Source organism: Bos grunniens, chromosome 1 (genome assembly GCF_055505025.1).
Source record: "Bos grunniens cultivar Pamir isolate PY7600 chromosome 1, Bosgru_T2T1.0, whole genome shotgun sequence".
Classification (NCBI taxonomy): Eukaryota; Metazoa; Chordata; class Mammalia; order Artiodactyla; family Bovidae; genus Bos; species Bos grunniens.
In genome coordinates this window covers 146256249-146328337 of record NC_141165.1, presented here as the reverse complement: position 1 = coordinate 146328337, position 72089 = coordinate 146256249, and the positions used below count along the sequence as shown (strand labels likewise).

General features: G+C 38.3%; 1 non-coding gene across 1 annotated transcript; it reads left to right on the top strand.

Annotated features, from left to right (window-relative positions):
• The first annotated feature begins 58089 nt into the window (after positions 1-58089).
• Positions 58090-58196, top strand: LOC147380262 (U6 spliceosomal RNA). The gene has a single exon (XR_015135510.1). It is a non-coding gene; the product is annotated as a U6 spliceosomal RNA (small nuclear RNA).
• The last annotated feature ends 13893 nt before the right edge of the window (positions 58197-72089 follow it).

Sequence of the window (72089 nt, the reverse complement as noted above, 5' to 3'; positions counted from 1 at the left end):
AGATGGGCAGAGTGAGAGAGTGGAAAGAGTGGAAAGAGTGAGAGACTTTATTTTCTTGGGCTCCAAAATCACTGTGGATATGACTGTAGCCATGAAATCAAAAGACACTTGCTCTTTGGAAGAAAAGCTATGACCAACCTAGACAGCATATTAAAAAGCACAGACATCACTTGGCTGACAAAGGTCCATCTAGTTAAAGTTATGGTTTTTCCAGTAGTCATGTATGGATGTGAGAGTTGGACTATAAAAAAGGCTGAGTGCTGAAGAATTGGTGCTTTCGAACTGTGATGCTGGAGAAGATAACTGAGAGTCTCTTGGACAGCAAGGAAATCAAACCAGTCAATCTTAAAGGAAATCAACCCTGAATACTTACTGAAAGAACTGATGCTGAAACTCCAGTACTTTGGCCACCTGATTTGAAGAGCCAACTCACTAGAAAAGACTGTGATGCCAGGAAAGATTGAAGGCAGGAGGAGAAGGGGACAACAGAGGATGAGATGGTTGGATGGCATCATCAACTCAATGGAAACGAGTTTGAGCAAACTCCAGGAGATGGTGAAGGAGAGAGAAGCCTGGCAGGCTGGAGTCCACAGGGTCTCAAACAGTCAGACATGACTCATTGACTGAACAACAGCAAATAATATTTCATAATTATGGAGAACAATGGTAATGCAGTTGTTAGTGTTAAAAATCAATCCCAGTTGTACATGTGTCTAAAATTTGAATTTTAGAGTCTACATATTTGCTTTTAGTAAATATGGTGGGACTCGGTTCATGTAATGGGATTTGGATATGGAAGATAAGCCTTTAATCAAATGATACATTTACTCATGTGTGTGTGTGTGTGTGTGTGTGTGTATTAGTTACTCAGTTGTGTTCAGCTCCTTGTAGCCCCATGGACTCTAGCCCACCATTCCTCTGCCCATGGAATTCTCCAAGCAAGAAAACAAGTGGATTGCCATTCCTTTCTCCAGGAGATCTTCCTAACCCAGGGATAGAAACTGGGTCTCCCACACTGGCAGATTCTCTACCTTCTGAGCCACCAGGGAAGTCACATATTTGCCCATAAATAAAAGTAAGAATATACATATGATGTTAGGGTTCAAAAATATTAAAATGTGAAAATTCAAAACTTATGGTCAAAGAATACTGGTTTCAAAAGCAGTAACAACAGGGAAACAACCTATTACTACTTACCAGATCAGTCGCTCAGTCGTGTCCGACTCTTTGTGACCCCATGAATCGCAGCATGCCAGCCCTCCCTGTCCATCACCAACTCCCAGAGTTCACTCAGACTCACGTCCATCGAGTCAGTGATGCCATCCAGCCATCTCATCTTCTGTCGTCCCCTTCTCCTCCTGCCCCCAATTCCTCCCAGCATCAGAGTCTTTTCCAATGAGTCACCTCTTCGCATGAGGTGGCCAAAGTACTGGAGTTTCAGCTTTAGCATCATTCCTTCCAAAGAAATCCCAGGGCTGATCTCCTTCAGAATGGACTGGTTGGATCTCCTTGCAGTCCAAGGGACTCTCAAGAGTCTTCTCCAACACCACAGTTCAAAAGCATCAATTCTTTGGCGCTCAGCCTTCTTCACAGTCCAACTCTCACATCCATACATGATCACAGGAAAAACCACAGCCTTGACTAGACGAATCTTTGTTGGCAAAGTAATGTCTCTGCTTTTGAATATGCTGTCTAGGTTGGTCATAACTTTCCTTCCAAGAAGTAAGCGTCTTTTAATTTCATGGCTGCACTCACCATCTGCAGTGATTTTGGAGCCCAGAAAAATAAAGTCTGACAGTGTTTTCATTGTTTCCCCATCTGTTTCCCATGAAGTGATGGGACCGGATGCCATGATCTTTGTTTTCTGAATGTTGAGCTTTAAGCCAATTTTTTCACTCTCCACTTTCACTTTCATCAAGAGGCTTTTTAGTTCCTCTTCACTTTCTGCCATAAGGGTGGTGTCATCTGCATATCTGAGGTTATTGATATTTCTCCTGGCAATCTTGATTCCAGCTTGTGCTTCTTCCAGCCCAGTGTTTCTCATGATGTACTCTGCATATAAGTTAAATAAACAGGGTGACAAAATACAGCCTTGACGAACTCCTTTTCCTATTTGGAACCAGTCTGTTGTTCCATGTCCAGTTCTAACTGTTGCTTCCTGACCTGCATACAAATTTCTCAAGAGGCAGATCAGGTGGTCTGGTATTCCCATCTCTTGCAGAATTTTCCACAGTTTATTGTGATCCACACAGTCAAAGGCTTTGGCATAGTCAATAAAGCAGAAATAGATGTTTTTCTGGAACTCTCTTGCTTTTTTCGATGATATAGCAGATGTTGGCAATTTGATCTCTGGTTCCTCTGCCTTTTCTAACACCAGCTTGAACATCTGGAAGTTCACGGTTCATGTATTGCTGAAGCCTGGCTTGGAGAACCTTGAGCATTACTTTACTAGCGTGTGAGATGAGTGCAATTGTGCAGTAGTTTGAGCATTCTTTGGCATTGCCTTTCTTTGGGATTGGAATGAAAACTGACCTTTTCCAGTCCTGTGGCCACTGCTGAGTTTTCCAAATTTGCTGGCATATTGAGTGCAGCACTTTCACAGTATCATCTTTTAGGATTTGGAATAGCTCAACTGGAATTCCATCACCTCCACTAGCCTTGTTCGTAGTGATGCTTTCTAAGACCCACTTGACTTCACATTCCAGGATATCTGGCTCTAGGTGAGTGATCACACCATTGTGATTATCTGGGTCATGAAGATCTTTTTTGTACAGTTCTTCTGTGTATTCTTGCCATCTCTTCTTAATATCTTCTGCTTCTGTTAGGTCCATACCCTTTCTGTCCTTTATCGAGCCCATCTTTGCATGAAATGTTCCTCTGGTATCTCTAATTTTCTTGAAGAGATCTCTAGTCTTTCCCATCCTGTTGTTTTCCTCTATTCTTTGCATTGATCGCTGAGGAAGGCTTTCTTATCTCTTCTTGCTATTCTTTGGAACTCTGCATTCAGATGTTTATATCTTTCCTTTTCTCCTTTGCTTTTCGCTTCTCTTCTTTTCACAGTGATTTGTAAGGCCTCCCCAGACAGCCATTTTGCTTTTTTGCATTTCTTTTCCATGGGGATGGTCTTGATCCCTGTCTCCTGTATGATGTCACGAACCTCATTCCATAGTTCATCAGGCACTCTATCTATCTAACAAAGCATTTTACCTGGATTCTTCAGATGGCTCTAGTAACTGTGTATTGTTTTTACAGAACACCTTTCATCTGGGAATTTCAGAGGTGTCTGAACTAGCAAGAATTATGGTTGACATCTGGCAGCTGAGGAAAATGAATGCTTAAATAAATCTTCCAAGGTCACAAAATTAATTAGTGGTAGTCTTGTGCTATTTTACATCATTTGTAAACTTAATGACAAAGCTCATCTTGTACACAATATTTCCATATGATGGCTTGGGGGAAATTAAACAATTAAGGAAATAACTTTTTAGTCAAAAAAGGAAACGTCAGAAAGGAAATCAGTGTAGGAAAAATCGTGATAAAGACTTCAAATAGATGTATATAAAAAAACAAAAACAAAACCCAAATGCTTGTCTGTGAGTATTAAAAGTCAATTTTCTAGCTTATTATTCCTTCTCATTTTGAATCGCTTTTCTTGATTGTTGTTTTCTTTCTTTTCCCTTGTAGCACCTCTCTGATATGCTGATTACTTAATGAATGTTTATCTTTGTGTATACAACTCAAGAATGTTTGTATTGTGGAATGTTGCCTTTGTAGTCTTGCTTTTAATTGAGCTACAGATGTTACACTTATGAAAGTAATAATAATCTCATTAGACATGAATGTGTTTGCAATACAAAAACCTAAGAATTGAGGATGTAAAGTTTTTTTTAATAGAAATGTGATATTATTTGTAAAAACAAACAGCTATTCATGTATTTTGCAATAATTATAAAAGTCTTTGAACAGTCAGTGTTGCTCACAAGTTAAATTAGAAATTTCTTTACAACTTTGATTTCAAATTCTATCATAGGACGGTTCATTATTACTGACCGAGGTCTGTTTTGTTTCTGAATGTGAATCCTTTTATGGTCACACTTATTTTGCATTATTGGAAAAGAATTTAAAAATCCTAAAAATGTGGGGGCATTGGCTACGCTGCCTTTGTTCCTCATGTCTTTAAAAGGGTTGTTTTATTTTCAAGAACATCAGTAGCTTTGTAATATATTTTATCACTTTTTCAACTTGTGATAGTTAAGTGTTACAGTATAAGTAACTTAGATTTGTTTTTTCCAAAATAGTTCCACAGGATGATCTTTGAAAAAAAGAGTCCAATATTTTTTCAGAAACCTATGTGCAGAGTTGCAAGTCCTCCTGACGTCACTTCTTTTCCAGAAGCTGCTGCAGCCACCAATTCTGAGCATTCCCTGGATAACAGAACAGGTGTAATCTGACAGTCATTCTCCTCAAGCTCTGTCCACATACTTCTCACTGCAGTTGGCCTTCCACATCCTCAGGTTCTACATCCACAGTTTAAACCAACCAATGATCAAAAATATTTGACAAAAATATCCCAGAAAATTCCCCAAAGCAAAATTTGAATTTGCAACTATTTATGTAGCATTTGGGATTCCCTGGTGGTTTAGTGGTAAAGAATCCACCTGCAACACAGGAGACGTGGGTTCGATTCCTGAATTGGGAAGATCCCCTGGAGAAAGGAAATGACACCCACTGCAGTATTCTTGCCTGGGAAATCCCATGGATGGAGGAACCTGGAGGGCTACAGTCTATGTGGTTGCAAAGAGTTGGATATAGCTTAGTGACTAAACAACAACAACAATGTAGCAATTACATTGTATTTATAATTATTAATATAGCATTTTCCTGGAGGAAGGCATGGCAACCCACTCCAGTGTTCTTGTCTGGAGAATCCCTGTGGACAGAGGAGGCTGGCGGGCTACAGTCCATTGGGTTGCAAAGTGTTGGACACCACTGAAGAGACTTAGCACACACACAGATAGCATTTACATTGCATTAGGTTTTGTGTAGACATACATAGTGTAGTATGCACTACACTATTTTATAGAAGGCATCTGAGCTTTTGCGGATTTTGGTATCCACAGGATGGGGGAGGTAAGGGCCTGGAACCAGTCCCCTGTGGATACTGAGGTGAACTGTATATCCTCTGTGCTCCTCTGATATTATGGGGTGGACTATTTGAGGAAACTCACTCTTACACATGCAAATTTTGGGAATACTGGGGAAGTTGATACCTGTGAGGTTACCTTAGACCCCAGGGTCTGCAATTAGGTCTGGAAGATCAGGGCTTGCCCCTTAAATCCCTTAGGTGTAGAGTTTTAAAACTCATTTCATAAGCCGTCTCAAATGCCAGAGAAAGCTACCACCAGTTATCCACAATAACAAATTTGTAATGAGATCTTTTATTAGTGTTTTCTAGTCATTCACACTGGCCTCCTGAGATTAAAGCTCAGCTTTGGAGAATGAGGATAAAATTTATCTGTATATATTTTTGGCAGATGCTGTCCTATATTTCTGAATTAATTCATAAAATGAGTTTATCACACTGTAAACTCTGAATTATCCTATACTAAATGAACATGTTTAGCTTTGTGAATTTCTGAAGGTTAGCACTTCATAAATGCCCACTTTCACCACATAACAGCTACTTCTATTGTAACTCCTTGAGAAATGTTGACCTAAAGATGAGCAATGGAATGGTATGTGAAAAGCATGGATATCACTGGGCAAGTGCTAACTCTACTTATATTTCAGTTTAATATCAATTACACCGAAACATGAGAACCGCTCACCCTGATGCTTACTCTGTTGTGAGAAACAACCTTTCCATATAGCCTAGACCTAATCTTGAAGGCTATTATCTGAAAGGCTGATGATTCTGATTTTAGCTCTTATTATCTGACCCTAATAACTCAATAAAGATGGTAATTTTAGAGTAATTGATAAAAATAATACTGAAATAATTATGCTGTGTCATCCATTATGGAGAATTCTTTATAAAATGAGACTATTTCTGCCTTCAAGAAGCTTAAAAAATACATATGTGAAAGACTTTTTTGTTTGTTTGTTTCCTATTTATAAACATCATTTTCCTTGACTTCCAAACATGTGGAAGATGACAGTTCTGTACCCCTTATGGTCAGCTGGGTACCTTCCTTTGATCAATTGAAGGTGAGAGGAAGTGACATGTGACCCTCATGGGGAAAGCATCTGAATTTCAGATGCTCAAGTCCCGAGGCAGTTATTGCTCAAAAATTGTGGCAGCAGCAGCTTATGTGCAGAAAACATATGATGGAAACTGCCAGAATACAGAGCCAACAGGTGAGAACAGTTGTCCTGGAGATTCACTTGGAACAGGTGCAGACTTGGCCTGAATGAAATACTGTGATAAAATATATTTTCTGTTACTGCAGCTTGACTTAGCCTACGCTATGAAGAGGATAACATAGAAGCAATTAGGTTGTACCTGTGAAGAACTGTGAAGGCTTGAGATTTTTATCTTTTATAGAAGCTAACAAGTTAGCCAACTACAGTCTCATGGATTCAGGCAGAGGGTACCAGATTCCTAGGTCAGAAACAATGGCAGTAACCAGAGTATAAACACGTGCTCCAATTCCCCAAGCATCAGTTCCCACCAGGAAGCACAAAGGGCAGAAGACAATACCTGTACACACAGTGGGATTTGTTATAGGACCAGAGCTCTGAGTTTAGAGTCTGAATCTTTTCTAGTGGTCAGTGGGCTGCTTGAACTTGGCCCTGGAGAGAGACATTATTATATTAGCAATGAGTATGTTCTATGTTTCACCAAGGGGAACCACTATCCCCATATTCCAAGTCTGGCAGCAAACTTGCTCTTGGCTCCAGAAGGAGATGCTGTGTCTATCTTTCCAAGACTGTTCTTAGCTTAACTTGCTTGAAGAGATAGTCTAGCATAAAGACAATCAGTGTCTCCGATTATAAGATGTCTGGGAGCATGGAATACCCACAGAGAATTGTCTCCCAACAGTACTTGAGGTAATTTCCTCAAGTTATTTATTATTTTATATATATACATATCTATTGGGCATTTAGTATGGACCAAGTGCTCTTCCAGGCTCTGGAAGTTGATCTCACAAAGGTTCCTGCTCTCAGGGAGCTTGCATTGAAGTGTGGAGACCAAAAAAACAAAAACAAAAAAACAAAAATGCAGAACAATGATAAATAATCATTCTTTTAAAAAAACAATGATAAAGGGAGAGTCATTTGAAAGCAAGAATGGCAACTTTAAATGGGAAAGAAGGTCTCTCTAAGAGAAGGCAATGCTGGACTAAGAACTGAATGACACAAAAGATCTAAGTAGGTGAACATCAGGGGTAAGATCACTCTGAACAGTGGTGGAATGGGCTTGGCTTTCATCAGGAGAGGAATTCTGCTACTGTTATCACTAGTACTACCAACTGCTACAACTGCTATAATGGCAGCAAGGTGGTGGATCTCTTCTAATCATTTTACACGTTGACATGAGAAGTCCAAGGCTCAAAGAAGAAGAAAGGTGGGGATGCTTAAGGAAACTGTGAAGGAGGAGAAAGAGGTGTGAAATAAGATCAAAATCATGGTAATGGCTAGAGGTGAGATGACAGGTTTGAGGCTGTGGTGATGTCAATGCTTTGCAGGACAAGTAGATTTCTGAGCAAGGTTTAACTAGGCAGAGAGGAGATGAGGATATAATGGATGTGGAAATCTTATAAACAGAAATGATGGGCAAAGGGAAAACCCCATGCAGTGCCAGGAATGACAAAGGGTAAATTAAATATGTATTTGTACTCCCTTCATGGTTCAGGTGTATGATTGCATGGGTTGATTATGGAAGACAGGGCTGGAAAGAGGATTTAATGGAATTTAGAAGGAAGCTTAGGTACCACTCAGAAGGCTGCTCTGATTTCTGACACTTTTCTGGAAAGGTAAGCATTCTGTGGAATGGCTTGAGTAAGCTTTGCTCTTAGAAGTAGCCAAAGACAAATTTTGGAATGCTAAAAATTGATAAATCATAAATTTTTGCCAAAGTTTGAGCTGGTGATGATTCAGTCAGAAATGCGTATCGCTGCTAAACAATTTGTCAGTGGAGTGTTGGCATAATCTCTTTCTGTGGATTTTTCTTGAAAACAAAGAACATTTCTCATGTGCTCCATGTCCATGGTCATTGAAAGACTTCATTAAAGAAAAGTTTGTTTTCAGAGAAGACTGGAAGCAAAGATGAGCCTTAATTTAAAGTTTCTCAGTCTTCCTCATTGCTCTTATCCTAAAGTGAAAGGAAAAAGAAAGACAGTATCTTTTTTTTTTTCCATTTTGGAATGTGTGTTTGTGTGTGTGCTCAGTTGTGTCTGACTGTTTGTGACCCATGGACTGTAGCCCACCAGGCTCATCTATCCATGAGATTTCCCAGGAAACAATCCTGGGGTGGCTTTCCATTTCCTTCTCCAATTCATTTTGGTAAGAACACTTAACTTGAGGTCTACCCTCTAACAAATACTTGTGTTCAACATATTACTGTTGACTATAGGTACAGTGTCAAATAGCAGATCAAATAGCAAGCTTATTTCTCTTGCTTGATTGAAGATTTTGTAGTTAATAACTTTCTCTTTCCCCCTCCTCAGAACCCTTAGCAATCACCAATTTCACTTTTTGCTTTTATCAATTTGACTATTTTAGATACTCCTGTAAGTGGAATAAGGTGGTATTTGCCTGTCTGCGACTGGATTATTTCGCTTACCAGAATATCCTTAAGATTCATCCTTGTGGTTGCATATTGCAGAATTTCCTTCTTTTAAAAAAGGTGAATAATATTCCACTCTGTATATATACTACATTCTCTTTATCCATTCATTCATTCATAGATGGACATTTAGACTGTTTTCATATCTCAGTTATTGTAAGTAGTGCTGCAATGAACATAGGGAGTACTTATATCTCTTTGATAACCTGAATCAGTTCTGGTGGATAAATACTCACAGGTGGGAATCTGGATCATATGATAATTTTATTTATTTTTTAATTTTTTGTCTGGGCCAAGGCTTCATTGTGGTGTGTGGACTTCTCTAGTTGCCACATTCAGGCTTAGCTGCCCCTCAGCCTGTGGGATCTTGTTTCCGTGATCAGGGATGGAAACTTCATCCCCTGGGTTGGAATGTGAATTTTTAACCATTGGATTGCCAGGGAAGTCCTGATAGTTCTATTTTTAAGATTTTGTGAAACCTCCATACCGTTTCCCATGGCTCCTGCATCATTTTGCATTCCTACCAATAGTGTGTGAGGGCTTCAATTTCTCCACATCCTTGTCAATATTTGTTGTCTTTTGTTTTTTGATAATAGCCATCCTGACAGGTGTAAGATACCTTATTGTGGTTTTGACTTACATTTCCCTGGTGATTAATGATATTGGTCACATCAGTATAGATTAGATGAGATGCATTCACATCGTAGAGGGCAATCTGCTTTACTCAGTCTACCTATTTTCAAAGGTTAATCTCATTCAGAAATACTCTCACCGATATACCCTAAATAAGTTTAACTAAACTTCGATACCTCATGAACCAGTTATGATGACACATAAAATTAACATCATAGTTCCTAAGAAATCTCCCCTGATTATTTCGCAGAGAAGTGCTGCCTCATTTCTGTGAACTTCCACACCATGTGGAGCTTATCTCCTTTTTATTTTTGTGCATAGTCAATGCATTCATCTCTTATATATGTGACCTATCTTAGCTGGCTGTACTTAGTATATTGTTATTATTATCCTTGTGTTTGAATATTCATTTGAAATCCAATATTCTCTCGAGTTTTCTGCCCAGAATGCTGTGGAAATTTGGCTATTGTGAAAGCAGCTGTAAAATGGATTGATTTCTTTATTTTTGAATGTTAGCCTGAGTATGTATGAATATGCATATGCAATTCTACTCCTATGGTTCAGATACTGGATTTTCACTATTGGGAGTAGAGATACTATATGGTTTATAGCCTATGGAAAGATTTCTTATACTTTCAAATCCATGCAAGTTTTTTTTTTTCTTAAAAAAAAATTACCTCCATTTAAATGTGTGACATAACTAGATGTTGTTGTTTAGTTGCTAAGTTGCATCCGAGTCTTTCCCACTCCAACATCAGACTCCTCTGTCCATAGGATTTTCCAGGCAAGAATACTAAGAGTGGGTTGCCATTTCCTTTTCCAGGAATCCAGGGATCAAGCCTGAATCTCCTCCCTTGGCAGGGGAATTCTTTACCACTGAGCCACCAGGAAATTAGATAGAAGAGAGCTAAATAAAATAAAGGAAAAACTTATGTGATTCTTTATCACTGAATTTTTGAAACGACAATTGTTTTTTATTCATTTGAGGCATTACTTTTGTGCAGGAGCACAGTTAAAAGAATTTCAAACAGCAAAGGATAAATCTTCTATCAGTTCAGTTCAGTTCATTTCAGTCACTCAGTTGTGTCCGACTCTTTGCGACCCCATGAATCGCAACACGCCAGGCCTCCCTGTCCATCACCAACTCCCAGAGTTCACTCAGACTCACGTCCATCGAGTCAGTGATGCCATCCAGCCATCTCATCCTCTGTCGTCCCCTTTTCCTCTTGCCCCCAATCTTCCCAGCATCAGAGTCTTTTCCAATGAGTCAACTCTTCGCATGAGGTGGGCAGAGTATTGGAGTTTCAACTTTAGCATCATTCCTTCCAAAGAACACCCAAGACTGATCTCTTTTAGAATGGACTGGTTGGATCTCCTTGCAGTCCAAGGGACTCTCAAGAGTCTTCTCCAACACCACAGTTCAAAAACATCAATTCTTGGCGCTCAGCTTTCTTCATAGTCCAACTCTCACATCCATACAAGACCACTGGAAAAACCATAGCCTTGACTAGGCAGACCTTTGTTGGCAAAGTAATGTCTCTGCTTTTTAACATGCTATCTAGATTGGTCATAACTTTCCTTCCAAGGAGTAAGCATCTTTTAATTTCATGGCTGCAGTCACCATCTGCAGTGATTTTGGAGCCCAGAAAAATAAAGTCTGACACTGTTTCCACTGTTTCTTCATCTATTTCCCATGAAGTGATGGGACGAGATGCCATGATCCTAGTTTTCTGAATGTTGAGCTTTAAGCCAACTTTTTCACTCTCCTCTTTCACTTTTATCAAGAGGCTTTTTAGTTCCTCATCACTTTCTGCCATAAGGGTGGTGTCATCTACATATCTGAGGTTATTGATATTTCTCCCTGCAATCTTGATTCCAGCTTGTGCTTCTTCCAGCCCAGTGTTTCTCATGATGTACTCTGCATATAAGTTAAAAAAGCAGGGTGACAATATACAGCCTTGATGTACTCTTTTTCCTATTTGGAACTAGTTTGTTGTTCCATATCCAGTTCTAACTGTTGCTTCCTGACCTGCATACAGGTTTCTCAAGAGGTAGGTCAGGTGGTCTGGTATGCCCATCTCTTTCAGAATTTTCCACAGTTTATTGTGATCCACACAGTCAAAGGCTTTGGCATAGTAAATAAAGCAGAAATAGATGTTTTTCTGAAACTCTCTCGCTTTTTTCGATGATATAGCGGATGTTGGCAATTTGATCTCTGGTTCTTCTGCCTTTTCTAAAACCGGCTTGAACATCAGGAAGTTCATGGTTCACATATTGCTGAAGCCTGGCTTGGAGAATTTTGAGCATTACTTTACTAGCGTGTGAGATGAGTGCAATTGTGTGGTAGTTCGAGCATCCTTTGGCATTGCCTTTCTTTGGAATTGGAATGAAAACTGACCTTTTCTAGTCCTGTGGCCACTACTGAGTTTTCCAAATTTGCCGGCATATTAAGTACAGCACTTTCACAGCCTCATCTTTAAGGATTTGAAATAGCTTAACTGGCATTCCATCACCTCCACTAGCTTTGTTCATAGTGATGCTTCCTAAGGCCCACTTGACTTCACATTCCAGGATGTCTGGCTCTAGGTGAGTGATCACACCATTGTGATTATCTGGGTCATGAAGATCTTTTTTGTACAGTTCTTCTGTGTATTCTTGCCACCTCTTCTTAATATCTTCTGCTTCTGTTAGGTCCATACCATTTCTGTCCTTTATCGAGCCCATCTTTGCATGAAATGTTCGCTTGGTATCTCTAATTTTCTTGAAGAGATCTCCATTCTATATGAGATCTCATATTCTATAAATCTTCTATAGAATAAATGAAAGACATAATTTTTTTTTAAATGTAGGCAACTGGAGACTTATAGACGTATTATTATGCTCTTATAAGATAACTGAGGAAAAGAAAGTATTGAGATTTCAAAAGCATATTTATAAGTGTCCTTTATAGTGATTTTATAAAATAGGAGAAAATCATGCATACCATCCTCTATATGTGAATATATATGTAAATACACCATTGCTGTCAGGGATTATTTTTTAAAAAAGATGTTTAAAAAAGAAACTACTTAGAAGAAACTACTCGGACACTCTTCTCAAACATTTGAATTGGATTCTTGGAGTTCAGATATCTAGTTAACTATAAACACGTGCTTTGATGGCTAATTTTTTTGATCCTAACCAAGATTTGACTCACAATCTTAGATATGAATTGAAAAACCTTTTGAGAACTGAAATTTAAATATTTTAATGTGTACACAAATGATGTACAGAAAATATATTATTTGTAGATACATTATGTTTTTATTCTTATTCAGTGTGAACCAGACATTCCATCTCTTTTGTGTATGTTTATGTGTATGTGTATATACTTTTTGGGGTATGCCTAGATTTTAAAGTCAGTGTAATCACTGATCTTAAAATGATAAACTAAAAAGTGCAGCATGCAGCATCATATTCTGGACACATGAATGTTACAGTTCAATTCATTGTAACCCCAGGGATGCAGGCTCAGTCCTGTGTGATCTTTAAGTTTCCTACCTAGGAAGTTAGAAGGGATACTCAGCTGCTGCACCATAGGTGGCCTAAAAAATTATACTTTCAGATCACACATCTGCTGGAGATGAGTAAGAAGTTTGATCTTGAAGATATAATTATTTGATACTTCCTTGTGCCCATTCATTATGATGCATTCGCAGCAGGAAACAGATAGCACAACAGATACAGAGTTGAACAGAATTCGCCCTAGGTTTCTTCCAACAGGATGCTTAAAAGTGGTGCATGATTCAGAAGCTTATCAAATGGTCTCTTCTGTCAGTCCATTGAGACAAACACTTGCAGACTTCCTTGAAAACTTTGAAAAAATAATCATCCCACTTGATTTCCTATTCTTGAGTTATTCAGCTAAAATATTTTCAATATTCAAATTGGAAAAGGTAAAATATTGCCTGTATTTTCATTTCTAGTTTGGATTGGAGCCTATTATTAAACCTAAATATATTTTTCCTTTTCTTCATCGAGCTCATAACCAAAACTATAACTGTGGCCATGACTACAGGGATCATGGAGATAACATTTAAAGATCACTTACTATGTGACAGGCACTGCTTCCTGCTTCATATACATTTTCTCACTTAAACATCCAAGCTACTCTGTGCCTAAGATTCTATATTTTACAAAAGAGAAAACAGTCTCAGAAAAATGAAACACTTGACTGAGTTGTTCAAAAGTGGGAACTGGTGAAAGTGAAATTTAAGCCCAATTTTATCATGTCAAACTCCTGCTTTAAAACCCTTCTGCCTCTAAAATAGAAATCTTTAAGGAGATGAAAATGTTAGTTGCTCAGTCGTGCCCAGCTCTTTGGGACCCCATGGACTGTAACCTGCCAGACTCCTCCATGGAGGAGAATCCATGGAATCTCCAGGCAAGAATACTGAAGTGGGTTGCCATCTCCTTCTCCAGGGGATCTTCCCTACACAAGGACTGAGCCCTGGTCTCCTGCACTGCCGGCAGATTCTTTACTGTCTAAGCCACCAGGGAAGCCTCAAGGTTTTCGTTGGAAGAAAAGCTATGACAAACCTAGACAGGGTATTTAAAAGCAGAGATATTACTTTGCTGACAAAGGTCTGTAGAGTCAAAGATATGGTTTTTCCAGTAGTCATGTATAAATGTGAGAGTTGGACCATAAAGAAGGCTTAGGGCTGAAGAATTGATGCTTTTGAATTCTGGTGTTGGAGAAGACTTTTGAGATTCCCCTGGATTGCAAGGAGACCAAACCAGTCACTCCTAAGGAAAGCAATCCTGAATATTCATTGGAAGGACTGATGTTGAAACTGTAATACTTTGGCCACCTGATTTGAAGAGCTGACTCTTGGGAAAGACACTGATGTTGGGAAAGATTGAAGGCAGGAGGAGTAGAGGACGACAGAGGATGAAATGTTTGGATGGCATTACTGACTCAGTGGACACGAGTTTGAGCAAGGTCCAGGAGATGGTGAAGGGATGCCTGGTGTGCTGTAGTCCATGGGGTTCCAAAGAGCTGGACACGATGAAAGCTGTATATAGAAAGGCAAAAGAAATCATATGTACCTAAAACTTGTATGCTCAAAGCAAGGAACAATGGGAGAATATTTGTTTATAGAGCTTAGCTTCAGATACACTGTAAGAGGAAGACTGAGAATAGACAGGATGAAAGTAAAACTTTATTGCCGCTTTTTGGTGCACTGGTGAATGTGTTCCACCTCTAGAGGTACTGATTGGTACTTTTCATAGTGAAACAACATGAACTCATATCTTACAGGGTCATCAGAGAACATTATAGAATTATAGATTGCAAAAATGTGGAAATAAAATATAATTTAAAACATCATGTCACGATACTTGTGGCCCAAGACGTGGTTTAAAAAGGTGAAAAACACCACGAATGTCTTTTATTTTGTGTCTAAGCCTAGTTTTTAAAATCCTTACTAGGCTCGTTTTATTTTTCTATCAGAATTTAGAAGCAATTCCAATCTGAAGAGCATACATTGTATTTTCTTCTATCATCATTGTATCACAAATTAAAAGTTGTAGTTTTCATTATTGCAATGTCTTGCAAAAAATAATAAGTTGAAAGAACCACAGGCTGGAAAAGAAATGGCAAGATGTCACAGTGCTGACAATGATAATATAGTGACAGGATGGGCGACATTGAGGGTTCTGGTGGCAGGCATAGTTATCTCAAATTGCCAGATTAACAAACTGAATTACTACCTGGACTGCAAACGTGTTGCTTAAGTCTTAGAAACCCCACAGTAGTTTTGTATTTATTGAGTATTAGAAAAAGGGAAGCACACAGTTTGTTATAATGCAGGAAATCTCTCTTTTTTCTTTCTTTCTTTCATCCACAGCTCACTTCATAATATAAATGTATGTTCATATATTTTGTAAAACAATCAGAGGAGGGAACTTACGGTCAGTGAAAGATCCTAAATTTTGCTTAAGGGCAAAACCATATTTCCCTGGTTGTCGTTGTTCAATCACTAAGTTGTGTATGGCTCTTTGCAACCCCGTAAACTGTAGCACATCAGGCTTTCCTGTCCTTCACCATCTCCTGGAGTGCTTAAACTCAAGTCCATTGAGTTGGTGATGCCATCCAAATATCTTGTCTTCTGTCACCCCCTTCTCCTCCTGCTATCAATCTTTCCCAGCATCAGAATCTTTTACAATGAGTCAGTTCTTCATGTCATGTGGTCAAAGTATTGGAGCTTCAGTTTCAGCATCAGTCCTTCCAGTGAATATTTAGGAGTGATCTCCTTTAGAATGGACTGGTTGGATCTCCTTGCAGTCCAAGGGACTCGCAAGAGTCTTCTCCAACACCACAGTTCAAAAACATCAATTCTTTGGAGCTCAGCCTTTTTTATGGTGTAACTCTTACATTCATACATGACTACCGGAAAAACCATAGCTTGTGACTTTACAGACTTTTGCTGGCAAAGTGACATCTCTGATTTTTAATATGCTATCTAGGTTTGTCATGGCTTAGATCAATGGAATAAAATAGAAAGCCCAGAGATAAATCCACATACATATGGACACCTTATATTTGACAAAGGAGGCAAGAATATACAATGGATTAAAGACAATCTCTTTAACAAGTGGTGCTGGGAAAACTGGTCAACCACTTGTAAAAGAATGAAACTAGAGCACTTTCTAACAGCATACACAAAAATAAACTCAAAATGGATTAAAGATCTAAACGTAAGACCAGAAACTATAAAACTCCTAGAGGAGAACATAGGCAAAACACTCTCTGACATACATCACAGCAGGATCCTCTATGACCCACCTCCCAGAATATTGGAAATAAAAGCAAAAATAAACAAATGGGACCTAATTAAACTTAAAAGCTTCTGCACAACAAAGGAAACTATAAGCAAGGTGAAAAGACAGACTTCAGAATGGGAGAAAATAATAGCAAATGAAACAACTGACAAACAACTAATCTCAAAAATATACAAGCAACTCCTACAGCTCAACTCCAGAAAAATAAACGACCCAATCAAAAAATGGGCCAAAGAACGAAATAGACATTTCTCCAAAGAAGACATACAGATGGCTAACAAACACATGAAAAGATGCTCAACATAACTCATTATCAGAGAAATGCAAATCAAAACCACTATGAGGTACCATTTCACGCCAGTCAGAATGGCTGCGATCCAAAAGTCTACAAGCAATAAATGCTGGAGAGGGTGTGGAGAAAAGGGAACCCTCTTATACTGTTGGTGGGAATGCAAACTAGTACAGCCACTATGGAGAACAGTATGGAGATTCCTTAAAAAAACTGGAAATAGAACTGCCATATGATCCAGCAATCCCACTGCTGGGCATACACACTGAGGAAACCAGAAGGGAAAGAGACACGTGTACCCCAATGTTCATCGCAGCACTGTTTATAATAGCCAGGACATGGAAGCAACCTAGATGTCCATCAGCAGATGAATGGATAAGAAAGCGGTGGTACATATACACAATGGAGTATTACTCAGCCATTAAAAAGAATACGTTTGAATCAGTTCTAATGAGGTGGATGAAACTGGAGCCTATTATACAGAGTGAAGTAAGCCAGAAAGAAAAACACCAATACAGTATACTAACGCATATATATGGAATTTAGAAAGATGGTAACAATAACTCTGTATACGAGACAGCAAAAGAGACACTGATGTATAGAACAGTCTTATGAACTCTGTGGGAGAGGGAGAGGGTGGGATGATTTGGGAGAATGGCATTGAAATACGTATAATATCATATATGAAACGAGTCACCAGTCCAGGTTCGATGCACGATACTGGATGCTTGGGGCTGGTGCACTGGGACGACCCAGAGGGATGGTATGGGGAGGGGGGAGGGAGGAGGGTTCAAGATGGGGAACACATGTATACCTGTGGTGGATTCATTTCGATATTTGGCAAAATCAATACAATATTGTAAAGTTTAAAAATAAAATAAAATTAAAAAAAAAAAAAGATCAAGTGTCTTTTCATTTTGTGGCTGCACTCACTGTCAGAGTGATTTTGGAGCCCAAGAATATAAAATTTGTCACTGTTTCCACTGTTTACTTGTCTATTTGCCATGAAATGATGGGACCAGGTGCCATGATCTTAGTTCTTTGGATTTTGCATTTCACATCCATCAAGAGGCTCTGTAGTTCGTCTTCACTTTCTGCCAGTAGAGTGGTATCATCTACATATCTGAGGTTGTTGATATTTCCTCCGGTAATCTTGATTCCAGCTCGTGTTTCATCCAGCTCAGCATTTCGCATGATGCATATAAGTTAAAAAAGCATTCCTGACATACTCCTTTTCCAATTCTGAACCGATCTGTTGTTCCATTCTGGTTCTAACTGTTGCTTCTTGGCTTGCATACAGGTTTGTCATGAGACAGGTTGTGATCTACACAGTCAAAGGCTTTAGAATATTCAATGAAGCAGAAGTAGATGGTTTTTATTTTTTTTTAATTCTCTTGATTATTCTGTGATCCAGCGGATTTTGGTAATTTGATCTCTGCTTCCTCTGCTTTTTCTAAGTCCACCATGTACATCTACAAGTTCTCGGTTCATGTAAATTTTGAAGCCTAGCTTTCCCTGGTACCTTTCTCTTTTAGGTCAAAATTATATAAGGATTAGTGTTTGCCTGGGAATGGAGGCAGGGAAGAGGTATTTGGAAAAGATTTAAAAAGGACAATAGGAAATTTTGGAGGATAATGGATATGTTCATTGTCTTGATAGTGGCGATGTTTTCATGGGTGTAAATGTGAAACATTCTTAAAAAATTTACATTTCAAGTATTTGCAATTTATTGTATATTAGCTATTGTTGAACAAAGCTGTTCAAAAAACCCACATTAAAAATACGGTAGATAAACTATATTTCTCAATCATAGCTAATCCACCTTTGTATATGAAAGACATAGTTCATATGTATATAGCCCCTGCTGTGTTCTCTAAAGACAGAATCTTTCATTCTTTAAATGCATATCTCCCCAGCTGGATGGTGGCCATTTTGAAGTCCTAAAATTCCAGCACATGCCTAAGGGATATACATCAGGAATTCATATATATACTAATAACAACAATGCCTTATATTTACACAGTATTTAAAAATTTCTTACATGCTGTTTCATTCGCTAACCCATTTGGAACCTTCACAACATTTCTTTCAGGAAGTTTATTATATCCATTTTCCATGTAAAGCAAGAGAAATGTAGTGGTTTAAAGAGACTTTCCAAAGTTGTTATGCTAGGTATACACATCATTTACCTGCTATTATGTCCATCCAGTTTCTTCTCTCTCATATCCTTCATTTAACACTGAGCTACTCAATAGATTTGTTCATTAGTACAATATTATGGTCCCTATCTATGTCCTCAAATAATTATTTTCCATAAGCTTTTATCATAGCTGAGTGACGATAGTCAATTAACAAAAGGTGTAAGTTTTGTTATCCCACTTGAATGGTTCATTGTGATAGGGAACTGTGATAGGCTTCTTGCTGTCTTTGTTAAGCAGAAAGTGAATTCTTTGGCTTGTGAAGTTGGATGCAACTGATTTGAATAATTTCAGCAGATTCCACGTGCCTCTGTCCTTCTTTTTCCTTGATCTGGTTCCTTTTATAGCCACAAGATGGATATCTGCACTTGAAGATTATAATTTCTCTCTACTTCTAATTCTAACAAGAAAATGGCAAGTTCTCTCTGCCTCAATATATCATTATTATCTCAAAGTACCTGCACGGACACTTCTGCTGTGTCTTTCACTAATTTTAAGCATGTGCTCTTTCAGTGATGCTATGGGATTAGGAAAAAGTCTGCACCTCAACTTTTTAAAATTTTCCATTTTGAAATAATTTTAGATTTATGCAAGTCCTGAAAAGATAGGACAGATTTCCCAGATACCCTTTACTCAGATTCCTGTAATGTTAATATCACACATAATAGCACAAATAAGAAATTAACATTAGTACAATACTACTAACTATAGACTTTATTCAAAGTTTACAAGCCTTTTTCCCCCTCATTCTGTTCCAGAATCCAGTGTTAGATCTCACATTGTGTTGAAGCATCATGTTTTCCTAGTCTCTCTTCCAATCTGTGAGTTTCTTATTTCTTGTCATTCATGACCTTGATATTTTGAAGGCTGGTTATGGATTTAGAGGAAGAATAGCAGAGAGGTGATGTATGCTTCTCTTCATATCATCTCAGAGTGTTCATATCAACCTGAATTATCACTGGTGATGCCAACCGTGACCACTTGGGTAAGGTGGTATCTGCTAGGATTTATCCCTCGTAAAGTTACTCTTTTCCTCTTTCCACACTCCATTCCAGAGGCCTGGAAGAAAGCCAGTTAGTAAACATTTTAGGCTTTGTGGGCCATATGGTGTCTGTCACAATGCCTAAACTGTGCTATGTAACTGTGAAGCAGACAGAGACAATACGTAATGTTCCAATCTGTTCCGATAAAACTAGCTGACCCCTGTTGTTTTCATTAGAAGGGAGTCATCAAGTCAAGCCACAGTGAAGGAGAGAGGAATTAAACAATCTCTCTTGGAGGGAGGAATATCAAAGAATTTGCGGAGATAAGTTAGAACCATTCAATAATTAATAAATATTTGAGGGAAGATACTTGGAGGCTCTACAAATATCCTCTTTTCTTAAATTTTCTTCCACTAAGCATTTGGCAGCGGATCTTGCCTGATTCAATTGCTGTTTTTCTTTTTTTTTTTTCAAGTTGAAGTATAGTTGCTGTACAATATTACATGAGTTACAGGTATATTAATACAATATAATGATTCACAATGTTTAAAGGTTATACTCTATTATCTATAGTTATTATGAAATACAATATATTCTTGTAGCTTATTTTACACCTAATAGATGAACCTCTTACTCCTCTACCCTTATATTCTGTTTTATTTCTTAAACACTTTATTGAAGTAAAATTGACAGAATAAACTGCACATGTTTAAAGTATACAATTTGATAAGCTTTGACCTAGGCATGTTTGTATATGTCTGTGAAACCATTACCGCAGTCAAGGTAACAAACACAACCATCACCCTTTTAAATCTTTGTAATCTTTTAAATTTTTTATTTTAAATGTATTTATTTTTAACTGGAGGATAATTGCTTTATAATATTGTGCTGATTTCTGCCACATATCAGCATGAATTAGCCATAAGTATACACATGTCCCCTCCCTCTTGAACTTCCCTTCCACCTCCCATCCCAGGCCACGCCTCTAGGCTGTCACAGAGCATCTCACCTGTATTGTGTTTTAATGGTGATTTTCTGTTTCCCATATTAATTGCAGTTCTTTTGTAAAGAAGAGTTGTCTCTTCTCTATTTACTCATTATTCCAGCGGATGCTTTGTACCAGTATGGCATCTTGGATATAAAATCACTCTATTTTTCTTTAGTTTATTTCTTATTTGTTATTTTGCAGTCGGGAGTTCTTCTAGGTTGGCTCCTGTGTTCCTGTGACATGCACTCATCCCTTTGTATTTAGAGCATCTCCTTAGTTTCTGACACTACAAAATTCTCCAGGTGCATCTTATGTTTTTCCAGCCCCAGTGCTGCTGCTGCTGCCAGGTCGCTTCAGTCGTGTCCGACTCTGTGTGACCCCATGGACTGCAGCCTACCAGGCTTCTCCGTCCATGGGATTCTCCAGGCAAGAACACTGGAGTGGGTTGCCATTTCCTTCTCCAATGCCCCAGTGCTAGACTCAGCTATTTCTCCAAGGAACACTGGTTCCTTTTGCTGAAGAATTATATTTAAAAAAACCGTACCTGGAGATAGATGTGCTCATGACTACAGATGTTGCTACTTGGTCCTTTCAGCAAATAAAGCCAGGGAGTATTATATGTTTGCTGACCTATCTGATCCCTTCTCCAGTGGATCTTCCTGACCCAAGAATTGAACTGGGGTGTCCTGCATTGCAGGCAGATTCTTTACCAACTGAACTATCAAAGAATCCTTGCTGACCTATATATAAGCCTATATCTATGTTTATTCCTTTATCTATATATTTATTAACATAAACTTGAACTCATATTGATATATACAACTTCAGTATGGCAGCATGATTTTCCTCTAACATTCTCATTTTTCTTGCAACTTCTTTTCCTACAGTGGTGAAAAATAGCTCTCAGAAGTTGACAATATGAAGTTGTTTCAGAATTTTGAATGTGTACTCCTATGAGAAATGTTACCAACAAGAGTACACTGTTTGTATAAAGTTCTTTTTGTCTTCGGATTTACAGTATAAAAATAAAAACACTATTTTTTTTTCCAAAATAACTTAGGAAATGTTATTCTCTTCCCCTTCAGTGAGGCTATGTCATGCATACAGTTATATGCATCTGTCATGGTCTGCATTCTCTCTAGTGTTCCCCTGAGATCTTGGTTGATATATATTAAAAAAAATATTGCTTACAGTAAAAATCACTGTTTTCGACATACAGTTCTATGTGCTTCATGACAGCATAAAGTCATGTATGCACCATTCCAGCACCATATAGAGCTATTCTGTCACCTTAAGAAAGCTCTGAATGGCCCCCTTTCCACAGTCTCCAACCCCTGACACCCAGCAATCTGTTTTCTGTTCATACCTTTTCAAATTTTCTGAAATGTCACATTGATGCAGTCAAACCATATGTAAACAATTTTTGCCTGCCATCTTTTACTTAGCTAATCACATTAAAAATCCTTTTGTATTTTTGTGTGAATTTAGCTCATTCCTCTTTGTTTCTGAATAGTATTACATTGCAGGAACATATCACAATTTACTTCCCTGTTCACCTGTTGAAGGACATCCAGGTTGTTTTCAGTTTTGGGTGATCATGAACGATGCTGCTATAAACATTTGTGTAAAGTTTTATGTGAACATAAATTTTCAATTCACTTGGGTGAGTATCTAAGAGTGGAATTGCTGGGTTGCATGAGAATGTATAAAACTACTAGCCAGGTTGGGGAATAGGAAAAGATATAATAAAGATAAATGGAAAAACCGCTGTAGGCTTCCAGCCTGAAGCAGGTCTGAAACTGGTGAGGAGAGAAAAACTAAATCAAGATCAGATTTTCAATTGCTATTTTAAGTTGGGCACGACTGAATTGAGAATGTTTTTGTGACTGCTTTGGTTGAATGAGCAGATAAGTCAAGGGACATGCTAAGCTTTTACCCTAGGGGTGAATACATTTTAAAGGGGCATAGGGAAGCACAAAATGCTCACTTAATATCATTATAAATATTGTCTTTCAGCATGCCCAAGTCATCCAACAAACCAAATTACATGTGATGATTAATTTACTGTTTTGTTATTGGATATGATAAAATTAAGTGAATTTCTCATGACTTTGCTATTATGACAACAACAACAATGGTTTCAGGTAAGGCAATGATAAAAAACACAGTACTAGTTCTGAAACAAAGGTTACATTAGACTTTGTTTTGAAATCAGTGAAATAGGGACTAAATTTTTGGTTCTTGCAGGTAAGAAATTTAAGGGAGAACAATGATATCTTTTTACCCCTTGTAATATAGCACACTAGTTTATGTAAATGGCTCTGAAATAAATATTTATTGAATGAATGAATAAATTGAAAACTTATAAAAGTGATGCTCAGTAAATACTAACATTTTTATATACAAATATCCTCCAACTCCAGTACTTTGGCCACCTCATGCTAAGAGTTGACTCATTGAAAAAGACTCTGATGCTGGGAGGGATTGGGGGCAGGAGGAGAAGGGGACGACAGAGGATGAGATGGCTGGATGGTATCACTGATGCCATCGACTCGATGACTCATCAGACTCACTGACTTGATTGACGTGAGTCTGAGTGAATTCCCGGAGTTGGTGATGGACAGGGAGGCCTGGCGTGCTGCGATTCATGGGGTCGCAAAGAGTCAGAAACGACTGAGTGACTGATCTGATCTGATCTGATCTGATCCTCCTTTGGGTTTCCTATGTGGTGCAGTGGTAAAGACCCTGCCTGACGATGCAGGAGACTTAAGAGACACGGGTTTGATCCCTGAGTCAGGAAGACTCCCTGGAGGAGGATATGGCAGCCTGCTCCAGCATTCTTGCCTGGAGAATTCCATGGACAGAGAAACCTGGTAGACTACAGTCCATGGGGTCAGAAAGAATCAGACATGACTGAGCAACTAACACATCTACACACTTCTACACTATACTTGGTTTACATGAATATCATTCTAAACTACGTTATTTCCTGACATAATGTTTCTAAGGCAAAAAAAAAAAAAAAAAAAAGAATATAGAATCTCACAGTTTATTCTATTTAAAAAATGAAGTGTTAATGATCAATAATGTGGCAATTTATGTGTGTGGATTTTATTTTTTTTAATTAATTTTTATTGGAGTTTAGTTGGTTGACAGTGTTGCGTTAGTTTCTACTGTACAGCAAAGTGAATCAGCTGAATGTATACATGTATCCCTTCCTCTTGGACTGCCTTTTCTCATTCAGATAACTAGTGAGAGTGTACTGTATAGAACATGAGTGCAGATTTTAGAGAGATTGGAGTTTGGATCTCTGGATTCATTGTTTACAGCGAGCCGTATGTTATGTATTATGTTTATGTTTTTATGTTCAGTCACTCAGTCATGTCTGAAGCGGGTACGTAACTTCTCTGAGCTTTTCTTTCCTTGTCTATAATAACAATGCTGATCTCAGAGGCTGGGCTTCCCAGGTGGTGCTGGTGGTAAAGACCCACCGGCCAATGCAGGAGACACAAGATACCCAGGTTCAGTCTCTGGGTCGTGAAGATCCCTTGAGGTAGGAAATGGCACCCCACTCCAGTATTCTTCCCTGGAAAATTCCATGGGCAGAGGAGCCTGGTGGTCTACAGTCCATGAGGCCACAAAGAGGTGGACACGACTGAGCGAGCCCACAGTCAGAGGTTATCGAGATAATTAAAGGAGAAGTCACTTTTCACTTTTATGCATTGGAGAAGGAAATGGCAAGCCACTCCAGTATTCTTGCATGGAGAATCCCAGGGACAGGGGAGCCTGGTGGGCTGCCGTTCATGGGGTTGCACAGAGTCGGACATGACTGAAGCAACTTAGCAGCAGCAGCAGATATAAAGAAGACCTGGGCTGCGGTAAATCTTCCACAAATGCTCATTCTTAGAGCTCTTATTACATTATTAATTCAAACCATAGTTTTCCTATATGCTTTGGTAGACTATACATGTGAACAAAAATAATTACTTCTTCATAGAATTCTCATTTTGGCCACACAGATCCTGGGACTCTTGTTTGCAATCCACCTATTTGCTATTTGAATGAGGTCCTTTGCAGCTCACTGATCCTACAGAGTACACAAGTCGAACATACTGATTAAGTGGTAATTACAAGTTTTGACTAGAATGGTCTATTCGATATGGGAGAAAAGATCATTTGGAGGCAAATGTTTTATTGAAACGTTTCCTTAGACCGATCTGATTCCTTTGTAAAGAAAAGTTGGGCAAATGTAAATGCTAAAAGAGGCGCATTTGTGAGTAGAGAAACTCTCTAAAAGACTTCTGCTAAATCAAGAAAAATGAGGATTACTTGGACAACATAAGACATTTTTTTGATACATTTGCTCTTACAGTAAAAATGCATATGTATATTATTTAAAATTTTAAAATAATAGAAGAACATGGATTGCATATAATTTGTATCCATGTATGAAACAAAACATTTCAAACATATACAAAAGTAGAGCAATTAATATAAGAATCCTCCTTATCTACACCCCTACCCTCCACCAATACCTGACCTTAAAAATTCAATACCTGACCTTAAAAATGATCTCCTCATGGTTAGTCTTGTCTCATCTATTACCTTCACAACTCTCTCCCCTACTTCTGGATTATTATGAAGTGAATTTCAGAGAATTTGTCCTGTCAGGTCCATTTCTTTTAATCTCAGGAAAATATGATTCTATAATTTTTATAGATAATCTTGTGTCATTCATTCCATCATTGTCAAACAGAGAGTGCTTCAGAAGCTATGTTTACATTTTAAAGGAATGAAATATTTTATTAGTATAATTGTTAAGTATTGCAAGTTTTTTTTTTTAACCAAAATATCATGGCTGAAAGCTTTGGGAAAAAGTGTACAGATAAAATAGTTTTACAAATCAGCATATCATCTTTTAAAATGAATCTCTAATGGCAAAAAAAGGTCATATATTGTTATTGCTTAGTGTATCAGTTGTGTCTGACTCTTAGAGACCCCATGGACGGTAGCCCTCAGGTTCCTCTGTCCATGGGATTTCCCAGGCAAGAATACTGGAGTGTGTTGCCATTTCCTACCTCAGGGAATCTTCCAAACCCAAGGATCAAACCCACATTCCCTGCACTGGCAGGTGGATTCTTTAGCACTGAGTCACCGGGGAAACCTATGTTGTAAATAGTTTCACATAAAAATTATGTATAAGTGTATTGGAGGCATCATGTTTTTAAAAACCTAAGTATTAATTTCTGTTTGAAATGTAAAGAAACAAATCCAAATATGATTGTCTATTTGCCCTTAAATGGAATACATTCTTTTTTCTCAAAAGCCTACAGCTGTTTAGAAGATCAAGTGGTTTGACCTTTCAGTTCTTTGTGATTATATTTTCCTGGTTGTAATCATCTTTGGTGGTAAGTAGATTACCAATTGGATTTTATGAAATGAATATTGGTAATATTAGTTATATTAAGAGATTTCAGAGTTCAGGAATACATAGAACTTAGGGTAAATATTTGACCAGGATAAAGACGGCATTTGAATTTTAGAGCATCATGTATTAATATAGAAAGAAAATTAATGTTATCCAAATAGCAATCATTCCATATAGTTGGGATTTAATAGAGCAAAGAATTATTCTGAAGGGCATAGAGCTTTACTTTGCTTTGATATGATAGTGAACACATACAATATGAACTAATTTATTTAAAGCATGTATTTTGAGAAATATTGAATCATCTTTCCTAAATACCCAGTATTCAATGAGATTTTAAAAAGCAAAAGCATTTCATTTGAATTAGCATTTATATTTATCTTCCTTATAACTAACCTCTCATTTTAGGGAAAATAAAGATTTACATATATACTTGCAATTCCAAATTTCTTGTGAGATGGAAAAGACCTTTTTTTTTTTAAAGATCCCAAATAGTGCCTTCAGTTCAGTTCAGTTCAGTTCAGTCACTCAGTCGTGTCTGACTCCCTGCGACCCCATGAACAGCAGCACACCAGGCCTCCCTGTCCATCACCAATTCCCAGAGTCCACCCAAACCCATGTCCATTGAGTCGGTGATGCCATCCAACCACCTCATCCTCTGTCATCCCCTTGTCCTCCTGCCCTCAATCTTTCCCAGCATCAGGGTCTTTTCAAATTGAGTCAGCTCTTCACATCAGGTGGCCAAAGTATTGGAGTTTCAGCTTCAGCATCAGTCCTTCCAATGAAAACCCAGGTCTCATCTCCTTTAGGATGGACTGGTTGGATCTCCTTGCAGTCCAAGGGACTCTCAAGAGTCTTCTCCAACATCACAATTCAAAAGCATCAATTCTTCGGCGCTCAGCTTTCTTTATCGTCCAATTCTCACATCCATTACATGACCACTGGAAAAACCACTTCACTCTAAACCCTTGATAGTTTTTGTGTATGTAACTTTGACGATAAAGTATTCAGTAAGTGAAGAATACGTTTTGATTTGGACAGTAAAGAGAAAAAAAAAATGATGAATTTGAAACTGGAGCAAGAGAATACAAGTATTTGCCAATTTAGCTACATTAATTTTGAATCATTCTTGAAGAGTTTGCATTTGTTGAAAACAGAAAAGAGAGTAAGTTTAGAATTCTCTTTGGATTACCTTTTTAAGTCAATATTGGGATCATTACATTAAACAATTACCAAATTCCTATTTATTGTTAAAATAAAACTTTTATAAATTATATCAGCTAGATAAGACCACTTGAGTTAATGAAATGAACAGCTGAAACATTGGAAATGAGAAATTCCTCAATTAAATGTTGTTGATTTTGATCATTGAAGTTGAGGGGAGAATTAGAGATTCATTTTGTGATTCCATGTGTTTATTTGGATGGGTTAAGACAGGAAATGGAAGGTTAAATTTTCAACGTCATTTTTGTAAATTTGTCTGCAGTATCGTGCATCGAACCTGGACTGGCATCTCGTTTCATACATGATATTTTACATGTTTCAATGCCATTCTCCCAAATCTTCCCACCCTCTCCCTCTCCCACAGAGTCCATAAGACTGTTCTATACATCAGTGTCTCTTTTGCTGTCTCGTACACAAGGTTATTGTTACCATCTTTCTAAATTCCATATATATGTGTTAGTATACTGTATTGGTGTTTTTCCTTCTGGCTTACTTCACTCTGTATAATAGGCTCCAGTTTCATCCACCTCATTAGAACTGATTCAAATGTACATTTAGATTTTAGAATAGCTTTGGTTGATATGATAGATGCTGATTGTGTGTGTGTATGTGTGTATTGTCAATACTAATTAAACCAAACTTCAAACCTTTAAGATATGTGCTTTTTATCTCAATTTTTAAAAAAAATGTAGGTTTGCAAAGCATGAATACTATTAACCTCTTCATGTATAGTGATTATATACAAATATCCATTTGCAAAGAAGAAAGTAAGTTATCACAGTTCCCACAACTCAGAGGTAACCACTAGTACTCGTTTTGCTAAATATTCTTTCAGGGACAACCATTTCTTGTGTGTGTGTGTGTGTGTATACAGATCAATGATTCTCAATCAGGTCATTTGCCCAACACCTCCCAGCCCAGGAGATATTTGCCGATGTCTGAAGTAATTTTGGTTGTCGCAACTGGGAAGTGCTACTGACATCTGGTGGGTAGGGGCCATGGATACTTATAAACATCATACAAAACCCAGGACAAATTTCCCTGGATCCCCAGAAAAAACTTACATAGTCCATAATGTCAGCAGTGCCAAAGTTGAGAAGTTCTGAAGTAAACAGATGTATGTATATTGTAATACACATATTACATATGTGTATTATAGATAGAGATATTTGTATATTATGCATGGATGAATTCATGGCATAAATGCTTTTGCAGATTTACTTTTTACTTATTTATTTTTTATTGTGGTAAAATGCATAAACAATGAAAAATTACCCATCTTAAATGTTTGTCTATTTAACTTTAACATTTGGATACATCCATGTAACCATATCAAAAATAACATATAGAAATCATTTTAATCACTTGAAAAATCTATTACGTGTTCTCCTAGTTAATTTCCTCTACCCACAGAGGTAAAATTTCTGACTTCTATCATCGTACTCTTGGAAGTCTTATAAATGTGTCTGTGCAGTGTGGATCTGTGTGCATGTGTTCCTTCAGTAAATGTCTTTTGGAGCATCTCATTAAATGTGACATTTATCCATGTTCTTAATAGAGTTGGACACAACTGACATGACTTAGCAGTAGCAGTATGTTAATTGATAATTAACTCTTATCTGTCATCGAGTGATATTTTGCTGTATGGATATAACAAAATTTTATTCATTTTTTGATTCATTAAGGATATTAAGGCTGTGTTGTGTTGCACAATGCCTTAGAACAAATAGAAAATGCAAAGGAAAATGTTAATGAGACTTACCTGGCGGTTCAGTGGTTAAGATTCTGCCTCCTAATGCAGGGGCACAGATTTGATCCCTCATAGGGGAACTAGCAGCAGCAGGGGAACTAAGGTCCGTCTAGTCAAAGCTATGGTTTTTCCAGTAGTCATGTATGGATGTGAGAGTTGGACTGTAAAGAAAGCTGAGTGCTGAAGAACTGATGCTTTTGAACTGTGGTGTTGGAGAGGACTCTTGAGAGTCCCTTGGACTGCAAGGAGATCCAACCAGTCCATCCTAAAGGAGATCAGTCCTGAATGTTCATTGGAAGGACTGATGTTGAAGCTGAAACTCCAATACTTTGGCCACCTGATGCTAAGAGCTGACTCATTTGAAAAGACCCTGATGCTGGGAAAGATTGAAGGCAGGAGGAGAAGGGGACAATGGAGGATGAGATGGTTGGATGGTATCGCCAACTCAATGGACATGAGTTTGAGTAAATTCCAGGAGTTGGTGGTGGACAGGGAGGACTGGAGCGTTGCAGTCCATGGAGTTGCAAAGAGTCGGACATGACTAAGCAACTGAACTGAAGTGAGAGGAACTGATTTCCCACATGTAGCTGGGTGTGGCCAAAAATTAAAAAAACAAAATGACATTTAAAAAAAATCTAACAAATATTTGAGCTAAATTATCTTAACATAAAATAATATTATAGCTTTGATTACATTATTAGTTGATCATATGATAGTATCTTTGTGAAACAAATCAAATTGTGCAAATAGTCTAAGCATTATAAAGGTAAAACAACTTGTTTGATACAAAAAATTGCTTCAATAAAGAAATTTTGAAGGAAGGAATGGATGGTAGTAACAAACAGGAAAATTAGGGATTAGTGAGATAGGCTATTCATGTGTGTATTATAAACATTTATTTTTCGGAGTTTGAACATCATTCTTTCTGATGGCCCGTTAAAAGACAAGTAATGTTGAGATGCATACAAGTTTAAATGCCATTAAATCAGCCAGCAAGTTCTTGAGGAAAATTCTTTCTTTGCTACTCATTGGACATGCATCAACTGAGCAGTCTCTTACAGAGGAATTGTTTCGGCTATGTGAGCAAGAGCAACAAGCTCAGACTATTTGCTTTGAAAAGCATTTATTTAGAACCAGCCAAGCTTAAAAGTAGCCTGGGCTTTCAAATGTCACTTATGGAGCAAATATTTGATCTAATACAGAGGAAAGTGCAGTAACAGACATGCAAAGTACTAGAGTACTACAGTGAGGGCACTAGACTGAGGTGGTTTTAAGTGTGAACTCTCCAGCTTGGCCATCCCAGTTTGAATCCAACTTCACTATTAGCTCTGGGATGCTGGGTATTTACCTCTCAGTGACTTAGTTTCCTCAAGAGTGAAGTGGAAAGTTGTCATGAGACTTACAAGTTTAAAATGAGAAAGTGCTTGTAAAATAAACAATGCTGAGTATCTAGAATAAATAAGACATAATAGGTGTTTGATAGAAAAAAAAATCTGTTTTTTAAACGAACATCTATGTGTTTTAAATTGGGATTAAAATTTAGATCAGCATCGGTATGTGCTTGCTGCTGCTACTGCTAAGTTGCTTCAGTCGTGTCCGACTCTGTGTGACCCCGTAGCTTACTGAATGACAATTAACTTCCTCAAACCCACAAGGTTGTAAATTGTCAGACATGAGAGTCAAACCAAGGTAACAAGGAGCATGAAAATGGTTTCTCAGGCTCCCGTGCCCCCTACACATTCTCCTCACCTCTGCCCCCAGCCTGACCAAAACCCGAGAAGGAAACTTCCTAGTCAATCAGCATTGGAATACAGATTTAAATGCACTTCCCCAAAATATGTAGCTCAGTCGGTAAAGAATATGCCTGCAATGCAGGAGACCGGGGTTCAATTCCTGGGTTGGGAAGATCCCCTGGAGAAGGAAATGGCAGCCCACTCCAGTATTCTGCCTGGAGAATCCCATGGAAAGAGGAGCCTGGCGGGCTACAGTCCATGGGGTTGGATTGCAAGAGTTGGACATGAATTAGCAGCTAAACCACCACTAAGTTATATTTTATAATAGCAACATCATAGAGACCTGATTTCTTTCCTCCTCCTCTTTTTCAGCTTTGCCTTATTTTAATTATATTTCTTTTGTGGTAAAGGTGGCTCAGATAATAAAGAATCTGCCTGCAATGCAGGAGACTTGGGTGCAATCCCTGGGTCATGAAAATCCCCGGAGAAGGGAATGGCCACCCACTCCAGTATTCTTGCCTGGAGAATTTCATAGACAGAGGAGCCTGGCGGTTACAGTCCATAGGGTCACAAAGAGTCGGACACAACTGAGTGACTAACACACTCAGCATGAAACACAAGTGTTATTAACAAGCTACAACAGCTGGCTGCCAAACCAATCAATATCTCTTCCTGCCATCTTCCTTACTAAAAGAATCAGACCTAGCTGAGCAACTAACACACATTATATTAATTTATTTTCTTTCATGTCCTCTTTTCTAGACTATGAACTTAAAGATAGGGATCTGAATCTTGCTCATGTCTGAATTCAGGGCTCGTGGAATAATAAAGTGAAGATAATTTTGAATCAAAATATATACATGAGATTGATGTAACGCTTGAAGTGTGGGCCAGTTTGAATACTGCCTTTGGAACAAGGATCAGATCTGACTATCTATCTATCGATCTGTCATCAATTATTTGTCATCTCTCTCCATACACTCATCTGTCCATCCCTCTGTTATCTTTCCATCCAAGCATTTTCTGTTTTTATTTTGTTTGTTTGTTTTATTGTTCTTACTGACAAGACCACAGCTCTTACTACCAGGTGGTGCTAGTGGTAAAGAATCTGCCTCCCAGTGCAGGAGACTTAAGAGCTTTGGGTTCAATCCCTGGATCTGGAAGATTGCCTGGAGAAGAGTATGGCAATCCACTGTAGTATTCTTGCCTGGGGAATCCCATGGACTGAGGAACCTGGCAGGCTACAGCCCATAGGGTCATAAAAGAGCTGGACTCAACTGAAGTGAGTTTATTGTCTAGGGCTCCAAAATCACTGCAGATGGTGACTGCAGATATGAAATTAAAAAGACACTTGTTTCTTGGAAGAAAAGCTATGACAAACCTAGACAGCATATTAAAAAGCAGAGACATTACTTTACTGACAAAGGTCCATCTGGTCAAAGCTATGGCTTTTCCAGTAGTCATGTACGGATGTGAGAGTTGGACCATAAAAAAAGCTGAGCGCTGAAGAACCGATGCACTTGAACTGTGGTGTTGGAGAAGACTCTTGAGAGTCCCTTGGATTGCAAGGAGATCAAACCAGTCCATTCTAAAGGAGATCAGTCCTGAATATTCATTGGAAGGACTGATGCTGAAGCTGAAATTCCAATCATTTGGCCACCTGATGAGAAGAACTGACTCCTTGGAAAAGACCCTGATGCTGGGAAAGATTGAGGGCAGGAGGAGAAGGGGATGACAGAGGATGAGATAGTTAGACGGCATCACCGACTCGATGGACATGAGTTTGATCAAGCTCTGGGAGTTGGTGATGGACAGGGAGGCCTGGCATGCTGCAGTCCATGGGGTCACAAAGAGTCAAGACACAACTGAGCGACTGAACTGAAGTGAATGAGCACAGCACGCACTGATGCGTCCGGTGATGACCTTGACTTGCTCTATATTTGAGACACTCTAGTAAGCATAGAATCTCTGAAGCAAGATAATAGGGATTTCAGTCCAGGCGCCTACTCTTATTACCTGTGGGAGAGAAATTTGTTTCTTTCACTTCATCAATAAAATAAGAGAATAATGGTACCTATACTACAGGTTTATTGTGAAGACTAAATGATTTAATGCATTCTTACCTTTAGGAAGAGTGGGAGGCATAAATTAAATGTGCTCAATAAATGTTAATTATCAATAAATAACTGTTGCTTCTTGTAGTCAATATTTAGCTGTCCAGATGGTTCTAAAGTACTGAATTCATGTTTCTGGTTATATTTTATCAGTTTTTTCATTTAAGAGTCTTGTATGTAATGTAACAAAGTTTTCCAGAAATGTAACATAGAAAATCTATTATCTTCAGACTTGTTCACTGTATCCTGTTAAGTTTTGTTTCTGTATTAAAAAAATACACAACACAATTTTAAAAGGCTTCCCTCGTAGCTCAGATGGTAAAGAATCTGCCTCTAATTCAGGAGACCTGAATTTGATTCCTGGGTTGGGAAGATCCTCTGGAGAAAAGAAGGGCAACCCACTGCAGTATTCTTGCCTGCAGAATTCCAGGGACAGAGAAGCCTTGGGGGCTACAGTCCATGGTGTCACAAAGAGTCATTCACACCCGAGGAACTAATATACTAATTTAGAACTAAAACCTGGAAGTTTCTGAATTTAGGTATTGAAAACCTAAGTTGAGCAAATAAAAAACGTATGCAAGATATTTTTTTGACTGACCAGAAGGAAACACTCAGTATTTTTCCTAACATGCTTTAAAAATATTTGGAGAGAGCAGTGCATCACAGGGATAGAGGAAACACCAAGAATCCTGAGAGAGAAAGAAGCATCCCAGTGGGTCTCAGCATGTGGCTCGCCTCCACTCTGCACTTTGCGGCAGAAGAATGTTGGCATGATGACACACAAGTTCCACATGTGACACTCCACGTGGGGACCTATGAGGCATGAAAGGGAAGCATATTTTATTGTAAACAGGCCCCCTAGTTACATGGAACAAAGGATAGAAAGTAAAAATTGTTTTGAGATCAGACACATTTTTCTAGGAATGGATATGACAGGGTTGTCTGAGGAAGTAAGCAGAGAAATCTGTGGAATGCTCCAGCCTTTCTTGGGTGGACAAAAATGTGAAATACTTTACACCCATTTGAGCATGATGTATTACATGATGAATTCACTAGAGGGACACAGCAAGGGATGGCACAGTATCTGACCACATCAATGAGTTAAAATTCTTATAAAAGAGACAGAAAGAAATAAAGGAAATGAAGCCATTGCACACAGGTGGGTACTGGTGACTTATTGTTGGTTGCATTTGTTAAGACTCTGGTCTACTGATGTGACATTTACATCTTTCTGAGTTCTGCTTTTTCACAGCCCAGAAGAAGCTCATTCTTTCTTTCCTTTTTAAAATGTGAAGCAAATAATTATTCCTTTCAAAAGAAACAATGATTACTTTTACTTAGATAATTCAATTGTTAAAATCTAAAATGAAACGAAGAGATCCAATGATGCAATTGGAAGAAAAATTGCTTCCACCTTGCAAATTAGCAAATAAACTTCCCCATGAAAAATATCAAATGTGGAAAATGGCTTGTGGAAGCTCATTTTACCTACAAGTTATAATAATATTTGTTTTAAGCTACACATGCATTCCACCCCCACCCCCACACCCTCGCTCATCAAGCAAAAGATTTTCTTTTTTTCAGTAAGAAGACTACATTAAAATTGTTTTCCTTCAGGAAATTTACATAAACTACTCAAACATTTCAAATTGAAAACAAATTATGTTTTTGTCCATAGACTCTCTTTGGTTATAGCCCTTGCTGTGGAGGTAAGATTTCAGTATTAAAGCTTAGAACATTGTTATGAATGAGATCAGTGAGATCTCATCCTCCCCCTTCACACTGCAGCTGAACAAGAGAGGAAGGAGTCCATGGGTTTGCTCTTGTCAAAAGAAGGAAAGAAAAGATTGTGAAACAATTGAGAAAATTCTTGTAAAAGAAAAGATTTGTGGATGATTAGCAAGGGTGGGGGACAGAGATAAGCAAAGGGTATGGAGAAGGCAATGGCACCCCACTCCAGTACTCTTGCCTGGAAAATCCCATGGATGGAGGAGCCTGGTGGGCTGCAGTCCATGGGGTCACTAACAGTTGAACACGACTGAGCTACTTCACTTTCACTTTTCACCTTCATGCATTGGAGAAGGAAATGGCAACCCACTCCAGTGTTCTTGCCTGGAGAATCCCAGGGATGGGGGAGCCTGGTGGGCTGTCGTCTATGGGGTCGCACAGAGTTGGACACGACTGAAGCGACTTAGCAGCAGCAGCAGCAGCAGCATAGATGGGCCACTGAGACTGTATGGTTGTCTGTCTGTCCTTGAATCCTTTAGACACACATTATCCCATCTAGACAATGAACACGGTTCCATGTAGGTCACTACTGTGTTTTATTTCTTTTCTATGAGACTTTCCAGTCTCATAAACCCACAAGATCTCTCTGGACTCCTTGTCAGTTCAAGGAGATCATTCTACTGCTTCCTTGCCCCACACTGGGCTTCCAGCCTGTGTGGCATCATCTAAAGTCTGTACTTGTGTCATGCTGTTCCAGGTGCTGGGGAACTGTTTCACTTTTGCAGGTCCTACTGAGGCTTGAGGAATTCTATGAGGCTGTCTCACCCTCTTGACCTTGATTAACACCACCACTCCCCTACTCCGCCACCTCACCCAGGCATTTCTGCTCTGGGATTTTATTGCTTCCCAAGATTCTATTCCTGGTGACTCAGAGGGTAGAGAATCCACCTGAAATGCAGAAGACCCCAGGTGTGGGGCAGGGAATAGCAAGCCACTCCAGTATTCTTGCCTGGAAAATCCCATGGGCAGAGGAGCCTGGTGGGCTACAGTCCATGGAGTTGCAAAGAATCAGACACAACTGAGTGACTTTCACTTTTCAAGGTTCTACTCAAGAAAGGGGGCAAATAGAGGATGGCAGTTTGTGCTTTCAAATACCATACTCCTTTCTGCTTAGCTCACTTCCATGCTAGGATCAGAAGATGAGGTGGGCAAGTGACCTTTCTCAGAGACTCACACTGTCTACTCACCTTTCACTTTTCTTCTATCAGTCCTCCACTCCAGTCCAGGGAACACTTATTGCATCTGTGGAGCCCAGAATCTTTCTCTTACACAGTTTGTTTTCATAGTTTGCTTTCATAGTTTGTTCCTTCCAACTATTAGTCATACATGATAGTCTTTGACTTGTTCCTGGAAACTGAATTTATAAATTGAAAGCAAGGAAAATGTTTGCGTTTTCCATTTGCTATGTCATCATTTTCTACAGATAAAAACATCCTAAACAGGGAGGGACAGACAGGGATAAGTGGAATTTTAAACAAAAAAATCATTACCACACAAAGCATATTGGTCAATATTTTTGAAATTTTATAGTAGCCCAGAAGACATGATGTGTTTGAACTTGCCTGCTGCTCTGAAAGTGGACTAGTATGGGAGGAAAAGTGATGTCAGTGAACTGGGACTTAGTGTGAAATGCAAGGATAAATTGTGTTTTCTTGCATAGGCTACACTCCGGAAATGGACTTCCCAGGTGGCTCAGTGGTAAAGAATCCACTTGCCAATATAGGCGATGCAGGTTGGATCCCTGGGTCTGGAAGATCCCCTGGAGAAGGAAATGGCAACTCACTCCAGTGTTTTTGGCTGGGAAATCTCATGGACAGAGGAGCCTAGTGGGGTACAGTCTATGGGGTCAAAAAAGAGTTGAACACAACTTAATGACTGAACAACATACACATTCCTGAAATACTTATTGATATTCACTTTCTTTCTCTTAATTCTGACATTTCTTTTTAGTCATTGGACTAGAACTGCTTAGAATATTAAAATGAGGCATTACTAATTCTTGAGCTTTTTGGCCACATGTCAATTTCAAAGGAAAGAGTAAATTTTTAAATACAGATATATTTAATGAAAATGATTCTTTTGCTCAAAAGTAATTTTTAGAATTCATTCATTTATCTATTTATTGCTACTCTGAGTCTTAATTGCTGCACATGAGCATTCTCTGGTTGTGGCAAGCAGGGCCTACTCTCTAGTTGCCGAGTGCAGGCTTCTTATTGTGGTGGCTTCTCTTGTTGCGGAGCACAGGATTTAGGGTGTGCAAGCTCAGTAGTTGTGGCATGTGGGCTTAGTTGCTCTGAGGCAAGTGGGATCTTCCTGAACCGGGACCAAATCTGTGTCTTCTGCATTGGCAGGAGATTCTTTACCACCAAGCCAATGGGAAGTCCTGCTCAAAAGTATTTATCAATCGTTAACAATATGCATCAGTTCAGTTCAGTTCAGTTGCTCAGTCGTGTCCAACTCTTTGCGACTCCATGAATTGCAGCACTCCAGGCCTCCCTGTCCACCGCCAACTCCCGGAATTCACTCAGACTCACGTCCATTGAGTCAGTGATGCCATCCAGCCATCTCATCCTCTGTCGTCCCCTTCTCCTCCTGCCCCCAATCCCTCCCAGCATCAGAGTCTTTTCCAAAGAGTCAACTCTTCGCATGAGGTGGCCAAAGTACTGGAGTTTCAGCTTTAGCATCATTCCTTCCAAAGAAATCCCCGGGCTGATCTCCTTCAGAATGGATCTCCTTGCAGTCCAAGGGACTCTCAAGAGTCTTCTCCAACACCACAGTTCAAAAGCATCAATTCTTAGGAAGTGTAAAACATCATTGGATGTTTGAAACTGCCTAGGAATTGCCTTGATAAAGTATGTTGCCTGTTGTTGTTTTTTAATTTATTGTGGACTTAAGAAGAATTTGTGATTCATATGTTTTAAAGAACAAACTTAGTTAATTCTCATAGACTTGTGATTTCACTGTGACTTTGTTGAAACAGGTTGGAACTCTAGCTCCTATAAATTGGATCTAAATGTTCTTTCTTATTGCTTAGCTCAGAATCACATGCATTTTTAGAATCTAGATAATAAGTACTCAGTTCTGCCTCCTGCAAATAATAATTCACAATAGATACTCACTGGTGTTGATTTATTTATGATGGTGACTGCTGCACAAATTTCATGTACACTAAATGTTGAACAAGCATTATCATTATTTTGACAAATATCCTCAGGTCTTTGGCACTAGTTTTGACAAATGGTCACGAGGAAGCTGATTCAGATGAATGACAGGCAGTTGTAGTGCAGTTCTACCAGTTGATTCTTCATCATGGAATGATTTAAAAAAAGCGAAGGAAAGTGCTCATCTGACTTGACAGCAGAGGGTCCGTCTGCACTGTGGATGGTGGGTGATTGTTAATGGGCTGGAAATACTCGGTAGAGACTATCTTCACCAGAGCAAATCAAAGAATTATCTTTGTCAACTCCCTACATCGTAAAACCTTGGACTATATGATTGTGTTTAAAACTGTATTTATATAAAAATAAAAATAAACTTTATATGGACTTGTCATATAAAATGGATTAGCCAAGTCATTAGGGTTCATCTAGATAAGGTGTACATGTGTGGGCCTGAATTCATTATATAGAAAAGGGTTAGTAAATTATGAGTGATGTTTTAAATAGTGAAACCAAATAAAAAGAAAATAAAATATACAGAAACATCCTCATGTAAGTAAACCTTATGTATTATTTAGGTTTTCAAAGAACATATATTTGTAAAATTTCTCTCCATTTTATTTTTTTAACTGCTAAAATGTCTATACCATGAAAGAAAGAAGAATGAACTGAGTCACAAAATCTGCATTGGAGTCCTGCCTCGATAGCTTTACCCAATTCATTTAACACAATGTTTTTCAACCTTTTCTCATTATTATTCTTCCAAAGTGGTTTATTAAATATTTTATCTTAATTAGCTTACCTCCACTGAAATGTTTATTTCACAGACAAAAGCTGGCTTAAAACTCAACATTCAAAAAACTAATATCATAGCATCTGCTCCCATCACCTTATGGCAAACAGAAGGGGAAACAGTGAAAACAGTGACAAATTTTATTTTCTTGGGCTCCAAAATCACTATGGACAGCTACTGCAGGCATGAAATTAAAAGATGTTTGCCCCTTGGAAGAAAAAGCTATGACAAACCTAGACAGTGTATTAAAAAACAGACACATTACTTTGCTGACAAAGGTCCATATTGTCAAAACTATGATTTTTCCAGTAGTCATGTATGCATGTGAGAGCTGGATAATATAAAAGGCTGAGCACTAAAGAATTGATGCCTTCAAACTGTGGTGCTGGAGGAGACACCAAGAGTCCCTTGGACAGCAAGGAGATCAAACCAGTCAATCCTAAAGGACATCAACCATGAATATTCACCAGAAGAACTGATGCTGAAGCTGGAGCTCTAATACTTTGGCCATCTGACGTGAAGAGCCAACTCATTGGAAAAGACCCCGAAGCTGGGAAAGATTGAAGACAAAAGGAGAAGGGAGTGACAGAGGGTGTGATGGTTAGCTAGCATCAGTGACTCAATGGACATGAATTGGAGCAAACACAAAGGAGAAAGAGAGAAGAGAGGGCAAAATCTAAGGAGACAGCAGGGGACAGAGGATCCTGGCATGCTACAGTCCTTGGGGTCACAAAGAATAGGACAGGACTTTGAGTGAGTAACAGCAACAACAAACCTGCCATGGGAGGTGTATCTAGACCTGCCAGAGAGAGAGAGAGAGAATAGAAAGAGACGGGGCACATTGCTTTGGGGATAACCTGATGAAGGGAACATCTGCATTTTCTATGCCAACACTGAGAGCCTTGAAGAGCATCTGGAGGAGTAAGCCACCAAGTCCAGCCACTGAGGCAGAAGAGAGAGAAGAAGCCAGTAGAGGGCGCATTACTGCTTTAAGAGAATTGCTATTGGAGAACTGAAAAACTGGCAGAGTTTGAGAAGAAAAGTTTCAGCTTGAATGTCTGCCAAATCCAGAGGACACTATAGAACCTGATCCAGCACGAGTCCTCTAAAATCATACCCACTGTCCTCTAATCCTTTCACATCTTGTGACCCTATATATATGAGTCACAGAAGAAAAGTGAACTCGGGCAAGAAAAACTGCTCACATATCTCTCCTCCAAGAGAATCTCTGAAGCCAGGATTTCAAAACTAAGGAAAGGAGGCGCCTCCACGTTTAATTAAGATGCTCATTGATTATTTCTTGAGGAGTAAGAGAGTGGACGGTCTTTTAAGGGTACATCACAGGCATAAGGGAGAAGGCAATGGCACCCCACTCCAGTATTGTTGCCTGGAAAATTCCATGGGTGGAGGAGCCTGGTAGGCTGCAGTCCATGGGGTCGCGAAGAGTCGGACACGACTGAGCGACTTGACTTTCACTTTTCACTTTCATGCATTGGAGAAGGAAATGGCAACCCACTCCAGTGTTCTTGCCTGGAGAATCCCATGGACGGAGAAGCCTGGTGGGCTGCAGTCCATGGGGTCGCACAGAGTCGGACAGGACTGAAGCCACTTAGCAGCAGCAGCAGCAGCACAGGCATAAAGAATATGCCTGTGAAGCAGGCGATGCATGTTCGATCCCAGGGTTGGGACGATCGCCTGGAGAAGGGAATGGCAACCCATTCCAGGATTCTTGCCTGGAGAATTCCATGGACAGAGAAGCCTGGCAGGCTACAGTCCATGGGGTGGCAAAGAGTCCCACACAACTCAGCAACTAATACTCTCACTTTCACTTTCACAGGCCTGATGGTTACTGAATGATGGTTATGAGATCATCCAGGGGTGCAGGGAAGAGGCAAGGAAATAAAAGAAGAGCGGAGATTTTATCAAGATTTCAGCTCCAGGGTCATAGTAGACTGACTTGCATTTGCCCCTCAGGCCTACGCTTTCCTCTTGCACATTCCTGAACACATTATTAAATCTTTTGGATACGAAGTTTCTTTGTGGATGAAATGGGAATGAAGTAGACTCACTTTCTAGAACTGGGATGAGGATGAAATATGAGAAGAACTGTAAAGTGTCAAGCACAAAAGAAGGCTCAATAAATGCTTCTTGTTGCTGCTGAGGCTACTGTGAAATAACCAAAATGTTTGAGATTGGGGTGCAATAAGGATGCACTCCACGGACAGAGGAGCCTGGAGAGTACTGTCCATGGGGTGGCAAAGAGTCAGATATGACTGAGCAACTAAGCACAGTGCAGCACAAGGATTATCCCCAAACAGCAGTCATACCCAGTGTAGGCTTTTTGCTTCAAATCTTAGTGAATCAACATTTTTGAATTCATTTTCTGCACTACCTTTTCCTTTGTCTAAAACATTACAACTTAAAAAAAAAAAAAAGTACACTTTTGCTTTCCTGAAAAATATATCATTTAAATAGAGAAACCTTACCCAGAAAAACTTTATGCTGCACCTTTCACAGATCAGTTGTACATAGAATAACAACATCTACAAAATAAAAAATAAATTAGTTCTTACAGTCAAATAGCACTAGCACACAAAAACCACACACACAACAGGATTTGAGTGCGTCTATTAAAATGTATAGATGTATACATCTGTCAATAAATCATAGAGTATCTAAGCAGATGGGAAATATATATTCATCAGTGTAATTTTTGTTCAAAAGATGTTATAATTATAATAAAGTCAACTAAAAATAATTTTAAAAACTCTTGTTTCCAAAATCTAAATAAAAATATATTAAAAAAAATTTTTTTAAGATCCCCACCTGCCTTGTCACATTCCTACAAACTTTCAATTATATTTTTAGCTAATATTAAATAGAAAATATATTTAATTTTTTAATTTCAATAGTGTTTTTATGATCAGCATTTAGAAATTATGAAAACATTAAAACCATTTAAAGACAATGTGTGAAATAGGAATAAATAGAAAAAAGTCTCTTAATTCACCGTCCTAGAACAATCTTTATAGACATTTGATATTTTCATTTTTATCAAATCCAATTTTGTCTTCCATGTACATGTGTATTTTGAAAACTATTTTTATTGTCACCAGAGCAGACAATATACAGTAAGTTCCCTACAGTTGAATGAGTTCCATTCTGAAAGCAAGTTTCTAAGTCCAGCTTTTTGGTAAGTCCTTCAAAGTTAGCCTAGGTACCCAACTAACATAATTGTCTATATAGTATTGTACTGTTATAGGTTTATAATACTTTTCACAGAAACAATACATAAAAAGCAAACAAAAATTAAAGAAAATGTTTTAAATTTTACCTTGAACAATATAGTAGTCCCAGCTATATCACCACTGCCTTTACATTTGCTTCTAGACATCCTGGGCTTGAAATAAAGATAGTGCACTGTCATACTCTGCATCATACTGTACAGTAAAGTACACAGACGCATGGCCACTGTAGAGGATGCCTGCGTGAGACAATGGATGCAAGACATATGAACTAACTTACGTGACTGGACATGAGAACTCACTTCAGCATCCTGGAAAGTTCAAAACTCAAAGGTTCGTATGTAGGGGACTTAATGTAGTTTGCTATCTTTTCCACTTGATTGTCTGCAACAGGAGTGAACTAATTTCTAAGAGGTGTAGTGGTTTTTCTCTTCATTGGCATTTGACTTTCTGGCCCAGAGTTTTGACTGTTCCTAATTATATTCCTAATTTGTTCCTAGCAAAATATGACATCATAATTACTCTCATTTCCATTTATATAACTGCTGGTGATACTAAATATACCCCACAAATTTTGTTTTAATCTATATTTCTTAATTTGTACCAGTGTTTCTTGCTAATTTACATATGGGGACCTTAGATATTTGTTTTTTTTTTTTAGTTTTTATATGATAACATATTAACCAATTGGCAACATATTAAATGTAGGTATTGCTTCTGTAGTTAATTTTTTTCAAAATAATTTCATAAAATACGAGTAAGAGTTTTGAACTTACATGTACAATATAATGGATTTTTAAAAATCATCTTCTTTTACCTCCATCTGCCCCAAATGAAGATTGCTCAAATTAGTACCCAAAAAAGAGTATAAAAGATTTTCTGCAATTCTACTTAATTGTTAACTTTTATTTTTAAAAGTGTGATATTTTAAATCACAGACATATAATAATAATTTATGAGCTATCTCTAGATGAATCTTTCATAAGACATAGTGGAACCATTGGTACTAGGCTAGACAGTTTCTACCTAGGTTTGAAATTCTTATGACATTTTAAGTTCATTTTTAACTTAAAGAGAATGAGAAATTGCAAGGACTTCAAATTCACAGTGTGCCTGAGGCAGAGATGGAATGGAATTCAGCTGATACTATTATTCATGGTAGACAAAGCTAAAAATTGAAGATATATGCCTTAAATAGTATATTAAATATGTCTCAGGAAAAAGTGCATTTAATGAGGGAAGAAGTTTTCCAATGTTAGACTTTCCAAATGACTAAAGTCATTATAAAATGCAAATAATCTGAATTGAAATTACTTTATTTTGTCTTTAGGTTTGAGGGAAAACTTTACATGTGTGCTTTATTTTTAAGAAAAAGCTATGGGTATAGATAGTAAAATCTTGTCGGCAAATTTCCGTCGTTTTCATTTAAAAGAATACATCGATATTTTAAAACATTTTAAAAAAGTGAATTTCTTAAATGTGCATTTAAATTAATTAATATAAGCAATTAAGTGGAATCTTTCATTATAAACCTTAGAACATTTGGGTTATCAAGAAAATGACATCTTACAAGTTATGATGATTAATTTATGTATCAGTTTGACCAAACTAAGGGATGCCCAAATAGCTGGTGTAACATTATTTCTTGGTGTGTCTGTGAGGGTGTTTCCAGCAGAGAATAGCATTCAGATCTGTAGACTAAATAAAGATTACCCTCCCCAATGTGGGTGGGCTTCATACAATCCATTGAGGACTGAATAGAACTCAAGAAGGCAGAGGAAGGGAGAGTTTGCTCTTTGCTTGAGCTGAGACATCTACCTGCTGACCTCCAACATCTGTGTTCCTAGTTCTCTGACTTTCAGACTCTGATTAGGATGTATGCCACTGTCTCCCCTGGTTTTTAGGGCTTTCAGTTTGGACTGGAACTATGTTACCAGCTTTCCTGGTTCTCCAGCTTGCAGATGGAAAACCATAGACTTCTCAGCCTTCAAAATCATGTGAGTCAATTCCTATGACAAATCCTACCTTATATATGTTTATATATGTCTTACTGGTTTTGTTTCTTTCTAGAATCTCATATATAAGTTAAAGGTTAACTCAGTGTATGTTGTTGTTCAGTGACTTAGTCGTGTCTGACTCTTTGCAACTCCATGGACTAGGGTTCTCTGTCCTTCACTATCTCCCTGAGTTTGCTCAAACTTATGTCCACTGAATTGGTGATGCTATCCAACCATCTCATCTACTGTCACCCCTTTCTCCTCCTTCCCTCAATCTTTCCCAGCATCATGGTCTTTTCGAATGAGTTGGCTCTTTGCATCAGATGGTTCAAAGTATTGGAGCCTCAGCTTTAGCATCAGTACTTCCAATGAATATTCAGGGTTGATTTCCTTTAGGATGGACTGGTTTGCTCTCCTTGCTGTCCAAGGGACTCTCAAGAGTCTTCTCCAGCACCACAATTAAAAAGCATTAATTTTTCAGTGCTCAGCCTTTTTTTTAAGGCCCAACTCTTACATCTCTACATGACTACTGGACAACCATAACTTTGACTATATGGACATTTGTCAAAACTGATTGATGACAAATTGATGACTCGGCTTTTTAATACCCAAGTTTGTTATAGATTAAATGTATAAAGAACTATCTGTAGGAGATTGGAACATGTCAATAAACTTATTCATTTGCATTCTCAGTTTCTTCATCATTCACTATAAAAGCAGGAACATAATGTACTTTAGGAATGATTTGTTTATGCTTTCCTTATGGTGATGAGTTCCCTGTTAGTCTCAGAGCCTGGAGTTCTAGAGCCTTGCTTTATATCATTTCTTTGTACATCTGTTCTTACACAGAACCCTCTTTATAGTTGAACTTTGCAGTGCTCAGCCTACAAATATACAGTTCAGCTTTCAACTCCATTCTTAATCCTTATCTCTTTGGTTAAGGCCAGTGCACTATTTATCCATGAATTCTCGAGGTGCGGTGACTCTGAAACCTCCCCATAGGCATCTTACTGATATCTATCACTTCCTCTTCTCAAGAAGCCCAGTTTAATTGAACACAACTGGCTCAAAAGTATGAGACCTTGAATCCCATCAGTAATACTTCTTTACTGTGTAATCCACGTGCAATATGATTAAAGTCACTTCCTAAGTCTATTTGTCTATTTAAGCACATTACCCTCCAGAGGCTTAATTTTCCTTTAAGAGGGAAATTGCCATTTTGCTCTTCAATTACTTGTGTATATATGATGTAATATTGCATCCAGTTTGGAGAGACGGCTTCTACCATTGATCCAGTATATACCTTAAGCTGTGAAATCTTATGGTATTACTCATAAAAATAAATATGACACAGGAATTCAAAACCACAAAGTTATGGCTGGTACTTGAATTTTTAAAAAGCAAGGGATATTTTCATTGCCATTTTGAAATATTATTTGTTAGTTTCCACATTTGTTAAACTTTATAGGGTTTATATCAAGTGATGTGTAGGAATACAAAAATATTGAATATCTGTCTTAAAGAAACTCAAAATCTATTGTAATAAAGGATATTTTTCAACATTTATTTTATTTATAAAAATAACCAGATGTTAAATTAGTCATGATGCAATGAATAATTATTATGGTGTGACATATTTCACTAATAATGACTTTCTACTAGACTCATTTCATTCATTTATTCATGTATTTATCTAACATATATGCATATATATGTATGTATGTATATATGTGTGTGTATATATACACAGAAGCTATATATTTATATATAGCTTCCCTGGTGGCTCAGTGGTAAAAAAAATTCTTTCTGCCAATTCAGGAGATGTGGGTTTGATCCCTGGGTCTAGAAGATCCCCCAGAGAAGGAAATGGCAGGCCACTTCAATATTCTTCCTTGGGAAATTCCATGGACAGAAGAACCTGGCAGGCTATAATCCATGGACTTGCAAAGGAGTCAAATACAACTTAGGGACTGAAACAACAACTCTATATATGTGTGTGTATTATATTTGAGTACTATATATGTGTATATATATATATGTAGTTGACTAAAAAAAGGATGTACAAGATCTGTCCCACCAGCAGATGGTAAAGAGTCTGCCTGCAATGTGGGAGACCAGAGTTTGATCCCTGGGTTGGGAAGATCCCCTGAAGAAGGAAATGGCAACCCACTCCAGTATTCTTGCCTGGAAAATCCCATGAATGGAGGAGCCTGGCTGGCTACAGTCCATAGGGTTGCAAAGAGTTGGACACGACTGAGTGACTTCACTTTCACTTTCACTTGAGAGATGTGCGTTTAGTTTTATTTGGGGCAAAATGAGTACTGCAGCCTGGGAAGCATCATCTCAGATAGCTGTGAGAGACTATTCCAAAGCAGCAGTGGGGGGAAGTCAATATATAAGATTTTGGTGAATGGGGAGTTCAATACCATGAAACAGTCATTTTACAAAAGGGTTTTTGTTAGTCATGAGGATCTGATGTCACCGTGAAGGGATTTAGTGCTTCTCTAGATATGAGGACATGCAAGGGCTTCGATCATGAAATCTTTTCCTTCTCCAGAGGATCTTCCCAACCTAGGGATTGAACCTGGGTCTCCCACATTGTCGGCTGAATCTTTACCATCTGAGCCACCAGGGAAGTCTAAAATCTGTTCCTAAAAACACCCAACTAACTGAAGACCTTCCAGATGTTCAAGCTGGTTTTAGAAAAGGCAGCTGCTGCTACTGCTGCTAAGTCGCTTCAGTCGTGTCCGACTCTGTGTGACCCCATAGATGGCAGCCAACCAGGCTCCTCCGTCCCTGGGATTCTCCAGGCAGGAACACTGGAGTGGGTTGCCATTTCCTTCTCCAATGCGCGAAAGTGAAAAGTGAAAGTCAAGTCGCTTGGTCGTGTCTGACTCTTCGCGACCCCATGGACTGCAGCCCACCAGGCTCCTCCGCCCATGGGATTTTCCAGGCGAGAGTACTGGAGTGGGATGCCATTGCCTTCTCCAAGAAAAGGCAGAGGAACCAGAAAAAAGGCAGAGGAACCAGAGATCAAATTGCCAACATCCGCTGAATCATCAAAAAAGCAAGAGAGTTCCAGAACATCTATTTCTGTTTTATTGACTATGATAAAACCTTTGACTGTGTGGATCTCAATATACTGTGGAAAATTCTGAAAGAGATGGGAATACCAGACCACCTGACCTGCCTCTTGAGAAACCTATATGTAGGTCAGGAAGCAACAGTTAGAACTGGACATGGAACAACAGACTGGTTCCAAGTACGAAAAGGAGTACATCAAGGCTGTATATTGTTACCCTGCTTATTTAACTTCTATGCAAAGTACATCATGAGAAACGCTGGGCTGGAAGAGGCACAAGCTGGAATCGAGATTGCTGGGAGAAATATCAATAACCTCAGATACACAGATGACACCACCCTTATGGCTGAAAGTGAAGAGGAACTAAAAAGCCTCTTGATGAAAGTGAAAGAGGAGAGTGAAAAAGTTGGCTTAAAGCTCAACATTCAGAAAACGAAGATCATGGCATCTGGTCTCATCACTTCATGGGAAATAGATGGGGAAACAGTGGAAACAGTGTCAGATTTTATTTTTTTGGGCTCCATAATCACTGCAGATGGTGATTGCAGCCATGAAATTAAAAGACGCTTACTCCTTGGAAGGAAAGTTATGACCAACCTAGATAGCATTATTAAAAAGCGGAGATGTTTCTTTACCAACAAAGGTCCATCTAGTCAAGGCTATGGTTTTTCCAGTGGTCCTGTATGGATGTGAGAGTTGGACTGTGAAGAAAGTTGAGCGCTGAAGAATTGATGCTTTTGAAGTGTGGTGTTGGAGAAGACTCTTGAGAGTCCCTTGGACTGAAAGGAGATCCAACTAGTCCATTCTAAAGATCAACCCTGGGTGTTCATTGGAAGGACTGATGTTGAAGCTGAAACTCCAATACTTTGGCCACCTCATGCGAAGAGTGAAAAGACCCTGATGCTGGGAGGGATTGGAGGCAGGAAGAGAAGGGGATGACAGGATGAGATGGCTGGATGGCATCACTGACTCAATGGACATGAGTTTGGGTGAACTCCGGGAGTTGGTGATGGACAGGGAGGCCTGGCATGCTGTGATTCATGGGGTCGCAAAAAGTTGGACACGACTGAGCAACTGAACTGAACTGATCTGAAGACCTGTCCCACCAGGCTCCCTAGAGCACAGAGTGCCTCACTCCACCCTGAACTCCCTCAGGGATTGTTGAAGATCTTTAGCTATAGCAGCCTGGGGTTCAATCTCCGTAGAAGCAGGTGGCAAATGCCTTTGTTGTTCAGTCATTGGCAATTCTCTTGGTAAGTGCCAATCTGTAGTTGACAATATATATATGTATATTATATATATACAATATATATTTTATATATACCATATATATTATATACACAATATATATTATATATATATATATATATATATATATTTGAGTATCTAATTAGGTGCTAGTGAGAAAGACAGATGAAAATGTAATAAATACATCATGCCCACTCAGAAGGTGTGGCAGCCCTGGATGTGTCACTAGGATATCCCTTCAAGAGAAAACCTGCTGCAGAAAGTGCAGTCAGCATAGAGCTTCTAGAAACAGTGCCCTTGGAATCCACCCTAGAGCCATGAGTGCACAGTTCAAGTCAATGACTAGGCAATTGAAGGAGTAGGGCACCCCCACTTGTGTCCACTCAGCACTCCTCTAACAAGATATCTTTACTCTGGAGCTCTCTGTTGGGCTGGTCAAGAACTTTTCAGGGTTGCGCTTTACCTGAGGCTCTTGCTAAGTCCTCTCTCTTCTTCCCTCTTCTCCTACACCTGTCAGACCTCCACTGAAGCTCACCTGCTTTTGCTCCTTTTCTCCTTTATCTTCCACAGAAATACCCCAATAAACTCTTTGTGCTTCTAACATTTTCTCTGTGCCTGCTTCCAGAAAGATGTGAACTGACCCAGATGATGATAAATATAATGCAAAAAAAGAAAAAGAAGCAGCATAGGGAGATGGTGGTGGGGCTTGGGCTTTTCATGGGAAATGGAGTTTAGCTACTTTAAAGCATGGTAAGAGAGGTATACCTGAGAATTTAAATTTTGAGTGAATTCCTAAAGGAAAAATTCTCCAAGCTAGGCATCAACATTATGTGAACTGAGAACTTCTAGATGTTCAAGCTGGATTTAGAAAAGACAGAGGAATCATAAATCAAATTGCCAACATCTATTGGATCATCAAAAAAGCAAGAAAATTCCAGAGTAACATCTACTTCTGCTTCACTGGCTATGCTAAAGTCTTTGACTACATGGATCACAACAAACTGTGGAAAATTCTCAAAGAGAAGGGAATACCAGACTATCTCACCTGCTATCCTGAGAAACCTATATGCAGTCAAGGAGAAACAGTTAGAGCTGGACATTGAGCAATGGACTGGTTCCAAATTGGGAAAGGAGTACGTCAAGGCTGTATATTGTCATCCTGCTTATTTAAGCTCTATGCAGAGGATATCATGAGAAATGCTGGGTTGGATGAAACACAACCTGGAATCAAGAATGCTGGTAGAAATATCAGTAACCTCAGATATGCAGATGACACCACCAGTATGGCAGAAAGTGAAGAGGAATTAAGGAGCCTCTTGATGAAGGTGAAGGAGGAGAGTGAAAAAGCTGGCTTAAAACTCCGCATTAAAAAAGTGAAGATCATGGCATCCAGTCCCATCACTTCATGGCAAATAGATGGGGAAACAATGGAAACAGTGAGAGACTGTAGGTTTTTTTGGCTCCAAAGTCACTGCAGATGGTGACTGCAGTCATGAAATTAAAAGACACTTGCTCCTTGGAAGAAAAGCTGTGCGAAATGTAGACAGTGTATTAAAAAAACAGAGACATTATATTGCCAGCAAAGTTCCATTTAGTCAAAGCTGTGGTTTTTCCAGTGGTCGTGTATGGATGTGAGAGTTGGACTGTGAAGAAAGCTGAGCGCTGAAGAATTGATGCTTTTGAACATGGTGCTGGAGAAGACTCTTGAGAGTCCCTTGGACAGTAAGGAGATCCAACCAGTCCATCTTAAAAGAGATCAACCCTGAATATTCATTGGAAGGACTGATGTTTAAGCTGAAGCTCCAGTACTTTGGCCACCTGATTCTAAGAGCCAACTTATTAGAAAAGACCCTAATGCTGGGAAAGACTGAAGGAAGGAGGAGAAGAAGACAACAGAGGACAAAATGGTTGGATGGCATCACCTACTCAATGAACATGAGTTTGAGCAAGCTCTGGGAGATGGTGAAGGACAGAGAAGCCTGGCATGCTGCAGTCCATGGTGTCACAAAGAGTCGGACATGGTTGAGTGACCAGTTGTGTCCTACTCTTTGAGACCTCACAGATTGTAGGCCACAAGTCTCCTTTGTACAAGGGATTCTCCAGACAAGAATACTGGAGTGGGTTGTTATTCCCTTCTTCAGGGGATCTTCCTTATCCAGGGATCAAACCTGGGTCTTCTGCATTGCAGGCAGATTCTTTACCATGTGAGCCACCAGGGAAGCGAAGAATCCCTTCAAGGCTCATATGCAGGTTCACCATGATGGAGGGAGTCAGCATGTTCTTCACTCACCACTGAAAAAATTTGTTGGGAGAAAGATGACTTTCTGAGTACCTGCACGAGGTAGAAGCCACACAAGCTGTGAAGTCAGGGGTGATGCTCCACAGTGTAGTGCTTTAATGAAGTCATGCTCATAGAAAAGGAACAAACCAGTGAAATGGTTTTGCATATATTTTTATGAGGTGAACCATTGTCCTAGAAGGAGTCCAAGGTGATATGCAATTCTCCAGTAGTTTTCAAGCACTTCTGAGACTGAAAGCTAAAAAATATGATGTAATTGTTATAAAAATTAGATTAAAATGAATTTAAAAATAATGTACATATACCTTGTATATTTAATCTGAACTTTTGTTCATCTTTCATCACTGTCATTGTACATTTTTTTAGAAACAATATTTTGAAGTTTTTCCATCTCATCCAATTATACAAACAATAAAAAAACAAAACCAAACCATTAGATTACTTTGGGTCTTAGGATGAATATACTATTCTGCTGTAAATTATTCTCCAATCTCTGGAAAATCAGCTAAAGTGCCCTCTTGAGAAACAGCTAAGAAATAAAAGTGTCATGTGTTCCTCTGGTTTGAAATAGGAAACCAAATGATGTGGAGTAAATACACAGGGAGGAAATGGGAAGTATGACAAGATAAATGATGTCAAATAATCCCTGAAGGTTAAGTTTGCCCTCTATCTATATAGTAGTGGAAAAAGACTGGACTGGGAGTGATAAGTCACCAAATGAAAAGTGCTAATATTGTGAGGGAGGTGACTGACATATATACAAGAGTGGATGGCAAGCCTATTTGAAATGAGGTGGGTGTGTAGTGAAGAATTAGCTAATTTATTATAAGCCCTGCAAATGCTAAAATGGAATCCAAGATGAAGGCTGAAGGACGAAGCCCAATAAATCTTAAATCTCATAGTACTTAAAGATGAACTGGAGTGTACATTTCCTCAGTAAACTTTTCAATTCCGACACTTTCTTCTTAAAGGAGGAGCCTGTCAAAACAGGTTCCAGTGGTCAAATGATGCATCTCTTCCCTGACACAGAGCAGTACTCTGGTTTGATGAGAAAATGTTAATCTTACCCTCTGCACCTCCAGTCCCAGTCAGAGTATGGCTCTTTAACAACTGTTTCCTGGGAACTGTAGCAATAAAACATGGCAAGAGAAATGGATTTGCAGCAGATGGAGGCATTGCCAACTCCCAGAAAGCTTTGCCTGCTTCTGTGTTGACAGAGGAAGGCAGAGAGACAAACACCAGAAGCAAAGAGTTCTCAGGGCAGGAAAAATAAACACTGAAGGAAAACTGTTTCGCCAGAATAGATAATTAAGAAATTAAAATTATCTGATAATACAGGCTAGATCCAAATGGCATGTATTTATGACCTCCCAAAGAAAGGAAAAATTATGGATGGAAAAAGTACAGATCCCAGAGATAACTAAATTCCCTATAAAATCTTGGAATATACAGAAGACAAGAAAATGAAATGTTTTTTATTTATAAAGGAATATGGGCATAATAGTTACTATAATGCTATCTGACTAAATATTGAAAATAATATTGTATATTCGTGGTTGTTGTTGTTTAGTCTTTAAGCTGTGTCTGACTCCTTTGTCACCATATGAACTGTACCCCACCAGCTTCTTTTGTCCATGGAATTTTCCAGGTAAGAATACTGGAGTGGGTTGCCATTTCCTTCTCTAGGGGATCTTCCCAATCGAGGGAACAAACCTGAGTCTCTTACATCTCCTGCATTGGCAAGAGGATACTTTACTGCTGAGTGACTAGGAAGTATATGGCATATATTTACTTATTATTGCTATCAGAAAAGGCTAATGATGAAAATTTCAATCATTAGTCTTTGTAACTTCTAGAAAAAAAGCAGTTAATATTTTGTTTATTAGTGTTTTTTACCAAAAATTTCTCCTCTTGGCATTTCTTAAAGTTAGGTGTGGCCATGTGACTTCAGTCCAGTTCAGTTCAGTTCAGTCGCTCAGTCGTGTCCAACTCTTTGCGACCCCATGAATCGCAGCATGCCAGGCCTCCCTGTCCATCACCAACTCCCGGAGTTCACTCAGACTCACGTCCATTGAGTCAGCAATGCCATCCAGCCATCTCATCCTCTGTCATCCCCTTTTCCTCCTGCCCCCAATCCCTCCCAGCCTCAGGGTCTTTTCCAATGAGTCAACTCTTCTCATGAGGTGGCTAAAGTATTGGAGTTTCAGCTTTAGCATCATTCCTTCCAAAGAACACCCAGGGCTGATCTCCTTTAGAATGGACTGGTTGGATCTCCTTGCAGGCCAAGGGACTTAAAATGGGTGGAAGTAATGGGTGTCACTTGCAGGTGGGAGATTTTATGTCTAGGGCATGATTCATCATCCCCCCCCCAACCCCCACCTTTTTTTCCCCAGTCTTGGCAATTATAGAAGTAATTGAGATGTCTACATTAACATGTAGACAAGATCCTCTTTGCAGAGCAAAAGAATCTGCCAAACTGTGCATCGTATGCTAAGACTCAAAAAGCAATTATACTAAGATGGGTGAGGTTGGAATACCTAAGTAGAGGCTGAATTTATATTTTTAAATCCAGTATTTGGCCTGTATATAAAAAATAAGGATTTGAGCCCAGAAAATTGATCCAAAGACAGGTGAGAAATCAAGGAGTGCAGGGAGGGACAAGGAGTTATATATTACATTTTCCAGTATAAATGAAATACAGGCAACCACAGATCCAATATGTCAGATAGCCATAAGCAATACAGATATCAAAACAAAATGAAGAATAGTAATGAAAACAACCTCACACCCTTTGACACATCATAGTCAATCTGCTAAAAAATAAATATAAAAAGAATATTTAAAAGGAGCCTATGAGGGAATGTGTGAAGGAAGGCATATAGAGAGGAGTTAAGGTAAGAAATGTATCAGATATCTCATCAAAGATTTTACAAGACAGAAGATAGCTGAACAGGAATACTTAAAATGCTGGGGGAAAAAAAAAAAGACAGTGCCAGCTGGATTTCTATATTTAGTGAAAATATCTTCCAAAAATGGAGGCATAATAAATATTTTTTCAAATATCAAGAGAATTTATTGTCAGAGACCTATAAGTCAAGATACATGAAAGAAATTTCTCAGACAGAGGAATATGAAGTATGATGGAAATTTAACATTAAACTCTTTAAAAGATAATTGATTTTAGAGACAAATTAGTAACAAAATAACTGTGAGTTTATTATGCATGTAGAAGTAAAAAGTATGAAAAATAGTTCAAAGGGTGGGGAAGAGGTAATGGAAGTATATATGAATGGTGTAAAAATACTTGATGGTACTGAGTTAAAAATGCTTATTGTTCATCTTAAGAAATTCACTAAAATTTTGAAAAAGTGGCATAATCATTAAACCAGTAGTAGAGATAAAAATATAAATAAATAATAATTAATGCAGAAGAAGGTGGGAAATAGAATCAATAACAGAGGTAGCAAATAAAAAACAGAAAGCAAGATGACAGGCTGAAATACAACTACATCAATAATTGCATTGCATCTAAAAGGCAGGCCTATCAATTTAGATAAAACATGATACACTATCTATAAGAAACTACAGTCAGTAATTCCTGTGAACATAGATAAAAGTTACCAAGAAATTTAAACAAAATAAATTCTATAATATATAAAAAGAAAATATATGTCATGACCAAATAGGGTTTCTCCCAGGAATGGAAGACAGTTTCAACATTCAAAAATCAATTAGCACTGAAACATGTACATTACCATATGTAAAATACATGACCAGTGGAAGTTTGATGCATGAAGCAGGGAACCCAAAGCTGGTGCTCTGAGACAAACAGAGGGATATGGGGGAGGGAGGTGGGACAGGGGTTCAGATTGGAGGGGGACACATATATACCTGTGGCCGATTCATGTTGATGTACGGCCATCACAATACTGTAAAGTAATTATCCTCCAATTAAAATAATTGAAAAAGAAAAAAAAAATCAATGGCTAGCTATAAAGAACAGATGGAAATTCCTTAAAATACTAAAAATAGAGTTACCATATGATCCAGCAATCTTACTCCCAGGTAGGCATTTATCCAGAAAAGAGAAAACTCTAGTTTGAAAAGATACACACACCCCAATGTTCACAGCAGTACTGTTTACAATAGCCAAGATATGAAAGCAGCCTAAATATCTGTTAACAGATGAATAACAGATGGATAAGAAGAGTGGTACATATATACAGTAGAATATTACTTAGCTATTAAAAATGAAATAATGCCATTTGCAGCAATGCAGATAGACCTAGAGCTTTTTGTACTGAGTGAAGTAAGTCAGAAAAAGATACCATATGACATCACTTATATGTAGAATCTAAAAATGATACAAAAAACTTATTTATAAAACAAAAAGAGATTCACAGAAAGAGAAAACAAAATCATGGCTACCAAAGGGGAAAAGCAGGAAGGGATAAATAAGGAGCTTGGAATTAGCAGATACATACTACTGTATACAAACAGATAAACAACTAGGTCCTGCTGTATGGCATAGAGGACTATATTCAATACCCTGTAAGAATCTATAGTGGAAAAGAATCTGAGAAAAGAATGTATGTATGTATAGATACACATTAACTGCTTCCTCAGCCCATATATACATATATATGCTGCACACCTGAAACCAGCACAACATTGTAATCAACTGTACTTAATAAAAAAGCTACAAAAGCACAAATGGTTACAATTCAGCACATAAGCAGAATAAAAAGAAAAACAACACAAGCATCCATATTTTATTCAGAAAAAATATTGTATAAAATTCAATATCCATTCATGGCTAAAAACAAACAAACAAAAAAACTCCCAGTAGACCTGGAGTAAAAGAAAGCTTCCTCATCTTGACAAAGGCCTCACGTATCATAAAGGTCATATAGAGTCCTATATGATCTGGACTGTTATCTTTCCTACTCCATCACTTTATACTCTCATTTGCTCATTCGTTATTAGATGCACTGCGTTTCTTGCTGTTGCTCAAGATGCCAGCATGTTCCCACCTCTTTGACTTTGCATTAACTGCTTCCTCTGTCCAGAATGTATTTCCTTTTACTTACTTTTTTTTTTTTTTTTTAAACTGCATCACACAGCTTGAGGGAACTTAGTTCCAGGGTCAGGGATTGAACCTGGATCCCCAGCAGTGGAAGCATGCAGTCCAAACCCCTGGGACATCAGGGAATTCCCCAGAATGTTTTTGGATCTGACAGCTGTATGGTTCATTCCGTCTTTTCCTTCATTTTCTTGACCAAATGTCACATTCTTACTGTGTATTACCATCAGTCAGTTCAGTCGCTCAGTCGTGTCCGACTCTTTGCCACCCATGAATTGCAGCATGCCAGGCCTCCCTGTCCATCACCAACTCCCGGAGTTCACTCAGACTCACGTCCATCGAGTCAGTGATGTCATCCAGCTGTCTTATCCTCTGTCGTCCCCTTCTCCTCCTGCCCCCAATCCCTCCCAGCATCAAAGTGTTTTCCAATGAGTTAACTCTTCGCATGAGGTGGCCAAAGTACTGGAGTTTCAGCTTTAGCATCATTCCTTCCAAAGAAATCCCAGGGCTGATCTCCTTCAGAATGGACTGGTTGGATCTCCCTGCAGTCCAAGGGACTCTCAAGAGTCTTCTCCAACACCACAGTTCAAAAGTATCAATTCTTTGGTGCTCAGCTTTCTTCACAGTCCAACTCTCACATCCATACATGACCACTGGAAAAGTGTGTTACCATAGCCATTCATTTTAAAACATCCAATCACGTCCTCTGATTTGGCTTTGTATGTATTATTATTTCTTTTAACTAACACTTCATTTATTTATTTATTTTCAAAGCAGTTCAAAATTCACAGCAAATTAACAGAGAAGGTGGAGATATCTCACGTACCCTCTGCCCTCACACATGCATAGGCTCTCATTATCAGTGTCCTTCACCAGAGTAAATACATTAGTTACAATTGATGAACCTTCATTAACATATCATTATCACCCAAAGTTCGTAGTTTACATTAGAACATTACAGTTCACTCTTGGTGTTGTACATTCTATGGATTTAGACAAAAGTATAATAACACATGGGGCTTCACAGGTGGTACTAGTCTATAGAACCCTCCTGCTAATGCAGGAGACATAAGAGATGTGAGTTCGATCCCTGGGTCAGGAAGATCCCCTGGAGGAACTCCAGTATTCTTGCCTGGAGAATCCCATGAACAGAAGAGCCTGGTGGGCTACAGTCCATAAGGCCATAAAGAGTAGGACACAACTGAAGTGACTTAGCGTGCATGCATAATAACATGTACCTATCATTATGGTATCACATAGGTTGTTTTCACTGCTCTATAAATCTTCCCTCTGCTATATATTCATCACACTCTTCCTCTCCATCAACCCCTGAAATGTTTTACTGTTTCCATAGTTTTCCTTTTTCCAAAATATCATATGGTTGGCATCATACAATGTGTAACCTTTTCACATTCACTTCCTTCATTTAGTAACATGCATTTAAGTTATCTCCATGTCTTCTCATTGCTTGATAGCTCATTTCTGTGTGTGTGTGTGTGTGTTTAATAATATTCCATTGTCTGAATGTACCTAGCACAGTGTCTTTATCTATTCACCTACTAAAGGACATCTTGATTGCGTCCACATTTTGGCAATTATGAATAAAGCTGCTGCAAACATCTAAGTGCACATTTTGTGTGGACATGCTTTTAAGTCCTTTGGGTAAATACCAAACAGTGTGATTGTTGAATCATACAGTAAGAAAACGTCTACTTTGTGTAAGAAACTGACAAACTGTATTCCGAAGTATCTGAACCATTTTGCTTTCCCACCAGCAGTGAATGAGAGTTCTGTTGTCCTGTATCCTGTCCAGCGTTTGGTGTTCTCAGTGTTCTGGGCCATCCTAATAGGTGTGTAGTGATATTTCATTGTTGTTTTAGTTTGCATTTTCCTCATGACATATGATGTAGAGTACCTTTCTGTATGCTTATTTGCCATCTGTATGTCTTCTTTAGTGAGTTTTCTGTTAGGGTCTTTGGCTCATTTTTTTTAATCACGTTGTTGTTTTCTTGAAAGTGAAAATGTTAGTTGCTCAGTTGTGTCCAACTCTTTGCTACCCTATGGATTGTAGCCCACAATTCCTCTGTCCAGCGAATTCTCCAGGCAAGAATACTAGAGTGGGTTACCATGCCCTTCTACAGGGGATCTTCCCAACCCAGGGCTTGAACTGGTGTTTCCTGCTTTACAGGCAGATTCTTTACTGTCTGAGCCACTGGGGGAAGCCTGTTTGTTTTCTTACTGTTGAGTTTTAGAAGTTCTTTGTCTATTTTGATAATTGTTCTTTGTCAGATGTGGTTTTTGCAAATATTTTTTTCCCAGTCTGTGGTTTGTCTTATTTTCTTGATAATGTCTTTCAAAGAGCAGAATTTTTAAATTTTGATGAAGTCCAGCTTATCAGTTTCTTTCATGGGCTGTGCCTTTGGCATTGCATCTAAAAGCTATTGCCATGCTCGCTTTGGCAGCACATGTACTAAAACTGGAATGATATGAAGAAGATTAGCATGGCCCCTGCTCCAGGATGACATGCAAATTCATGAAGCATGCCATGTTTGAGAAAATTAAAAAGTCATTACCATTCCAAAGTTCATGTAGGGTTTTTCTTATGTAATCTTCTAGGGGTTTTAAAGTTTTAGGTTTTACATTTAGATCTGTTATCTATTTTGAGTTAATTCTTGTGGAGGGTGTAAGATTTGTATCTAGGTTCATCTTCCTTTTTTTGCATGTCGATGTCCAGTTGTTGAAGCAACATTTGGTGAAAAGACTATTTTTGCTTCATTGTATTACCTTTGTTTCCTTGACAAAGATCAGTTGACTATATTTATGTAGATCTATTTCTTGGCTCTCTGGTTTGTTCCCGTTTTTTAAAAAATAGTGTTTGCTTCTAAAAGCTATGCAATTAACTTATTTTTATGTTATTTTAAAATATACCATGTAAAATAGATAAGAGCAAGCTTCCCTGGTGGTTCAAATGGTAAAGAATCTGCCTGCAGTGCAGGAGGCCTGGGTTCAATCACCAAGACCCGGGTCAGGAATATCCCCTGGAGCAGGGAATGGCAACTTACTCCAGTATCCTTGCCTGGAGAATTCCACAGGCAGAGGAGCGTGATGGGCTACAGTCCATGGGGTCTCAAAGAGTCGGACACAATTGAATGACCAACACTTTCACTTTACCATGTAAAATCCATAAGACCAAGAATTTTTAAAAATTATTGTATCCCCAGTAAAGAATAACTTTCAGAATGTATATTGGCCTTCTGTAAAAATCTGTTGAATAAATAAATGAATAAATCACTAAATTAGAAAGTTTTGAAATACAATGCAATATAGGGTACAATAATACTGATTTCTTGAACTTAAAATCTTCTGTTCTTTGATGATTACAGATATAAAAGAGGGACTTCCTTCACACTTGAAGAATATATAAAGTTTTAAATACTATACATTTTTAATTTGCAGATTCTATGCCCCGAGCTGATAAAATTTCAATTCTCGTTTTTAAGAATAAATGTAAAAGATAAAAGGATTCTGACACAAAGAGAGATTTGAGTGCCACAGTGAGCCAAAAAGAACTTATTCCACTTATTTTTTCTTCTATATCTTTGAAACTAACAAGAAAAGGGGACAATACTTTTCTCAAAAGAGTAGTTATTTTTCTCCTCTTTTCTTGAAAATCCCTGTGGATGATACAGAGCTTACAGAATCAGTCACCAAACAAAGCTGTATTCTGCACTGTAAGAATCATTTCCTTATGCCTTTGTCTCTTTGGAGACATTGACACATCAAGGTAAACACTGGCATCTGCATACAGGCTTAGTCTTGTATGACTCTTTGTGACCCTTTGGACTGTATGTAGCCTCTGTTCCCAGGCTCCTCTGTCCATGGGATTCTCTAGGCAAGATTACCAGAGTGGGTTGCCATTTCTTCCTCCAGGGGATCTTCCTGACCCAGGGATTGAACCCAAATCTCCTGTGTCTGTCTCCTGCATGCAGGTGGGTTCTTTAGCTGCAGAACCATCAAGGAAATCCTCATACATTTCTGCAATAACTTGAAGCACTGGGTGTATTTCATCTACATGCCTTTGTTTATCACACAAAGCTTCTTGATTTAAATTGTGCTTTGGTGGACATCCCCCTGTGCCTGCAGGTAAGAGGTGTGGTTTTCATAATGATAGGGGCTCCTGCAGGAAAAGCAGCCTCTGTGATAATTTAGATATAACGAGGTTAATTTCCTTTCTTCTCATTTTCCATAAATTCATGTTTCCTTTTGTTCTTGGAGACAATGTGTATTTGACATTTGAATTTGTAGAAGTAATGAATAAGCTAAGCAATCTCTTTTGAAAGAAAAGTATTACAAGGTGATAAATGTTATTAAAATATATTTCTCAAAGGGAAATCCTTCTACATATATAATTTTGCTGAATATAAATGGTATTCTCAGGAGGCACAGTGGTAAAGAATCTGCCAGTCAATGCAGGAGATGCAAGAGACACACATTCGATCCTCTGGAGAAGGAAATAGAAACCCACTCCAATATGCTTGCCTTGAACATTCCATAGACAGAAGAGCCTGGCAGGCTACAGTCCACAGGGTCACAAGCAGCTGGACATGACTAAGTGACTGAATAGATTTTTCAAATTAATATTTAAAGTCATGAGGTTATGTAGATGTACAGACTATGATTGCTAATATATTTTTAATAATGGTAGCTGAAGAGATGAATCTGTAATGGTAAATTCAATATAATCAAAATATTTCTGTTCTTTCTTGACTGAGATTGCATTTTTACAAAATATCATTTCTGAAATGAAATTAGACCCAGATGAAATGCATTGTTTTATATTTTGGATGAATATAAGTATATTCATAAGATATACTTAAAATAAGTAAGAGTTGGAGGCCCATAGAGGTTCTTTTCCCCCACTAAAGAGGAGGGAAGACCTGCAAAATGGTAGCACTATTGAAACAAATAAAGCTATTATAATTATTGGAATTCTGCACAATTTCAGGAGAGAGAACTGAGAGCCCCATTTTATCTTTGATTGATCAATAGATTATGTTCATTCAAGCAACATTTATTAAACATCTCCTATGGGCTGGGCACTGGAGAGGGAAATGGCAACCCACTCCTGTGTTCTTGCCTGAAGAATCCCAGGGACCAGGGAGCCTGGTGGGCTGCCCTCTGTGGAGTTGCACAGAGTCGGACAAGACTGAAGCGACTGAGCAGCAGCAGCAGCAGCATGGGCTGGGCACAGTGCTAGGAAACAAAGATGAATGCAATGAAAATCTTGGTCTCATGGAGTTCATATCTCAAAAATACAGGTATGCTTTTGGTTGGTACATTTCTTATGCAATTTGGTTTGCACTACAAACCAATATTTTTATCATATATTTTTCTGATTATTGATATAGTATATGAAAATTCCCATCTCTTTACTGCCTAAGCAATGGTAGGCATTGTTTTATCTTTATAATCCTAGAACTACATTAAAATATTGCTTTTCATTTGGTATCTACTTGTACATTTAAATATAGTGACTCTAATTGTTATAAGATTACATAGAAATAAATAATCTATTATTCTTAATTTAGGTTGCTTTCAATTTCCTGCTGTTTATACTGCTGCTGCTAAGGCGCTTCAGTCGTGTCCGACTCTGTGCAACCCCACAGACGACAGCCCACCAGGCTCTGCCCTCCCTGGGATTCTCCAGGCAAGAACACTGGAGTGGGTTGCCATTTCCTTCTCCAATGCAAGAAAAGTGAAAGTGAAGTTGATAAATTGAAAGTGAAAGGATAAATTCCTATACGTGATGTTACTCAGTATAATCATAGGGAAATTTTAAAAACTTTTGGCAATATTTCCAATTTGACTATATACTTTGCAAGAGCAGTCTATTTTAAATTCTGCTCAGTTAAGGTCTTACATTAGCAAGAATTTTCATTTTCACTTTCATTCTGATATGTGAATTGTGTTTCATATCCCTTAGTACTCTGTGCAAAAGTCTACATTTTCTTAAACATTATTCACTATCTTGTTCTTTCATTTAAGAGGATTATGGTGATGGATAAATAAAATTGTAGAGTGCAGATAATTTCTTGGAATCATAAAGTCTCTGATTATATTCAGGTTTGGCATCTTTGTTCTTCAGTTACTGCATTTTCAGAGTTAGTTTCTATTGGGGAAGATTTCAATCATGTTCATGAAAAGCAACGATGTCTTGTTCAACATAACTCATGAGCATGAGGTCAATCTATATATCACACACTACCCTTGTTTTGTTGCTCTGAATATATATTTTTAACACTGAGAATCACCAGAGAAGAAAAAAAAAAAAAAGGAACCCTGAGTTACTTCAGTTCAATTCAACAAATGTTTATTTAGTGTCCATGATATATTTGACTCCATCTATCCATCTAGGTACAGATTGGAATCAAGATTGCTGGGAGAAATATCAATAACCTCAGATATGAAGATGACTCCATACTTATGTCAGAAAGCAAAGAAGAACTAAAGAACCTCATGATGAAACTGAAAGAGGAGAGTGAAAAAGTTGGCTTAAAACTCAACATTCAGAAAACTAAGGTCATGGCATGCCCCATCACTTCATGGCAAATAGATAGGAAAACAGTGGAAACAGTGACAGACTCTGTTATTTTGGGCTCCAAAATCACTGCAGATGGTGATTGTAGCTATGCAATTAAAAGACTCCTGCTCCTTGGAAGAAAAGCTATAACCAACTTAGCATATTAAAAAGCAGAGACATTACTTTGCCAACAAAGGTCATAGTCAAAGCTATGGTTTTTCCAATAGTCACGTATGGATGTGAGAGTTGGACCATAAAGAAAGCTGAGTGCCAAAGAATTGATGCTTTTGAACTGGTATTGGAGAAGACTCTTGAGAGTTCCTTGGACTGCAAGGAGATCCAACCAGTCCATCCTAAAGGAGATCAGTCCTGAATGTTCATTAGAAGGACTGATGTTGAAGCTGAAACTCCAATACTTTGGCCACCTGATGCAAAGAACTGACTAATTTGAAAAGACCCTGATGCTGGGAAAGACTGAAGGCAGAAAGAGAAAGGGATGACAGAGGATGAGATGGTTGAATGGCATCACTAACTCGATTGACATAAGTTTGAGCAAGCTTCTGGAGTTGGTGATGGACAGGGAAGCCTGGTGTGCTGCAGTCCATGGGGTCGCAAAGAGTCGGACAAGACTGAGTGACTAAATTAAATTGAACTGATGTACAGATACTGTAACCATGTGAGGTGAGGTCTAGTAACGTTGGTTATTGCATTTAGCTATGGAATTTACTCATGGTTAGCAGAGAATTCCCAATACTTGGAATTATTTCCCGTATGGTACTCTGTGCTATTTCCATATAATAATTATGGATGTATGTTTTTCTCACAAGAGTTAACCTGTAGTATTTAACTCAGAACAGTAAAGAAAAGAAAATATTTCATATTTTCTAGATCTATATCACCTAGAAATTGACTAATTCCCCGAATATGTCTTTAAAGTTGGTTAAATAGAGTCAATGCACGGGAGGTTTTTGCTACAGTCACTTTGAATCACCATGAAACTCTATGAATGTCACTCCAGGAGAATATGATGAAAGCTAAGTGTGGGTAAACTTAAGAAAGAAATTCAAAATTTGATTTAAGAGATAGAAAGGAAATGTTTCTATCAACAAACAGAAATCAAGTTTTTTTTTTTTTTTTTTTTAACCTTGAAATGGCTGTTTTAAGTGAATCTGAAGTTCTGCAGCTTATTCAGTAGAAATTGAAAGTATAAAAAGATATATTCTGAGATATATTTGTACTCTTACCAGATATTAGGGTGCTGATGTCTCATTTAGTGTAGTGATATTGGCTATAGTGAATATTATATATATATTTTTTTCCTTTCTTTTTTCCTTCCTTCCTTTTTGTATTACATGCTAGTAAGGAAGCCTCATCATGTCAGAATTCTGCTCAGAAAACTCCTGGTGAGGGACACACTGCCAAACACAGCCTGAGTGTGTATGCCAGATTGAAATCTCCTCGTGATTTTTGTCATGCTGCATAGTAAGCTGGCAGCCAAAAAGAGGCTCAAGCAGATTGCCTTTCCTCCCTTCTATTTGCAGTTATTCCTTAGGAGAATGTTCTTTATCTTTGGATGGAGCCGGATTCCAAATATTTAGCTCCTTTTCCAAATAGCATTTTGAAAAAAATTCCATTCACTCTGTCAGATATACAACCCTCTGAATTATCAGCTCTGGCCTGAAATTACATTCTCCCACTTTTTAAAGATGCACAGAATAGCATGGCCATAAATGCACTGACTTAAAGTTCTCCTTTAAATAGGAGAAAACTCATTCTCACCCCCAAATGGTTTTCAGCAGTCTTCTGTCTGAAAGAGTATTTGAATGCAAGAAGACCATTGCCAAAAAACTAGATGCATATGTGTGTATGTGTGTGCTAACAGTACCCAGATATTGCTAAAACTCTTAAGATTAATTCTGTCTTTTAACTAGAGGAGGAAAAATATTTGCTAAAGAACATATCATTGTAAGGGCATTTTTTGATAGAAAACATTTATTTTTGTCTATTAAACTCACAACTGAATATCATTGTTTGTTGGGAGCAGAAAGACATGAAACTGTTGATTAAAAACTTTTGCATATCTGTACCATAACAGTAGTACAAGTTAAAGCTGTATCTTAAGAAAGTTGTGGTTTAGTGGAAAAAAGTTCAGGGCTCCTAAAAGAACAATGGCCAAAGGAGCCAATTATCTTTAAATTGTCTGGTACAGTAGGAAGAATTCTTCCATCTTTTTTCACATAAAGCATTTTTAGTCAAGCCTAATATCACTATTTCACACTAGTCATTGTTTTTCCTGGACCCTGAGTGACTTTGGGTCAAATCCTGGCATTGCTGCAGTGTTCATGATCTGGGGCAGGTTGCACAGTTTCCTGAGAGTTGTTTTGTTTGTCTGTTGTTGTTGTTCAGTTGCTTAGTCATGTCTGGCTCTTTGCGACCCAATGGACTTCAGTGTGGAGGCTTCCCTACCTTCACTGTCTCCCGGACTTTGCTCAAACTCATGTCCATTGAGTCGGGTATGCCATTCAACCACCTCATCCTCTTTTACCCCCTGCTCCTCCTGCCCTCAATCTTTCCCAGCATTAGGGTCTTTTCCGATGAGTCAGCTCTTTGCATCAGGTGGCCGAAGTATTGGAGCTTCATTTCAGCATCAGTCCTTCCAATGAATATTGAGGATTGATTAGAGGAAATAATGCATAGTGTGAGGTTTCACTGAGTATATGTGAAAAAAAATGTCAAATTTGTTAGATTTAAGAAATAGTGGTTTACTTATTCTATCATTTGAACTAGAGAGCTACCAGTTGGACACTGGCCCCTTAGCACACATTTTGCTCTCATTAAGAATTACTGAGCTTCTTCATCTTGGTAAAGGACATCTATGAAAACCCTATAGGCAACATTACACTTACTGGTGAAAGACAACTCTTTTTCTTCAGACCCAGAACAAGGCAAGGATGTCTACTCTCACTACTTCTATTCAACATTGTACTGGGGATTCTAAATAGGACAGAGCAATAAGATGGGAAAAATAAAAGCAGACAGATTGGAAAAAAAGAATTAAAACTATATTCATTTGTAGTCGATCTGATCTTATTAGAATCCTAAAGCATCACTATGAACAACTCCAATAATTTAGCACAATGTGAAATACAATTGTTATTTTTCAAGCTTTGTGTGTTGATTTGACTTCCTGGAAAATAACACTTTCCTTGGTCTGCCTTGAAAACAGGATATTTTCTCCCACTGACTTTCCAGAAATTTGTCAAAAATTTGTTTCTGTTTTCTACTTGTCCTCTCTTTCTGCAATTAAATGGTAATATTGACAAGACAGTCAAAAATTCAATGTGACATATAGGGTCTTTCTACATTGTTTTCTATTTGGGAGAGTTATGATGCAAGAATGAGGGAAAGAGAAGAATAGTGAAAAATAGTTGGGATCAACATATTCACACTTCTCTATTTTAAAATGGACAACCATCAATATCTTACTTTATAGCACAGGAACTCTGCTCAGTATTATGTGGCAACCTGGATGAGGTGGGTGTTTTGAGGAGAATGGATACTTGCATATGTATGGCTGAGTCCCTTTGCTCCCCACCTGAAGCTATCACAACATTGTTAACTGCTATTCTCTATGTGAAATGATTAGCCCCTCAGTTGTGTCCAACTCTTTGTGACCCCATGGACTATAGCCCACCAGGCTCCTCTGTCCATGGGATTTCCCAGGCAAGAATACTGGAGTGGGTTGTCATTCCCTTCTCCAGGGGATCTTCCTGACCCAGGGATCGAACCTGGGCCTCCTGCATTGAAGGCAGATTCTTTACTGTCTGAACCACCAGCAAAGCCCCTATACTCTATTATAAAATAATAAAAAAATTAAAAATAAAATAAAATTAAAAATATACTTAGTTACTGCAGTGAGAAGGACAGAATCAAATATGATGTGAAGGAGGAATAAAAGCAAACAGATAAAAGAATTGGGAATATGCACTAGGGCTTTCAGTGAATTTATGGAAATGGAGTCCCTGACTAGAACAATATGATTACTGACGATGGAATGGAAAGAGAACCATGTCTGCCACTGTCTGCCATCCCTTATTTTTCTTTTAAACTTGCATTGAGAAAAAACATTTTCTGCTTTCTCTTATATTTACACTACATATACTGTTTTATTATACTTTCAAACTGGTTAAATTAACTTAAAAAATTAACCTTAAAGTCTAAGTAATTAAGCATAGAATTAATGCAGACAATGTTAAAGTTGTGGCCCTATGGGCAACTTAGAAATATAATTTCAAGTTGATCCCCAAATAAAAGGTGAGCCTGCACCAAGATCTATAAACCAGAAGAAAAATAGATTTAGATAAAAATGAATCATTCTTCAATAACTTTTGTTTGGCTGATTTCATCTTTTGAAAAATTGGAAAATGATTCTTGTCTTTTGACACAGCTAGAATTAATGAGGATGGATGGGAACTATTGCAAGATAAGAAAGTGTTATCCATTCTTTGTGACAGGAAAACTATGCTCATTTTATTGTTTGGTATCTTATAGTCACTTTTCATATGAAGAATTAATTGAAGACATTAAACATTTTAATTTAAAATCAAAATGAGTGCTTCTTTGTTCACCCTTGAGTAGGAACACCCTGAGTGACATGAGTAGAAATGGTGCTCCATATGAAGTGGTGAATTGGCTTTTTCCCTGCATACAGATTGCTTAAGCAACTGGAAAAAACTTCACTGCTTTATTTTGTATATTAAGGTATAGGTTAGGCAAAAGTTCACTAATGCCGTTGACTCATCTGCATATAAAATGTCAAGTGCTATCCAGGAAAGAGTGCTAAATGTTCCACAGCCTTGCAAATTTGCCTAATAGAGGAGAGAGTGCATTAATTTACCATTAACTTGTTAAACCTCATTGCAATATTTTCACTTTTTACACACTTTACAAGTCAATTGAAATAAAAGTTGCAGGAGTTTTATTCGGTCAAAGGAAAAACATAACTAGATTTTGCCTTTTCAATAGTATCATAAAATGCCAGAATGTTATAGTTTATAAGTAGTGAAGGTTATTCATGTAAGGCAGATATGAAGTTCCAGATGGTAAGGAAAACATTTCTAATCAATTTTTATTTATGCCTACTGTAAAGATGCTGCCTTAGTGAGTGAAGAGTACAATACGCTATTCAATGGCATATAACATCTTGTATGATGCCCGTAATAACTGAAACTTCTGAAAAGAAATGGAATAAGGTTGACAAATTGGAAATAAGCAAGATGCTGCCTGCTTGCCATCTCAGAATTTTAATAAAGCTATGGTTGAAAATATTAAGAAAGGATTCTTGTGATAAACATAGAAATGACTTACTGAAGAGGACTAAGGGTAGTTGGTATCACTTAACATCACTCCCCTTTCTGTGCATGTGTAGTCAGGGAGGTTTCCTGACTTTGAGAATGAGGAATATGTGTTTTTTTAATCTTCTATCTGGGCTTCCTGCATGGCTCAGTGGTAAAGAATCCACGTGCCAATGCAGAAGATGCAGATTCAATCCCTGGGTGGGGAAGAGTCCCTGGAGAAGGAAATGGCAACCCACCACAGTATTCTTGCCTGGGAAATCCCATGGACAGAGGATCCTGGCAGGCTACAGTCCCCGGGGTCACAAAAGAGTCAGACACAATTGAGCAACTAAACAACAAAGAAAATAATGTAACATAATAATTCTCATTATAAAATAATTTTCATTAAATCCATGGCTGTGTGTGGATGTAGGTCTGAGTTTCTTACATCCTGTACATTGCATTAAACATTGCTTTTTCAAAAAAACTTTTTTTCCCATAAAATATATTAAAACAAATAGCTAGTCATTAGAAATATCTCTATTATTTTGTATTAAAGGATAAATGCAAATATTTTATGTTGAAATTGTATATAAATTATGAAGCCACATCTTCCCATAGTCAGTAAAGAGTTATAGGAAGAAAAAAATATAGTTTGACTTTATTTACTCCTATAAGTTTTCTCTATTTCATATCTTATCAAATAAATTTTATGATTTTTTGGGGGGAATTTTTGCAACCATTATCAGGAAAATGTGAATATTTTGAGATGTGTCATCAAAGGAAAGTATTTTTTATGTATTTTTGGCTAGTCAATGTGAAGAAACGTTTTTTAATCCGGTAGGTAGAATTTTTTAAAGAGATCCTTCTGTCACGTGAGTGTATGTTCCTCGGCTCTTTGTCTCGTCACAACAAAGATTTGGAGTGACGGACATTAAAGCCCCCTCAGCGTGTCACAGCTCTCAGGTCTTGGATAGACCGTGTTATAGCTCTCAGGTCTCGAATGGACCATGTTATAGCTCTTAGACAAATCAGTGTTACAGCTCTGTGTTACAGCTCTATTTTATTTAGAAGATAGCAGGAAAATCCATCTTCAAGGCGTGAGGGCACGTAGATCCAAAGACACGAGGAGAGGAGTGCCCCAGCGTGCGGGAGAGGGAGAGAGCTAGTTTTGGCTCCTCTATTTATATGTTTATCTCTCCCTGGGCCTGTCCTATGTAAATTGGTCCAGCCAGGAGTGTTGTTTGTTTTACCTGAGGTTCTCACTCCGGTCCTCGGAACTTCTTTTGTTCTATTTTCGCGGGCTTTTCCCTTCCTTGTCTTTTAGCCACCGCTGTTTTGGACTCCTTTTCCCTATTCTACCTACCTAACACTTCCAAATAGCACTGTGTGTCTGTCCTCCATGGACTGTAGCCCACCAGGCTTCTCTGTTCATGCAATCTTCCAGCAAAGAATACTGGAGTGGGTTACCATTTCCTCCTCCAAAGGATCTTCTGGACCTAGATATTAAACCCATGTGTCTTGTGTCTCCTGCATTGGCAGGTGGATTCTTTCCCACTGTGCCACTTGGGAGGCCCTCCAAATAGCATTATCCAGATGTAGATACAAAGTTTAATTAAAACTGTAATGGGATGGGGCAGGAATGAGCTATAGCAGCCTTGCTTAGCAGCCCTGCTCAGCAGGCACTGCTGTGGCCCCAACCTTCTCCCCTTCCTGTGTATAAAAGGAGCCTGAATTTGATCTAGAATAAGATGATATTTTTGAGATGCTGGTCTGCCATCTTAGTCTGTTAGCTTTCTGATTAAATTCATTATTCCTTGCCCTGATCATTTGTCTCCCTATTTATTGGCCTGTCATGCAGGGAACAGAGTGGACTTGGGCTCAGTAAAAAAACTACCTTTTAAATTTGTTTTAAAGTTTTTTTTGCAGTGCAAATCTACTTTTTAAAGCTTTGTACACGTGTGTGATTTTAGGCGGCTGTGTTTCTTTTCTGTCTTTTCTGATAGTCTCCTATCCCCGCTCACCCCATTTAGAGCAGCTCTGTCTGTCTCCTAGAGTTTGGTTCTACACACAGATTAGTCTTGACTGTGCAGTTGACTAAATTATTCAAATATATATACATATATATATAAGTTTGCTCCATCTGATGCCTTAAGTAAATCCATACTTGGCATCTTATCTAGAGGCCAAATAACCTGAAACTCACTAAAGATAGCTACCTTTACCCCAACAATGACAAATTCTAGTCTAGAAATAGGCTTATGAATTACAGAACTTGTTTTACTTAAAATTGCTTGGAAAGAAAAATATCACTTTACACAGAAAATTCATTTATTCTTATGACCTCTAGGAGCACATGTTGCTTCTTTGACCAAATCAGAAGTCTCCTCTCCTCACACAAATACACATACCTCACTTTGATTATATGCAGCTTTCTGGTTGCACAAAATTTTAAGCAAACACACACTAGATTTCAGTGTGCTGGGCACACTTACACTCTTGAGCTGGGCACCGTTCTGCAGTGATCCAGCATGTTCAGTTGTATATAAATTGTAATCTCCAGCCTAAAAGACATAGGGACCAATTCTGAAAAGGAGGGGATGAATAAATTGGAAACTGGAATAAATCCACATGTACACAATATAAAACATTGAACTTTTACATTAGACTGATAGGTTTAATTTTGACCATATTAACAATACAAGCTTGTTTTAGTAAAGTTTGAACATAAAACTGAAAAGAGAAATACTGATTTTTCCAGAGTTCGCTGCTATTAATATGAAGCTTCTGTTTTTATTGTTTTTATTTGTTTTGTTTTTTTTTTCCCAACAAAAGTTCTCACTTATTTACTACTGAGCCAAAGCATTAGTGCAGAAACACTAACACAGAGATAAAAATCATTTCCCCAATAAAACACATCCAGCTGTTGGGATAATAGTGATTTTTTTTCAAAGTAGGATGCAAGTGATCCTGACAAAGAACAAATACACACGCTGCCACTCAGGTGCGATTTCATATAGACCCAGACTGGTTCTTCTCCCATAGCTTCTCTTGCAGTTGTGCCTGATTTTATTACTAGTTTTTATTCAAATCTATTGGGAATAGGGCAATTCAGGTTTCATTTTTTGGCTAGGAATCGCTTGATCCTGAAAGTCTGATGACAAGACTTGGTGAGAAGCTAATTCAACAACAGATAGATGGAAAAGGAGAGAAGAGAGCTGTTTTTAATTAAAAAGAAAGTATAAGACTTACTCAAGTCATTTATACTTGTGTGTAGTCTAATAACAATTTCTAGCTTTACAATGTTTCAAAATGTATATACTAAGAGTTACTAGTCCTTCAGTCCAGTTCAGTTCAGTTACTCAGTCGTGTTCAACTCTTTGCAACCCCATGAATCGCAGCATGCCAGGCCTCCCTGTCCATCACCAACTCCCGGAGTTCACCCAAACTCATGTGCATCAAGTCACTGATGCCATCCAGTCATCTCATCCTCTGTTGTCCCCTTCTCCTCCTGCCCCCAATCCCTCCCAGTATCATGGTCTTTTCCAGTGAGTCAACGTGGCCAAAGTATTGGAGTTTCAGCCTCAGCATCAGTCCTTCCAATGAACGCCCAGGACTGGTCTCATTTAGGATAGACTGTTTGGATCTCCTTGAAGTCCAAGGGACTCTCAAGAGCCTTCTCCAACACCACAGTTCAAAAGCATCAATTCTTCAGCGCTCAGCTTTCTTCACAGTCCAACTCTCACATCCATATATGACCACTGGAAAAACCATAGCCTTGACTAGACGGACCTTTTTTGGCAAAGTAATGTCTCTGCTTTTGAATATGCTATCTAGGTTGGTCATAACTTTCCTTCCAAGAAGTAAGCATCTTTTAATTTCATGGCTGCAATCACCATCTGCAGTGATTTTGGAGACCCCAAAAATAAAGTCTGACACTGTTTCTACTGTTTCCCCATCTATTTCCCATGAAGTGGTGGGACCGGATGCCATGATCTTCGTTTTCTGAATGTTGAGCTTTAAGCCAAGTTTTTCACTCTCCACTTTCACTTTCATCAAGAGGCTTTTTAGTTCTTCATCATTTTCTGGTATAAGGGTGGTGTCATCTGCATATCCCTCAATCATGATTCCAGCTTGTGCTTCTTCCAGCCCAGGGTTTCTCATGATGTATTCTGCATATAAGTTAAATAAGCAAGGTGACAATATACAGCCTTGACATACTCCTTTTCCTATTTGGAACTAGTCTATTGATCCATGTCCAGTTCTAACTGTTGTTTCCTGACCTGCATATAGATTTCTCAAGAGGCAGGTCAGGTGGTCTGGTATTCCCATCTCTTTCAGAATTTTCCACAGTTTATTGTGATCCACACAGTCAAAGGCTTTGGCATAGTCAATAAAGCAGAAATAGATGTTTTTCTGGAACTCTCTTGCTTTTTGATGATCCAGTGGATGTTGGCAATTTGATCTCTGGTTCCTCTGCCTTATCTAAAACCAGCTTGAACATCTGGAAGTTCACGGTTCCCGTATTGC